General features: G+C 40.3%; 6 protein-coding genes across 8 annotated transcripts in view; 3 read left to right on the plus strand and 3 right to left on the minus strand.

The window, feature by feature from the left end:
* Window positions 1-378: 378 nt before the first annotated feature.
* Window positions 379-5,491, plus strand: LOC118806506 (collagen alpha-1(I) chain-like). The gene is made up of 5 exons (XM_036567936.1): window positions 379-430; window positions 511-585; window positions 2,638-2,760; window positions 3,010-5,303; window positions 5,447-5,491. The coding sequence occupies exons 3-5, from the start codon at window positions 2,745-2,747 to the stop codon at window positions 5,489-5,491; spliced, it is 2,355 nt and encodes a 784-aa protein (XP_036423829.1). The 5' UTR covers window positions 379-430; window positions 511-585; window positions 2,638-2,744.
* Window positions 5,492-9,213: 3,722 nt separating this feature from the next.
* LOC118806372 (collagen alpha-1(I) chain-like) lies at window positions 9,214-12,557 on the plus strand. 2 transcript variants are annotated; one of them, XM_036567786.1, is made up of 5 exons: window positions 9,214-9,295; window positions 9,369-9,443; window positions 11,026-11,148; window positions 11,398-12,143; window positions 12,215-12,557. In XM_036567786.1, exons 1-5 carry the CDS (start codon window positions 9,238-9,240, stop codon window positions 12,311-12,313), a joined length of 1,101 nt encoding a protein of 366 aa, XP_036423679.1. In that variant the 5' UTR covers window positions 9,214-9,237; the 3' UTR covers window positions 12,314-12,557. The 2 variants fall into 2 exon arrangements, with proteins under 2 accessions (XP_036423679.1, XP_036423678.1); XM_036567785.1 differs by having other exon boundaries at window positions 11,398-12,093; window positions 12,165-12,557.
* Window positions 12,558-13,303: 746 nt separating this feature from the next.
* On the plus strand, window positions 13,304-14,652 carry LOC118806507 (mucin-1-like). The gene is made up of 2 exons (XM_036567937.1): window positions 13,304-14,003; window positions 14,522-14,652. The coding sequence occupies exons 1-2, from the start codon at window positions 13,304-13,306 to the stop codon at window positions 14,650-14,652; spliced, it is 831 nt and encodes a 276-aa protein (XP_036423830.1).
* A 744-nt stretch (window positions 14,653-15,396) lies between these two features.
* Window positions 15,397-26,732, minus strand: LOC118806645 (probable polypeptide N-acetylgalactosaminyltransferase 8). The gene is made up of 11 exons (XM_036568142.1): window positions 26,429-26,732; window positions 25,138-25,390; window positions 23,024-23,190; window positions 22,587-22,770; window positions 21,643-21,840; window positions 19,399-19,513; window positions 19,127-19,312; window positions 16,764-16,901; window positions 16,504-16,599; window positions 16,199-16,366; window positions 15,397-15,620 (listed from the first exon to the last, which is right to left on the minus strand). The coding sequence occupies exons 1-11, from the start codon at window positions 26,616-26,618 to the stop codon at window positions 15,486-15,488; spliced, it is 1,830 nt and encodes a 609-aa protein (XP_036424035.1). The 5' UTR covers window positions 26,619-26,732; the 3' UTR covers window positions 15,397-15,485.
* A 715-nt stretch (window positions 26,733-27,447) lies between these two features.
* On the minus strand, window positions 27,448-35,796 carry ndufa9a (NADH:ubiquinone oxidoreductase subunit A9a). Its single transcript, XM_036568143.1, has 11 exons — window positions 35,686-35,796; window positions 33,703-33,873; window positions 32,109-32,206; window positions 31,885-31,976; window positions 31,615-31,756; window positions 31,405-31,507; window positions 31,103-31,173; window positions 30,306-30,382; window positions 28,942-29,037; window positions 28,759-28,825; window positions 27,448-27,717 (listed from the first exon to the last, which is right to left on the minus strand). The coding sequence occupies exons 1-11, from the start codon at window positions 35,738-35,740 to the stop codon at window positions 27,547-27,549; spliced, it is 1,143 nt and encodes a 380-aa protein (XP_036424036.1). The 5' UTR covers window positions 35,741-35,796; the 3' UTR covers window positions 27,448-27,546.
* Window positions 35,797-55,556: 19,760 nt separating this feature from the next.
* The window catches only part of dyrk4 (dual-specificity tyrosine-(Y)-phosphorylation regulated kinase 4), a 38,993-nt gene continuing 24,137 nt past the window's right edge, over window positions 55,557-70,412 (minus strand). The window contains exons 5-14 of one of the 2 annotated variants that reach the window (XM_036568146.1): window positions 69,544-69,707; window positions 66,859-66,995; window positions 63,663-63,803; window positions 61,154-61,292; window positions 60,438-60,519; window positions 59,577-59,749; window positions 58,078-58,138; window positions 57,825-57,954; window positions 56,807-56,973; window positions 55,557-56,121 (exon numbers count right to left, since the gene is read on the minus strand). In XM_036568146.1, the coding sequence (XP_036424039.1) occupies window positions 55,856-56,121; window positions 56,807-56,973; window positions 57,825-57,954; window positions 58,078-58,138; window positions 59,577-59,749; window positions 60,438-60,519; window positions 61,154-61,292; window positions 63,663-63,803; window positions 66,859-66,995; window positions 69,544-69,707 (1,460 nt within the window). In that variant the 3' untranslated portion in view covers window positions 55,557-55,855. The remainder of the gene's footprint in view (window positions 56,122-56,806; window positions 56,974-57,824; window positions 57,955-58,077; window positions 58,139-59,576; window positions 59,750-60,437; window positions 60,520-61,153; window positions 61,293-63,662; window positions 63,804-66,858; window positions 66,996-69,543; window positions 69,708-70,412) is intronic. The other variant, XM_036568144.1, reaches the window with a different exon arrangement.

Below are 70,412 nucleotides of genomic sequence, written 5' to 3' on the forward strand. Positions count from 1 at the left end.
AAAAATAAAACACGTTGGTGGGGTTAATTATATATTAAGGTTTTGGCCTCTTGCAACAAATCTGCCTAATATTTATGTGAAGCAAGTGTGCTGGATTGAACCACAGGTCGTAGTCAACACTCTCTCTTGGCTTCTCTTGTTCATGAGAATAATCAAATAATAGGAAGCGAGAAGCCCTGTAATTTAATTTAGAAGAATATTTGGTTAATAAGGAGGATAAACTCCAGCCAATAGGTGAGAATGTGTAGTCTCTGTGGCTCCACCCAGCACTAATTGTTGCTAATGAGCTCCATTCGGATGATACATCCTCCAGGCACACTTTTGTTTTAAAAACTCTTGGCAGTTGCTAAGAGCTTTCAAAAAAGGACCATCATGGATGCCCTGGACATTTTCCTTTGGTTATGTTTAAGTCATCCATGGGTTTGCCAAGGTTGGTTAGTTTGTGAAACTTCAAGCGTCTTCTAGTTTCGTATTGGTTTTAACTGCTTTTAACCCTTTTTTTTTTTGTAGTGTTAAGCTCTCCTGTTAGACGCCAGTCAAACCAGTCACCACTCCAAGATGTGGGACTCTTATCTGGCCACAGAGGTGAACTCTCTCTTTGTGCTATTTTCCTCTTTAGGGCTGAAGGCAGGTCATGTATTAGGCCTGTATCTCAAACAGAAATTGAATGTTGATTTAAAGATACTAAAGCTGCGAGTGTAGCACTTTCACACAATACTGCACACATTTGCTACTAAGTCACTTATTAATGATGATAATGCAAGTTCAGTTTGTGATCAGGAGGTTGGGGTTGACTTGTGCAGCTTTCACTCTCTGCCATGTGTTAGGGTGACTCAACTAGCTGAACTTTATTTGCTAAAATAAAGACACTTTAAATGATGGAAGATTATTTTCTGAAATTAGTGCAGTCTTGGCTAGACTAATGTGATGCATTTGTGCCAACAAGTCCCATTATGTTATGGCAGGGGTGTCCAATCTTAGCCACAAAGGGTGTGGCTACAGGTTTTCATTACAACAAATCAGGAGCACCCGATCAGTTGTTTAAAGACTGAGACTGACTGTTTAAATGAGTGTACCCACACTGGCCCTTTGTGGATAAGATTGAGCGCCCTTGTTTTATGAGGGTGGTTGGCACTATAATAAGGTTAAAACAGCAACCACATGTCCTTAAATTAAAGGTGAGGAATGTTTCATTTGTGTTGGAACTGTTGTACACAGGTCCTGTGTGGAAAGCAGAAACCTTTTGTAAAAACATTACTTGTAGTTTCATGTTTGCATAGGTAATACACAATGTCTGTGTTGGAGCAGAACTTTGTATCTCAATTTTTGTTCTTTCCTCTTGATTGTAAAAGACCACTTGCCTCTTACATCGTGTTGAATTTTCATAGTGAACGGACCACTAGAATTGATCCAAATAGACTTGGAGGATCCATTAAGTTAATGTGGTGTCCTGTGGGTTTTTTTGGCCCCTCTGTGACTTTACCTTTTTGGAGATACAAGACTTTGTCCCAACAGTGTGATGTAGTTTAGATTAAGTTTTCATTTTGAGACACCCTTATAAAATGGTCTAAAGCTTAGCAGTAGCAGTAACTTCATACAAATTTGATGTGAATTGAATGTAAGCACTGCATCATTGTTGTTTAATGTATGTAGTGTATAATATAAAATGTTTGATAATAGTCCTACATATGGCCAACCAAGTCCACTCACGTCAGGACCCAACTCTCTTAGCTAGTTAGCATTACTCATCATTGGCTTTCACGATATCAAAATATCGCTGTGTTGATCTTTGATCTTTAAACACATTCTGAAACTTATTTACTTAGGGATGCTTTTTTATATTTTTTTTTTATAAATGAGCACAGATAAAGTGCAGAGCACAGGAAAAGTGCCACCCCAACCCCCCCCCCGCCCCTTACAATCTGTTAAAGTTCTGGGGTGGATACTTGGGGAAACAGTTTGGACAGTCTTAACAAACCAGGACCATGGTGTCTTCTAACCCTCGAATCAAATTTGGCAGCTCTAGCAGTTCTCGAAGTTTTGGGTATCTTATTGTCATTGGTCATATCTGAGTGTAATAACACTTATTGATTATACTGGGTAATGTGTAGTGTTATGCTGTGACTACCATAGGATGCCATACCCTTCTTTTGAATGTTGCACTAAGATGGTCCTAGGTTAAGAGGGTCATTAGGATGGCTGTTGTAACCTCCATGAAGCTTTGAGAATCTGGCCCTGGGGCGCTTGTCAAAATGGATGAATGTTGGTCAAGAGGGCAGATATGTTTGAGAGGCCCTCTACTGACACAGATGTTAACTGTGCCAACCAACCCTATTCTACTCTTTACCCAATTCTGGAGAGATAACATAGTGAAAATGGGCCACAAATGGAACACCATATTTCTCATTTACCTCCTACCACTGCTTAATTTATACATTTGAATAAACCAGTAAGTTTAGTAGGTATAAATATCATGGTTTGCTACTAAATGAAATTTGCTGCAGTCTCTTTCTGGTTGTAGATTAATGTGAACATACCCTAGGTCAAGCATACAGCTTCATTAGTCACTTAATGCTGGTTGAATGAGTGAGGAGGATTGCCCAGTGAATGAAGTTAATGCCTATATGTTTTCTCCAGATACACACTCACCCTTTGTCCAGCAAGTGCATGACTACCATAAGGCTTCAGTGACAATAGAGGATGTCTTGGCTGCGCTACTCTCTCTGGGAAGCATATCTGACCCTATGGAGGCACAAAGAGGTGGAAATGTGCCCTTTTATCACTTTACACCAGTATCATTCATCCTTTTATTCCCTTTCTCTTTGGCAAATACCAGGTATTAAATAGTTGGGCTATGGGATATGGGATACCCCATTCAACTTCAGTAGGCTGGGTAAAATTATGGGGTCCAAGCTTGAATAATCATGTCTTTAATGTTCTTTCTGTAGTGGGAACAAACTGTACTGCTGCTTTGCAGTACTGAACCAATCTGATTTCTTTTTCGTACAGTGTACTTGGAAATTCAGGGCTTAATGGTGGATGAGGAACAAAAAGGGCATTATCTGTCCAGTCAAGTGAAGGTAGAGCCTAATTTACAGGCTGTAAACTCAGCAGGGACTAGTGGGCCTGGATTGAGTTCTTCAGTGAAGTCCAGTTCTGGAAAAGGTGCTTCTGGGAAAGTGAACCCTCATGAAAGCTGTGAGGGAGCTGCTGGGTCTGGGTCCAGTTCTGAAAAATATTATTCTGGAAGGGTGAGCCCTCCGGGAAATACAGGTGAAGCTGCTGTGCCACAGCCTGGATATGGGGAAGGTTCTTCTGGAAAGGTGAGCCCTCCTGCCAAAGGAGGTGAAGCTGGACCATCACAGCCTGGACACGGGGAAGGTTCTTCTGGAAAGGTGAGCCCTCCTGCAAAAGGAGGTGAAGCTGCACCATTACAGCCTGGATATGGGGAAGGTTCTTCTGAAACGGTGAGCCCTCCTGCAAAAGCAAGTGAAGCTGCACCATCGCAGCCTGGATATGGGGAAGGTTCTTCTGAAAAGGTGAGCCCTCCTGTAAAAGCAAGTGAAGCTGCACCATCGGAGCCTGGATGTGGGGAAGGTTCTTCTGAAAAGGTTAGCCCTCCTGCAAAAGCAAGTGAAGCTGCACCGTCACAGCCAGAAAATGGGAAGGGTTGTTCTGGAAAGGTGAGCCCTTCAGCAAAAGCAAGTGAAGCTGCACCATCACAGCCTGGATATGGGGAAGGTTCTTCTGGAAAGATGAGCCCTGCTGCAAAAGGTGGTGAAGCTGCACCATCACAGCCTGGATATGGGCAAGGTTCTTCTGAAAAGGTGAGCCCTCCTGCAACAGTAGGTGAGGCTCCACCATCACAGCCTGGATATGGGGAAGATTCTTCTGGAAAGGTGAGCCCTCCTGCAAAAGCAAGTGAAGCTGCAAAAGCAAGTGAAGCTACACTGTCACAGCCTGAATGTGGGAAAGGTTCTTCTGAAAAGGTGAGCCCTCCTGCAAAAGCAAGTGAACCTGCACCATCACAGCCTGGATATGGGGATGGTTCTTCTGGAAAGATGAGCCCTGCTACAAAAGCAAGTGAAGCTGCACCATCACAGCCTGGACATGGGGATGGTTCTTCTGAAAAGGTGAGCCCTCCTGCAAAAGTAGGTGAGGCTCCACCATCACAGCCTGGATATGGGGAAGGATCTTCTGGAAAGGTGAGCCTTCCTGCAAAAGCAAGTGAAGCTGCACCATCACAGCTTGGATATGGGGAAGGTTCTTCTGAAAAGATTAGCCCTCCTGCAAAAGCAAGCGAAGCTGCACCGTCACAGCCAGAAAATGGGAAGGGTTGTTCTGAAAAGGTGAGCCCTTCAGCAAAAGCAAGTGAAGCTGCACCATCACAGCCTGGATATGGGGAAGGTTCTTCTGAAAAGGTGAGCCCTCCTGCAAAAGCAAGTGAAGCTGCAAAAGCAAGTGAAGCTACACAGTCACAGCCTGGATATGGGCAAGGTTGTTCTGAAAAGGTGAGCCCTCCTGCAAAAGCAAGTGAAGCTACACCGTCACAGCCTGAATATGGGAAAGGTTCTTCTGAAAAGGTGAGCCCTCCTGCAAAAGCAAGTGAAGCTGCACCATCACAGCCTGGTTATGGGGAAGGTTCTTCTGGAAAGGTGAGCCCTCCTGCAAAAGGAGGTGAAGCTGCACCATCACAGCCTGGATATGGGGAAGTTTCTTTGGGAAAGGTGAGCCCTCCTGCAAAAGGAGGTGACGCTGCACCATCACAGCCTGGATATGGGGAAGGTTCTTCTGAAAAGGTGAGCCCTCCTGCAAAAGCAAGTGAAGCTGCACCATCGCAGCCTGAATATGGGGAAGGTTCTTCTGGAAAGGTGAGCCCTCCTGCAAAAACAGATGAAGCTGCACCATCACAGCCTGGACATGGGGAAGGTTCTTCTGAAAAGGTGAGCCCTCCTGCAAAAGCAAGTGAAGCTGCACCATCACAGCCTGGATATGGGGAAGGTTCTTCTGAAAAGGTGAGCCCTCCTGCAAAAGCAAGTGAAGCTGCACCATCGCAGCCTGGACGTGGGGAAGGTTCTTCTGAAACGGTGAGCCCTCCTGCAAAAGCAAGTGAAGCTGCACCATCACAGCCTGAATATGGGGAAGGTTCTTCTGGAAAGGTGAGCCCTCCTGCAAAAGCAGATGAAGCTGCACCATCACAGCCTGGACATGGGGAAGGTTCTTCTGAAAAGGTTAGTCCTCCTGCAAAAGCAAGTGAAGCTGCACCCTCACAGCCTGAATATGGGGAAGGTTCTTCTGGAAAGGTGAGCCCTCCTGCAAAAGCAAGTGAAGCTGCTGCTGCTACTGCTGGTGGTTTTGCTGCTGCATCAGAGGTTAAATCCGAGAAAGAGCCTTCTGGGAAGTTGAACCCTCTAGCTAACACTGGAGCTGTGGTATCTATGCCCAGTTCTGGCAAAGAGATTTCTGGCAAAATGAAGCCTCCTGCAAGTAAAGCCACTGCATCTAGATTTTCGCATCTAGATTTAAATTTTCCTGCTATCCTAATGGAGTCCAGTTCATCTGGTATGACTAGCTGCAATCCTGATTCTTTAGAAAAGGTAAACTCTCCTGTAAACCTGAATGGTGCTGCCAATACTTGGCCCTCTGTGATGCCTGCCTCAGATTCCTTTGGTGAGGTACAGTCTCTGGTACATCCACGTTTGGCTTCTGATGAGATGTTTAAAGGAAAAAAGCCTTCTGGATCTACACAATCTGCCTTGGCAAAAGGTAAGAACTACTTAGGTATAGCCAAGCCTCTGAAAATAAAGCTGTGTTACTTGTTCAGTGTGAAAGTGGAATTCACAAAATGAATGTCAGAAGGCAATGTTAGTCCTTCTTTATTGCCCAGTTACTTAACATTGCACAAGGATCTGTCGTTTAGTCATGTTAGTCAAAGTATACTTGCATATTGCTGCTGTCAAAACAAACCTTATCTCTCTTTTTGTCATGGTTTTTTTATTTATTTATTTATATACTTATTTATGTATGTATGTTAAATATAATATTATTGGGAGATCTAGTTCCACTAACTTCCAAAGTTCAGATCTCTCCCCCCCCCCACCCTTCCTCCCTCATGTAAAGTAACTGTTTTGGAGGTACAAGGTTTTGTTCTGACAGCAGCCATATGCATTGCTGTTTGAGATGGAGCCCCTGAAATCTATCCTTCATTCTGGTGCAAGATGAGCTACACATTCCAATTCACCTATGACTGGCATGCATTTGCCAATTAGTTTGATTCTTTTTCCCCTAGAGCATTTGTGGTCGCTTAAATCAGAAGTGGAGCGTGAGGGTTTCAGGGCAGTGAATTCTGCTGGCCATGTGTTCCAGGATGAAGCCTTCAGTCATGTAGTGGCCCAAGAATTTCAGCATGTAAATGTGTGACTGAACCTGAGCTTTAGCACTCAGCCTCTGTTTGTGATGTCTGAGTGGCTAGACAATAAATCTTATTGCTCCCTGGAAATGTCTCCTCTTGCTTTTTTTTATGGTTTTGTTTATGGGCAGAGATGACTTGTGTGGCATTTGTGACCAACTGAGACCAAACAGTAACCCATCCATCCATCATCTAAACCGCTTATCCTTCTGGGTCACGGTGGGGTGCTGGAGCCTATCCCAGCTGTCATTGGGCGGAAGGCAGGATACACCCTGGACAGGTCGCCAGTCCATCGCAGGGCAGACAGACAGACATACACATTCACACACACTCACACCTAGGGGCAATTTAGTGTGTCCAATTGACCTGACTGCATGTTTTTGGACTGTGGGAGGAAACCGGAGTACCCGGAGGAAACCCATGCAGACACGGGGAGAACAGGCAAACTCCACACAGAAAGGACCCTGGTCGCCTGGCCAGGAATCGAACCCAGGCCCTTCTTGCTGTGAGGCGACAGCGCTACCCACTGCGCCACCCCCAAACAGTAACATGCTGTTTAATTTTAGAAAAGACCCAAGAGCACCTGTTCTTTTGTGTAGAACTAACAATGAACAGAGGTGCTCTATGGCCATTGGTGTTGAGAACAAAGTCATTAGAGATTTAATATATGGTCTGTCGAGTTGTAACATACATGTACTGCAGGTGACATGGAGCCCTGTATGTCATTTTGTGCAGAAATAATAATGGCAATATCACATCTGGAACTGAATTAATGGCATCTTTATTTGGATGTCATTGGCAAGTCAAAACCGTAGCAGACATTGCGTTGATCTTTGAACAAGATGAGGCCATTGCAAGCTGGTTAAAAGTCTTTTATGAGGTGTTGTATCCTCCAGTGTTGCCCACTGCATGTCTGAATGACAAGCTGGTAATATGAATCTCGTCCTTGGGCAATCTCAAGACTCTAGATCTATTTGTGTGTCTGTTCCTTACTGCCTGACCCTGTAAGTAAAGTGAACAGACACCTTAACATACATCACTTTCACAAACCAGTTGCAAGGATAGTTTGGGGTTATGTGTCAAAAAGCAATGCAATGGAATGCAAAAAGCAATGGTATTTATTGCATGTTTACTTTCCCCTAGTTTAGAAATGACAAGTGCAGAGATGTCCTATTAGGAGCTGTTGGGTGCTTCTGGGATTCAAATATAAACCTCAGCTGCTGGGCTCAATGTTCCCTGCTTAAGTAGTGGCTCTACCACCACACCTTAACATGATAGAGACCTCATACTATTCCTCTTTTGCAGCCTATTCCAAATAATCAAATGAAATTTACAGGCTGCTGCTCCAGATTTTGCCTAATCTGGTAACCATGTGGATCCACATAGCAGTCAGCTCTGCCAATATATTTAGTGAGGCCATGGGCTACAGATCAGGCAAAATCACAAACAATATGAGAAGTTTTATTCACCCATTTGGATGCAGGCCCTGCCATCAGGAAGTTATTTAATCAGTTGAATCAGGAAAACAGTAAATGCTGCAGTGCCCAATGTGGTCCCAAACCCTGAGCTGCCTTCCTGCAAAGCCTAGTTCTAAACACAATCTGCCACACTGCTCCAGCTAATCAGCCACTTCCCAAATGCCTGATTGGCTGGATCAGTTGTATTAGAGTTAAGTAAAGGGGCAGGGCACCTTACTGGATACCGGTTGGAATTATAATTTGCAGGAAGGTAGATCTCAAGGAGGAAGGCTGAGTTGGTATTTATTTAGTAAGGCAATATGTGGCTTTGGACGCAGCCCTTGATTGGCTGCCTTAAGTTTAAGCTAAGGTTAGAGTGGGAGGGGGCAGAGCAGCTTATTAGATACAGGTTGGAAGTAATCTCTGCATCAGTGGTCACCAGCCTCTGTGTTGAAAATCTGCTTTCCTGGAAAGCAGTGTTCTCTGACCCTGGTCCTAGGCAAAGGTACATTCCTGCAAAGCCTAGTTCCAACCACAATCTGCCACAGTGCTCCAGCTATTCAGCCTCTTCCTAAATCCTTGATTGGCTGGATCAGATGTATTAGAGTTAAGTAAGGGGTGGTGCAGCTTACTGGATACAGGTTGGAACTGTACTCTGCAAGAAAGTAGATCTTCAGGAGGAAGGCTGGTGACCACTGGTCTAGTTCCAACTTCAATCTTCCACACCAGTTAATTAGCTTCCTGAGAAGTCCTTGATTGGCTGGATCAGATGCATTTGTGTTACCTGAGGGGTGGGGCAGCTTGTTAGATGCAGGTTGCAGGAATGCAGATCTTCAGGAGGAGGGTTGGTGACCATTGCTCTGCATGGAAGTAGATTTAGATTTCCAGAAGGAGACAACTGAAATAAGCCTTGCGACCACAATTGCCAAACCAGCTCTGACTACAAAATGAATGATATAAAAAATAAAATAAAACACATTGGTGGGGTTAATTATATATTAATTATATATATATTATATATTATATATTATTTGTTGCCTCTTGCAACAAATCTGCCTAATATTTATATATTTATGTGAAGCAAGTGTGCTGGATTGAACCACAGGTCGTAGTCAACACTCTATCTTGGCTTCTCTTGTTCATGAGAATAATCAAATAATAGGAAGCGAGAAGCCCTGTAATTTAATTTAGAAGAATATTTGGTTAATAAGGAGGATAAACTCCAGCCAATAGGTGAGAATGTGTAGTCTCTGTGGCTCCACCCAGCACTAATTGTTGTTAATGAGCTCCATTTGGATGGTACATCCTCCAGGCACACTTTTGTTTTAAAAACTCTTGGCAGTTGCTAAGCGCTTTCAAAAAAGGACCGTCATGGATGCCCTGGAAATTCTCCTTTGGTTATGTTTAAGTCATCCATGGGTTTGCCAAGGTTGGTTAGTTTGTGAAACTTCAAACTTCCTCTAATTTCATATTGGTTTTAACTGCTTTTAACCCTTTTGTAGTGTTAAGCTCTCCTGTTAGACGCCAGGCAAAGCAGTCACCGCTCCAAGATGTGGGACTCTTATTTGGCCACAGAGGTGAACTCTCTCTTTGTGCTATTTTCCTCTTTAGGGCTGCAGGCAGGTCATGTATTAGGGCTGTATCTCAAACAGAAATTGAATGTTGATTTAAAGATACTAAAATTAAAGGTGAGGAATGTTTCATTTGTGTTGGAACTGTTGTACACAGGTCCTGTGTGGAAAGCAGAAACCCTTTGTAAAAACATTACTTGTAGTTTCATGTTCGCATAGGTAATACACAATGTCTGTGTTGGAGCAGAACTTTGTATCTCAATTTTTGTTCTTTCCTCTTGATTGTAAAAGACCACTTGCCTCTTACATCGTGTTGAATTTTCATAGTGAACGGACCACTAGAATTCATCCAAATAGACTTGGAGGATCCATTAATTTCCCTTCAAAGTTAATGTGGTGTCTTGTGGGTTTTTTTGGCCCCTCTGTGACTTTACCTTTTTGGAGATACAAGACTTTGTCCCAACAGTGTGATGTAGTTTAGATTAAGTTTTCATTTTGAGACACCCTTATAAAATGGTCTAAAGCTTAGCAGTAGCAGTAACTTCATACAAATTTGATGTGAATTGAATGTAAGCACTGCATCATTGTTGTTTAATGTATGTAGTGTATAATATAAAATGTTTGATAATAGTCCTACATATGGCCAACCAAGTCCACTCACGTCAGGACCCAACTCTCTTAGCTAGTTAGCATTACTCATCATTGGCTTTCACGATATCAAAATATCGCTGTGTTGATCTTTGATCTTTAAACACATTCTGAAACTTATTTACTTAGGGATGCTTTTTTATATTTTTTTTTTATAAATGAGCACAGATAAAGTGCAGAGCACAGGAAAAGTGCCACCCCAACCCCCCCCCCGCCCCTTACAATCTGTTAAAGTTCTGGGGTGGATACTTGGGGAAACAGTTTGGACAGTCTTAACAAACCAGGACCATGGTGTCTTCTAACCCTCGAATCAAATTTGGCAGCTCTAGCAGTTCTCGAAGTTTTGGGTATCTTATTGTCATTGGTCATATCTGAGTGTAATAACACTTATTGATTATACTGGGTAATGTGTAGTGTTATGCTGTGACTACCATAGGATGCCATACCCTTCTTTTGAATGTTGCACTAAGATGGTCCTAGGTTAAGAGGGTCATTAGGATGGCTGTTGTAACCTCCATGAAGCTTTGAGAATCTGGCCCTGGGGCGCTTGTCAAAATGGATGAATGTTGGTCAAGAGGGCAGATATGTTTGAGAGGCCCTCTACTGACACAGATGTTAACTGTGCCAACCAACCCTATTCTACTCTTTACCCAATTCTGGAGAGATAACATAGTGAAAATGGGCCACAAATGGAACACCATATTTCTCATTTACCTCCTACCACTGCTTAATTTATACATTTGAATAAACCAGTAAGTTTAGTAGGTATAAATATCATGGTTTGCTACTAAATGAAATTTGCTGCAGTCTCTTTCTGGTTGTAGATTAATGTGAACATACCCTAGGTCAAGCATACAGCTTCATTAGTCACTTAATGCTGGTTGAATGAGTGAGGAGGATTGCCCAGTGAATGAAGTTAATGCCTATATGTTTTCTCCAGATACACACTCACCCTTTGTCCAGCAAGTGCATGACTACCATAAGGCTTCAGTGACAATAGAGGATGTCTTGGCTGCGCTACTCTCTCTGGGAAGCATATCTGACCCTATGGAGGCACAAAGAGGTGGAAATGTGCCCTTTTATCACTTTACACCAGTATCATTCATCCTTTTATTCCCTTTCTCTTTGGCAAATACCAGGTACTAAATAGTTGGGCTATGGGATATGGGATACCCCATTCAACTTCAGTAGGCTGGGTAAAATTATGGGGTCCAAGCTTGAATAATCATGTCTTTAATGTTCTTTCTGTAGTGGGAACAAACTGTACTGCTGCTTTGCAGTACTGAACCAATCTGATTTCTTTTTCGTACAGTGTACTTGGAAATTCAGGGCTTAATGGTGGATGAGGAACAAAAAGGGCATTATCTGTCCAGTCAAGTGAAGGTAGAGCCTAATTTACAGGCTGTAAACTCAGCAGGGACTAGTGGGCCTGGATTGAGTTCTTCAGTGAAGTCCAGTTCTGGAAAAGGTGCTTCTGGGAAAGTGAACCCTCATGAAAGCTGTGAGGGAGCTGCTGGGTCTGGGTCCAGTTCTGAAAAATATTATTCTGGAAGGGTGAGCCCTCCGGGAAATACAGGTGAAGCTGCTGTGCCACAGCCTGGATATGGGGAAGGTTCTTCTGGAAAGGTGAGCCCTCCTGCCAAAGGAGGTGAAGCTGGACCATCACAGCCTGGACACGGGGAAGGTTCTTCTGGAAAGGTGAGCCCTCCTGCAAAAGGAGGTGAAGCTGCACCATTACAGCCTGGATATGGGGAAGGTTCTTCTGAAACGGTGAGCCCTCCTGCAAAAGGAGGTGAAGCAGGAGCATCATGGTCCAAATCTGGGAAAGGTCCTTCTGGGAAGCTGAGCCCTTCTGCAAGAGGAGGTGAAGCAGGAGCATCATGGTCCAAATCTGGGAAAGGTCCTTCTGGAAAGGTGAGCCCTCCTGCCAAAAGAGGTGAAGCTGCACCATCACAGCCTGGATATGGGGAGGATGCGTTTGGAAAGGTGAGCCCTCCTGCCAAAGGAGGTGAAGCTGCACCATCACAGCCTGGATATGAGGAAGGTTCTTTTCGAAAGGTGAGCCCTCCTGCAAAGGAGGTGAAGCTGCACCATCACAGCCTGGATATGAGGAAGGTTCTTTTCGAAAGGTGAGCCCTCCTGCAACAGGAGGTGAAGCAGGAGCATCATGGTCCAAATCTGGGAAAGGATCCTTCTGGAAAGGTGAGCCCTCCTGCAAAAGGAGGTGAAGCAGGAGCATCATGGTCCAAATCTGGGAAAGGACCTTCTGGAAAGGTGAGCCCTCCTGCCAAAGGAGGTGAAGCTGCACCATCACAGCCTGGATATGGGAAAGGTTCTTTGGGAAAGGTTAGCCCTCCTGCAAAAGCAAGTGAAGCTGCACCATCACAGCCTGGATATGGGAAGGGTTCTTTAGAAAAGGGTGGCCCTCCTGCAAAAGCAAGTGAAGCTGCACCATCACAGCCTGGATATGGGGAAGGTTCTTCTGGAAAGGTGAGCCCTCCTGCAAAAGCAAGTGAAGCTGCACCATCACAGCCTGGATATGGGAAGGTTCTTTGAAGGCCCCCTGCAAAGGAGTGAGCCCTCCACTGATTTTCTGAAAGGAGCCCTCCTGCAAAAGAGTGAAGCTGCACCATCACAGCTGGATATGGGGAAGGTTCTTCTGGAAAGGTGAGCCCTCCTGCAAAAGCAGGTGAAGCTGCACATCACAGCCTGGACTGGGGAAAGGTTTCTTCTGGAAAGGTGAGCCCTCCTGCAAAAGCAGGTGAAGCTGCAGCATCACAGCCTGGATATGGGGAAGGTTTTTCTGGAAAGCTGAGCCCTCCTGCAAAAGCAAGTGAAGCTGCACCTCACAGCCTGGCATGGGAAGGGTTCTTCTGGAAAGGTGAGCCCTCCTGCAAAAGCAAGTGAAGCTGCACCATCACAGCCTGGACATGGGGAAGGTTCTTCTGGAAAGGTGAGCCCTCCTGCAAAAGCAGGTGAAGCTGCAGCATCACAGCCTGGATATGGGGAAGGTTTTTCTGGAAAGCTGAGCCCTCCTGCAAAAGCAAGTGAAGCTGCAACATCACAGCCTGGACATGGGAAAGGGTCTTCTGGAAAGGTGAGCCCTCCTGCAAAAGCAGGTGAAGCTGCACCATCACAGCCTGGACATGGGGAAGGTTCTTCTGGAAAGGTGAGCCCTCCTGCAAAAGCAAGTGAAGCTGCACCATCGCAGCCTGGACATGGGGAATGGTTCTTCTGGAAAGGTGAGCCCTCCTGCAAAAGCAAGTGAAGCTGCAACATCACAGCCTGGACATGAGGAAGGTTCTTCTGGAAAGGTGAGCCCTCCTGCAAAAGGAGGTGAAGCTGCACCATCACAGCCTGGACATGAGGAAGGTTCTTCTGGAAAGGTGAGCCCTCCTGCAAAAGCAAGTGAAGCTGCAAAAGCAAGTGAAGCTACACTGTCAAAGCCTGGACATGGGGCAGGTTCTTCTGGAGAGGTGAGCCCTTCAGCAAAGGCAAGTGAAGCTGCTGCTGCTGCATCAGAGATTAAATCTGAGAAAAAGCCTTCTGGGAAGTTGAACCCTCTAGCTAACACTGGAGCTGTAGTATCTATGCCCAGTTCTGGCAAAGAGATTTCTGGCAAAATGAAGCCTCCTGCAAGTAAAGCCACTGCATCTAGATTTTCACATCTAGATTTAGATTCTCCTGCTATCCTAAAGGAGTCCAGCTCCTCTGGTATGACTAGCTGCAATCCTGATTCCTTAGAAAATGTAAACCCTCCTGTAAACCTGAATGGTGCTGCCAAAACTTGGCCCTCTGTGATGCCTGCCTCAGATTCCTTTGGTGAGGTACAGTCTCTGGTACATCCACGTTTGGCTTCTGATGAGATGTTTAAAGGAAAAAAGCCTTCTGGATCTACACAATCTGCCTTGGCAAAAGGTAAGAACTACTTAGGTATAGCCAAGCCTCTGAAAATAAAGCTGTGTTTAATTGTTCAGTGTGAAAGTGGAATTCACAAAATGAATGTCAGAAGGCAATGTTAGTCCTTCTTTATTGCCCAGTTACTTAACATTGCACAAGGATCTGTCGTTTAGTCATGTTAGTCAAAGTATACTTGCATATTGCTACTGTCAAAACAAACCTTATCTCTCTTTTTGTCGTGGTTTTTTTATTTATTTATTTATATAAATGTATGCATGTTAAATATAATATTATTGGGAGATCTAGTTCCACTAACTTCCAAAGTTCAGATCTCTCCCCCCCCCCACCCTTCCTCCCTCATGTAAAGTAACTGTTTTGGAGGTACAAGGTTTTGTTCTGACAGCAGCCATATGCATTGCTGTTTGAGATGGAGCCCCTGAAATCTATCCTTCATTCTGGTGCAAGATGAGCTACACATTCCAATTCACCTATGACTGGCATGCATTTGCCAATTAGTTTGATTCTTTTTCCCCTAGAGCATTTGTGGTCGCTTAAATCAGAAGTGGAGCGTGAGGGTTTCAGGGCAGTGAATTCTGCTGGCCATGTGTTCCAGGATGAAGCCTTCAGTCATGTAGTGGCCCAAGAATTTCAGCATGTAAATGTGTGACTGAACCTGAGCTTTAGCACTCAGCCTCTGTTTGTGATGTCTGAGTGGCTAGACAATAAATCTTATTGCTCCCTGGAAATGTCTCATCTTGCTTTTTTATGGTTTTGTTTATGGGCAGAGATGACTTGTGTGGCATTTGTGACCAACTGAGACCAAACAGTAACCCATCCATCCATCATCTAAACCGCTTATCCTTCTGGGTCGCGGTGGGGTGCTGGAGCCTATCCCAGCTGTCATTGGGCGGAAGGCAGGATACACCCTGGACAGGTCGCCAGTCCATCGCAGGGCAGACAGACAGACATACACATTCACACACACTCACACCTAGGGGCAATTTAGTGTGTCCAATTGACCTGACTGCATGTTTTTGGACTGTGGGAGGAAACCGGAGTACCCGGAGGAAACCCATGCAGACACGGGGAGAACAGGCAAACTCCACACAGAAAGGACCCTGGTCGCCTGGCCAGGAATCGAACCCAGGCCCTTCTTGCTGCGAGGCGACAGCGCTACCCACAGTAACATGCTGTTTAATTTTAGAAAAGACCCAAGAGCACCTGTTCTTTTGTGTAGAACTAACAATGAACAGAGGTGCTCTATGGCCATTGGTGTTGAGAACAAAGTCATTAGAGATTTAATATATGGTCTGTCGAGTTGTAACATACATGTACTGCAGGTGACATGGAGCCCTGTATGTCATTTTGTGCAGAAATAATAATGGCAATATCACATCTGGAACTGAATTAATGGCATCTTTATTTGGATGTCATTGGCAAGTCAAAACCGTAGCAGACATTGCGTTGATCTTTGAACAAGATGAGGCCATTGCAAGCTGGTTAAAAGTCTTTTATGAGGTGTTGTATCCTCCAGTGTTGCCCACTGCATGTCTGAATGACAAGCTGGTAATATGAATCTCGTCCTTGGGCAATCTCAAGACATCTATTTGTGTGTCTGTTCCTTACTGCCTGACCCTGTAAGTAAAGTGAACAGACACCTTAACATACATCACTTTCACAAACCAGTTGCAAGGATAGTTTGGGGTTATGTGTCAAAAAGCAATGCAATGGAATGCAAAAAGCAATGGAATTTATTGCATGTTTACTTTCCCCTAGTTTAGAAATGACAAGTGCAGAGATGTCCTATTAGGAGCTGTTGGGTGCTACTGCGATTCAAATATAAACCTCAGCTGCTGGACTCAATGTTCCCTGCTTAAGTAGTGGCTTTACCACCACACCTTAACATGACAGAGATAGAATACTATGTTCCTCTTTTGTTGCCTATTCCAAATAATCAAAGGAAACGTCCAATCTGCTGCCCTAGATTTTGCCTGATCTGGTAGCCATTTGGATCCACATAGTGGTCAGCTCTGCCAATATATTTAGTGAGGCCATGGGCTACAGATCAGGCAAAATCAAGAACAATACAAAAAGTTTCTTTTGACCATTTGGATGCAGGCCCTGTCATCAGGAAGCAGGAAGTTATTTAATCAGTTGAATCAGGTGTGTTAAGCTAGGAAAACAGTAAATGCTGTAGTGCCCAATGTCAATACCTGTTTAAAGTTCCAGTACATGTGGAACCCTTTCTCCTTGGCTAATTTACAGTCATGCAGTCCAGGTACATGTCCCTCACCAGGATCCACCAGGCAACGATTGCTATTGTACTTATGAGATTTGATGCCTCCAATGTAAATCTCTCCACTCAGCCTGTAGTAACAGATCTGTATAAAAAGCGTGAAAATGTTGGTGTCATAATGACTTAGATGAGAAAATTGTCTTTCCAAGAACACAAAACATGCTGAGATCTTTGCTATTGTCTAAAATTGAGACATTGTGGTGCCACTGCCAGAACACACACCTGAGGGCCATAGAAATGGCACTGGTACAGAATAGGTACACTCCCTGGAACGGGTCCCTGATCAATACAGAATTGGCCTGATAGGTCATTCTGCATCTGTCAAAGGTCAGCAGAGAATCAATCAAGCACTGAAGTGCACCGACTATTGTTTTAAATATTTTCAAAACCTTTATGTATTAATTTCTCTTTATCTCCATCTCCATCTAGATTCCTGAAATACTTAGAATAAACAAATTATAAGAGAAACTAATGCTACTTACAACACCATAGGCGACTAGGTCCTCCCAGGTGTCAAGCTGAGGATACACATTGTCCATGTACCACTTGAAGGGCTTACATTTTAATTTCTCTCTCAGCTTCTTCCTCTCTGTCACGTCCCCTATATCAATTCCATGATTCTGAACAACAACAGATAGAAATTATTTTGATGAACACATAGTGGCTCTCATTTCAATCCAAAGCATTATTTATAAGAGGGACAAAGTTAGGAAAACAAATTAACCAAAGGCTCAACTAAACAGGTAAGTTTTTAGCCTAGACTTAAAGATGGAGGCTGTGTCTGAGTCCCGAACACAGACTGGTAGGCTATTCCAAAGCTGGGGGGCTTTGTATGAAAAGGCTTTTCCTCCTGACATAACTTTATTTATTCTGGGTACTAATGATAAGCAGCACCTTGTGATCTAAGTGGGCGTGTCGGTTGATAATAGGAAATAAGGTCACTGAGGAGCATTCAAAGCAGAAGAATTTTGTACTCAATGCGGAATTTAACTGGCAACCAATGTAAGGTACACAAAATTGGGCTAATGTGGTCAAATTTCCTGGTTTTGGTGAGAACTCTGGCTGCAGCGTTCTGGACTAACTGAAGCTTGTTAAGGTTTTGGCTGGAACAACCAGAAAGCAGAGTGTTACCGTAATCTAACCTGGACGTGATGAAGGCGTGAACTAACGTTTCTGCATCCTGTAGCGACAGTGCATTTCTTAATTTAGCGATGTTATGCAGGTGGAGGAAAGCTATTCTGGTAATATTGGTAATATGCTCATCGAAGGCCAGACTGGGATCAATCGTGATACCAAGGCTTTTTACAGATGTGCCTGGTGCAACTGAGAAACTATCGAGATTAAGAGTAAACGTAGGCAGGTTATCCCTAGCAGCTTTTGGACCAAGAAGAAGAACTTCTGTTTTGTCCGAATTTAGTAAGAGGAGGTTAATTGACATCCATTCTTTAATGTCTTTGACACAGTCCTCTATCTTATTAAGTTCAATTTTGTCCTCTGGTTTAGCTGAAATATATATATATATATATAATGTATATGGGTCCTAAGACAGAGCCCTGTGGAACACCATACTTTACTCTTGTGAGAGTATCCATTTTATCAGCTGTCTCAGGACACTGCTGGCTGGATGTTTCTGATTGCTGGACTATTCTCAGTCCAGCAGTGACACTGAGGTGTTTAAAAATCTCCAGCAGCACTACTGTGTCTGCTTTACTCGTACCAGCACAACACACACTACTAACATGCCACCACCACGTGAGTGTCACTGTGGTGCTGAGAATAATCCACCACCCAAATAATACCTGCTCTGTGGTGGTCCTGTGGGGGTCCTGACCATTGAACAACAGAGTGAAAGGGGGGGCAGAGAAACAGACAGACTACAGTCTGTAATTGTAGAACTACAAAGTGCTCCTATATGGTAAGTGGAGCTTGTAAAATGGACAAAAAGTGTAGGAATACACATGGACATGCAGGATTCAAAAACAGCTGAAAAGCATGCATATACACTACCGTTTAAATCATGTGACATCATGTGACTGAAGGAACACATGGAATTATGAAGAAAGTAGAAAGAAAGAAATCCAAATATAATTTCTTTCTAAAAAAAAAATTGAATGTTGTGTACAGTCATCTGCAAAAGTTTTGTCGCCCCTTGGCAAATGATATGCTGATTTTCAATGCGAAAATGAGTTGAGCACACCTCTACAGGAACACTTCTGCACATATAATGCAGAATTACTGTTTGCTAAATTTAACACATTGGAGGGAAAAAAATTAAACATAACATGTGGCCATTATGGCACATTTAATATTTTATGTCTTTTGTTTTTTACAGCATGTAAAACTCAAAATTTTATAACTAAATAAATTTAAAAGTCTGAAGAAAAATTCCGGTCTTTTCATAAGGTAAAATAAATGCAAATAAAAAAATAATAAAGGCTATTATTAATTAGCCTTTCGCTCTCACTAAAAAACAAATGCTTTGTGCAGTATGAATGCAATCAAGCTTTGGCTAATGAGGCAGCTTCATCACAAAGTGTTTCGTATCCAAACTTTTGCTATTATTTTGAGGAAGGAGAAGCAAACACACCAGTCTTGCAGACCTTGCAATCCAAATAATTTGACTTTTTTTTGCTATTGACCTTTTTTAATAAATGTTAGAATAAACATTATTTTATATTAGATATAATTAACAATAATATATCGCTTGCACAGAAACTGCCACCTCAGTTAAAACGAGAACTGATTATGAGCCTACCTGAAACACAATCCTTAACGACAAAATTCGGAACAGAAATTCATTACTGTAAAATTCAGTACTGTACAATCAGGTCTTACTGGTACAAACCTCTAAGGGCAGATTCCAGCTAACAAGAACGTTAGTTTTAAACTCATCCATCCAGACTTCAGCCACCCTTAGCGCATTTCTTTTCAATGGCACGCTCAGGTCTCGTGCATATGGCTTATGTGACCTCTCAATGTGGGCGATCTTGGAGCACGGCACCACTTCAATGCTTCCTCCACAGGTCCAAACCTACAGTAAAGCAAAGACCAGATTCACCATATTCACATATTTTAATATGCTTATACTGTAGAATCAAGATACGTGTGACAACTTACTCGTATTCCAAGCTCTACGTTCTCGCCTCCGTACACCTGCATTCCTTTGTCCAGCACTCCGATCTCTCCCAAGAATAACCGGTCGGCCACAAGGATCCCCATGACAGATGGACTCCTGAACACAATGGCAGAAATTAATTCACAATTTCTTCTGAACTGGACACGGTTTATCACATATGAACAAACCACACACTGTAATGTGTACAGTGAGAACCAAAATCATGTGAATGGGCCTAAAACAGCTTCCTGGAGTCATTCTATCTAAAAGTGTTCTGTTTTTGAGTTGTAGTATGCTCAAAAAGCTACATTAGCTGACTTGTATTATCAGCAATGTTAGAATGTCTTCTGTTAAAGCGATGTTTTGGCTAAAACTCAAATTTACACCAAATATAGTCAATCAGCATAGACAGGTTTGATTTCCAAAATTTGCCTGGTTACTTTAGCACTGGAGCTAATGTAGCTTACAAGTAATGGAAGCTTACAGATCACTAATTGACTGAACTTTCTCCCTCAAGTGAAGGAAAAGCTCCAACAAAACTCATCAGAACAACCTTGGAGTGACATTGATGTCAATAAAAGTAAGGCTGAATTATTATGCTAAGAGATGTGTAAAAGTGTTAGTGTGGAGCTTGTAGTTCAGATTTGTATTAAACAATATAGAGGGCCACACTCACAGGCAGACTTATGCTGGCTGTACAGACAGCTAAACTTTGGTCCAATCCCATTTGTTCTTTTTACCCCTACCCCTTGTTTTCGAGTGTCACCCTAACCCCTTGGAACGGAGTTACAAGGGGTAGTGGTTGAAATTTTGCCCTACGAAATGGGACAAACCCTCAAATAAAAAAAAAAACAAAAAACACATCACTTCATTAACAGGCTACTAGCACTGCTCTGTAGGTGACCCGGCCAGTCTTCAGTGATAGCAGAGAAGGGAAAAGTTCAGCTCCTCATTGCTGGGCTTTAGTTACATTTAGAGCATCATATGCCTTCAAAGAGGGGGGATACGACAATTACTTATTGTAGCCCACCGCTAATTATTTGGTGATACGAAGCTGAAGTCAGATATTCACCAGGTTCTTGTTCGAATTTTCCCGTTCCACCTTAAAAGCAGTTACATTCTGGCGCTTCAGGCGTTAACGCTGCAGGACCATTTAAGGTGGAACGGGAAAATTAGCTGGCTAGCTACCGAGACATTAGCATACTTTAGCGATTTTTTATGCTCGTTACGAAGAAAACAACCATAATACATTGAAACGACATTAAACTAAGATAAAACAATGATTATCGTGATTTTAATTAAGAAAATTCTCACATTTGTGGGTTTCTTTGGTTGCTCGCGAAGCCAACTTGCCGGTTTTTCTTTTTTTCTCATAAGACTCCGTTTGGATTGTGACTGAAAAACGTCTGTTTGGAGGGCCATGTAGCCCTAACACTTCACCCTACCCCTCTATCTCAACAAAAATCGGGACACCCTAACCCTAGATGTGAACACGCAAAACAGAGGGCTAAGGGCTAAGTGGTAGGGGCGAGGGGTGAAATGGGATTGGGCCTTTGTGTTACTGTATTTACTAAACTGATTTTAATATGACATTAAATTTTAAGAACTTAGCTGCTTATAGTTAGTTTTGTTAGCCTGATTAAAGAAGACTCTACAGTGCTTGCATGAGTGATTAAATATTAACTTTATGCACTCCTAGACATGCCATCATTTGTATTGTTTCACAAGTTTGAGAAAAGGACTAGTGTACGAGATGACGAGTTCTCTTCCACATAACACTGACTGAAGTCCAGTGTTTGCTTTAGTGTATTTCATCTGAAGGTGCAGCTTATTTCTTTCTTATCAAACAAGAAAACTGACAGCAGTTTGCACACTGCTAATTGGTGGGGTGTAAGCTTCCTTTACTTCTTAGCTACATTAACCTTTTAGCTCCTGGGGAAGAAGCAAACTTCAGTCGACAGTGACTTAAAATTTAATCAAGTCATAGATGTAGCGTTAGGTGTCTTGAAGTGCAGTATGCTTGTCCAGGCAGGGAATCAGACCTCAGTAATGCCACATTAAGGGCAGTGGTGTTAGCCACTACACCATACCAACAAAACATGTCTTGGCTGATCGACTCTATTTCAAGTAGAACAAAACTGTGTAAATCTGCTTTTTGGTCAAACTGTCATTTGAAGTATTACAGGTATTCTAGGTATGTTTCATATTTATAAGCAAAGTGATGCTATTCAATGAGTGTCACTCACTTTCCTGGCTCTGACTTGTCGTCAAGTTTGTACCACTCTGGCCTGAAGGACTCATACATGCACCAGAGCTGCCAGTCAAAAGCATGGGCGGCTGCTTCGTATGTAACCACGTCAAGGGTGTCGTAATTCACTCTGTCAAACACGGGAGACACCACAACCGTCCTGTCGGCTTTGATTCTAGCCAGCAGTGGCTCTGCCCTAAATATTGACGAATGTTTCACCATGTTAATCCGCAATGACAAAATGATAACAAGCAGATGACAAGCTAAATTACATACTTTTTGTAGATGCACCTACAGCTCTTCTAATCAAGGCACTTAAAGGGGAATTCCAATGATTTTTCAAATTGTCTGCTTAATTAAATGGTTAAGATGTGGCTTGATGTGATAAGCTTCATTTTAGAGAAAATTACTGAGTTCACAGAGGTGGTGATAGGAACCAGACATCTGAAGTGTTTAATGCAAAGCTGAATTACATGAAGTCGTTACACTAAATGTGTAAGCCAAATGTCTGACTGTCCAGGGTGTATCCTGCCTTCTGCCCAATGACAGCTGGGATAGGCTCCAGCACCCCACCGCGACCCAGAAGGATAAGCGGTTTAGATGATGGATGTATGTATGTATGTATGTATGTATGTGTTGTAGACATTGTGACCCCTAGTTCCTATCACCACCACTGTAAAGAGAGAGCTGGTAAGTTTTCTCTACAATGAACCGTTTCACATCAAACAACTCTGAATGATTTTGTTTACTTTCAACCATTGAATTATGCATACATTTTAAAAATATTGCTGGAGTTTAACTCCCACGTGCTAGCAGAGGCGCCGCAGCAAAGAATTAGAATTAAAAGCAACCCTACAAACTGCACAGACTTCTTCTTCTTATCAGCTTACTGATAAACCGATAAAAGATAAACTGATAAACTGATAAAAGAATTCCTTTTACCATTGCTTATGCACCTCAATGTGGGCATCCAAAATGGCCACAACATCACCAACAGCTGCCTCCCATCCTGAAATGCGTGTGTGTGCTAAGCCAAGTCGCTCTTGGTGTCTCACTCTCTTAATTAAATCAGGCCTCTCTTGATGAATTGAGAAAATATATTCATCCAGCTTCCCCTTGAGGTCCTCTATGAAGGAAAAACTACAGATTACAAACAGACTGATCTCTTCAAACCTTTTCAGGTTAAACCAGCACTGTGTCATGATTCCCTGGCCCCCATATCTGTAGGATGTTCGTTAAGGCTGTTTATCAGATAAAGATAAGGTGCTCAGTGAACTGACAGGCGAGGCTGCAGCAGTTGTGTCACCTTTGCACACGGAGACACAATCATGCAGATCCTACTCTATATGATATTAAGACTTGTGAGTGAAGTTACAGACCATTAGTGCTGTGGTCGTCCACCAGTACGATTTCCTTGAGGAGGTGAGGAGGTGTTCTGTCGATGATGCTGCGTATGGCTCTCTGTATGATGGACAGAGCCTCATCCAGGTAGATCAGAACCACACTGATTGTTGGGAGCTCCTTTGGATAAACCTTAGTAGCACATCTGAGTAACCAGAAACACAGTTAATGTCTTCAGTAAGTCGGCCTAGACATCTGAAGAACACATGTTTAGGTGATTCTTCAATTAGGGCCACATTTAACCTTTTTAGGCAGCATTCAAGAATTTTAGTTATCTAGTCTAATCTGAATCCAAAATCTGCCAATATTCAGTCATGCTACTGTATAATGATGATCATATTATGATCATATTATGATGATCAAATAATGATGTCCATATCAATATGTTCCTTTACCATCACAATGAACTGCATTTGCATTTTAAACACATTTTAAAGGGGCATTCTGGACGAAAATTACCATATATTATTTTAGTATATTATATGTCATATTTTGTAATATTCTGTAGCGCAGCATTACATCCCTCAGCCTCAGCAGGTAGACAGAATTCACAATTTTGGATCCTTTTTGTGTTTTCACACATCAGCGTTCTCACCCAGCATGCACACATCGAACAATCATTGGGAACCTCCCCCAGCCTTCCCCTACTGTGACAATGAAATCCTAGCAGCTGATGGGGGTGGGAAAAAATTCAAACAGCCCGCCCTCAAGTATCCACCCCAAAGCCCTTGCAGTTTTTCAAAAGTTCCTCCCACCTTGAAGATGCATCATCAGAAGGGGGTTTTTCTAGACTTTAAACTGGATAATCTCACTCTAGAGACTCCTGCAACACTACTGTAGGATGGGAATAGGCATGAACTTTTGTAAGAAATTGTAACTTTGTAAATTGAACACAAAATAGTAACTTTGAAGGAGGGCAACAATATTCTTCACTTTCAATGTAAGTTAATGCGAAGAGATTTTATTCCAAGCATTTTTGGGGCATTTCTATTGGTCCAAGCTTCATGACATTTTCTCCCAATGTAAACAGCAGCTGTCGCGCTCTAATGATGCAGAAAACTAGAAATCAGAAAAAGGGAGATACTTCTTTTTCTTTGGATGGCGACAATATCAACATTCGATTACATCCGAAGCTGAATGTTTCTAGCTGTCTCATTTTCAGGGATAGTGTGTGAAATGTGATATAGCAGCATGGAGACAGTCACTGGGCTTAGATAAACAGATGGCTTGATGCATAAATAAATAAATAAATAAATGGTTTTGTATATATATATATATATATATAAAACCTTGTTCTCCATTTTTGTCATTTTTCAGTTTTTGGCAGAATTTGAAAATGCTTCAGAATATCAAAATATAATATTTCGTGATGAACGGACCAAAAGAAATGGCCCAAAATTACTTGGAAAAAAAGTCTGGGTCCATTGACTTACATTAAAAGTAAGGTTTGTTTTTTCCTTCCCATATATATATATATTTATTTTTTTTTATTTTTTATTTTATTTTTTTTTTTGTTTAATTATTTATTTGTAGGCGGCACGGTGGCGCCTCACAGCAAGAATGGCCTGGGTTCGATTCCCGGCTGGGTGACCAGGGTCATTTCTGTGTGGAGTTTGCATGTTCTCCCCGTGTCTGCGTGGGTTTCCTCCGGGTACTCCGGTTTCCTCCCACAGTCCAAAGACATGCAATCAGGCCGATTGGACGTGCTAAAATTGCCCCTAGGTGTGAGTGTGTGTGTGAATGTGTATGTCTGTCTGTCTGCCCTGCGATGGACTGGCGACCTGTCCAGGGTGTATCCTGCCTTCCGCCCAATGACAGCTGGGATAGGCTCCAGCACCCCACCGCGACCCAGCAGGATAAGCGGTTTAGATGATGTATGTATGTATGTATGTATTTATTTGTATATATATATATATATTTTTTTTATTATTTATTTGTATATATATATATATATATATATTTTTTTTAATTATTTATTTGTATATATATATATATATATATATATATATATATTTTAATTATTTATTTGTATATATATATATATATATATAAATTTTTTATTTTTTTTATTTATTTATTATTTTTTTCTTACTTGGGGTCTCGAGTGTCCGGCAGGCTCCTGTTGAGGGGCAGTCTGTCACTGAGGAACACATTGTAGCCAAAATTTACAAAGAGCTGCTCTGCCTCCTTCTGCTCCTCCTCTGACAGATCATCACCCCACTTGGAGAAGAGATATGAGTTGGGGAACAACTTTTTATGAGCCACCTTCTTCTTTGGCTCCGGTTGCTTCGGCTTCTCTTCTGCTCCACTCTGTTGTCTTTTCTGATTCTGCTCCAAAGACTCCACTGTGGAGAAGATGCCACTGCATTGCTTCAGACTGATAATGCGCTTCCCAGTGCTGTTATTCTAACCAACAGAGCTTTTGACTTTTATTCGCTCCATTTGCAAACATGAGCTTCCTTTCACATTCTGCCATTTTACTACCAACTGAATGCGACACATAGAAATTGTCCAAAATTACTGGGAACAATTTGAAATCATATTAACGCGCTTGCAGGTTATGAGCGTTATCTTACTGAGTAATCATTATGGAGACAGGCCTACGAGCTTTCACTGCGTCCAAAACCGCACACTGTCAGCACGAGCACGCCACCATTAGAAGTACAGTCATGAGAATTGTATGTGTAGTATAGAGGTATGCGGTTTGGGACGCAGCCTAGGGTTAATGCATGGGGGAGTTATCTATGGCCTATTTGACCTCCAAACTTTGGTTGCGTCCAAAATCGCACACTGACACACTTAATAGTTTGTCAAAAGCAGTTTTTGTGACGTATTGTTTTCTGAATTTTAACATATTATTAAAAAAAAAAAATCCAAAATGTGTTATCCATAACTAGGCACAAAAATATTTCAACACATTTTGTGTTAAAAGTCTCCAACTGAACACACTAATGTGTCTAGTTAGAGACAGAATGTGTTGTTTTTTTGACACATATGTTTTAACATTTAAAATGTTTTAAAAAGCATTTTTAGAATTAATATTATTCAGCGTTTTTTAACGCACAGTAAACTTCATTATCTTTACTGGAACCCAAAAGGCAGCGAGCTGTAGGATCAACGCTTTAAAGTGCTGCTTATTTAAACTTTACTGAAATAGATCATCTTCATAAACTCCCAGTTAGAGAAAGGGGCAATGTCTAATATACAAAAATTAAATAAATAAATAAATAAATAAATGACTGACTGACATAGTCTCAAAGAAATAAATCAGGATTACATAAAAATAATAATAAAAAAGAATAATAATAATACATGAGTAAAAGTATCTCTTCTGCCCACAGCAGGCAGTCTTGAATCAGATCAAGGCACCTGAACACACTCACCTATTTCTCTCACCCTTTGCTCGATTCCCTCCAGCTTCTTTAAAATACTTTCATCGGCTGCCCTCTGTACTCTGCTGCTGTCTGTGGAGCTCTGCTGATGTCTGGAGAAAATGACATACGACACCATGTACAGCAGGAGTGCAACAGTGCCGAGGTAACCCAGTCCTTTAATCACACCACGGCTCCTCATTTTCAAACGAGAGCTCCAGCAATATCATTTAAGCCTGTGTGATCAGAGACTGAGGTGACACAGTCCAGAAGCGCCTGTGCTCAGGTAACTACTGCAACCCATTAACACAGGACACGCCAGATAAGACAGAAGGGAGTGGTTGCCATCAGTTTACAGGACATGAGCAGGAAACATATGTAAAAACAAAGAGCATTAAAACTTTAATAACTGTTGAGCAAAAAACAACCTTGAAGGCAGGAATGAGAAAGGAACTGGACGACAACAGCCAAGAAAAAGGTACTTGAGGCCTGCAGTTCTGTTTATATACAATACTCTTGAACCATGTACCTATTACTGTAACAATGCACTCAGCAATGAAATGTATTTACCCACCATTGTTTTTTTCTTTTGTGAAAAACTGAAAATCCTAATGTCATTCTCATGATGCCTTCTTTAAGTGCTCTCCTTTGTGACTAAATTTAATCTTAAGAGGAATTTCACTGCCAAGACTTACAAATGCAGTACACAACACCTGTAATGCACTAGAAAAAAAAAGACCCATTATAGAAAGATGAAAGTCCACACATGATATTTTATATATTTTTTTAACTTGCCATTCTCAGGCAGTTTTGACCGTACCCCTTATGTATGCTCTCCATTAAAGATAAAAAGTTGGTTTCCCAGACATGGATTAAACCTAGTCCTGGACCAAATTGCAGTGCCAAATGTGAACCACTGCTAAATAATAGTTTTATTCTAGGTTTAGGCTTAATCTGTGTCTGGGAATCTGATCCAAAGTGCCTCTTAATGAAAACAGTCACTCATGCCACCAAACACTCTGAGCCCAAGATGTAGGTTGGACATTATTTATTTGTGTATTTATGTACAGAGTCATATTCAAACAAGACAGCACATGAGGAGGAGTGAGAGACCATCGCTCGTGGACTGCTCAGTAGGTGACTGTTTTGGCAGGTTTGGTCTCCCCCAGCTCGGCCTCCAAGAAACGGAAGCGGCGATGGCGACGCAAGACCTCAATGGCTTTCTGCTCCACGGAGGAAGGTGTGATACCCAGATCCTCAAAGCCCGGTAGGCCAGGATACTTCATGTCTGTGGTGTGGAACTAGTAGGTGGAGGGAAGAGACAGGACACAGCTATTTTGAATATCATAAACCATTCCTGGTTCTGGAGGACCAAATGTCCTTCACCTTTTATTGTTTTTAACCCCAAATAAAACAACTGAAGCTCTTCCTGACTTGAAGTGGGTGTGTGTGGGTAAAGCACTACAATGTACAGAACAGCGGTTGGGAACCTGTGCTGTAAAGCAATTAAGTTCCAACGATCAGAAAAAAACTGAGTGGTAGTGATCTCTTCACACTTCATGGTTCATTTTCAATTCCAGGTGGCAAATGTGATTATAAAATGATTCTTGATGCATCTTGTTTTTTTATTTCTCTAGGCTACATTATGATTTCTTCCTTGTATTTGTCATTAACTAAGCATGTATAGCAGTGCTTAATGCAGAAACTTCATTATAAGAAGCTTTTTTATCCATTTAACACTGTGATGCAATTACCATCTTAAATGTGGTTGCAAGTTATATGTTATTTTGACCTGCCCAAACTAGTTACAGTTCTAGCCTAAATGTGGACATCTGAAGCTTGCAAGAGACGTTCAGGTAACGTTTTTGCTTAACTTTATATGTTGCAACTTTACAGATAAACTTTCAGCAAATTCTTAACTCTGAAAATTACTGGATTAGCTCAATAACAATTTGACGAGGTGGCTGTTAAAAAAGCGACTCTGGTTTACGGCTTTATTTTTCATATTTAAAACTATGACCAATTTGTGACAGCAAATGTGCACATTAGTGACATCCTGCACTTCTTTTCTTCCTCAAAAGAATCACAACGCATCTAACAATTGATTACTTTTCCCACCCCATTAATTAAGCCTGGTCTGGAATCAGGCTTTTTAACGGAGAATCACCACAGACAAGTCAAACAAAGTGTAAGAAAACTGCATAGGGATGCATGTTCCTACATGGAGTAGTGTTAAATGCCACTTGAGCAGCATTAACAGCAGATTTCAATGGTGATATCAATAAAGTTCAGTGCCTTAGAGATGTACACTTGCCTCGAAGTTACAGGCCTAGCATACATACCCGGTCAACTTTGTCGCGAGTTGTCCAGGGCTCAAACGGATTTATCTCAAAGAACCTGGCGGCAAGACTAAAACCAGAAAAACAAATGCGTTATATTCTGACACTGAATAATTAGACAGCATAAATAATGTAAAACTATCCACTTCAGGTTAACATACAAAAGAATATGCTGACGATGCTTACTGATAGAGTGGGCGTGGCATTGGGTAAGCCACAAAAGGTCTCCAGGCTAGAGCGTACACATACTCCACCAGGTCATGCAGTAGGTATCGGTTGGGCCTGATGTAAAAGATGGTGACACATTACCTTGTATTTACACAGTGCTTTGTTTAAACAATTCATCATGGCAGTTTGACAAGGGTAGTGGGAAACCGTAAGCACCAGGGACAGAGTCACCTTGACATGCTTTGTGGCAATGAGCTGACTGAGTGTTTCATTTAGAGGTCATATGTTTTTCTTTAGGGACGACTACAGACATCTTTATGTCTCTCTCAGAGATAAATCCAGTCAACCTTCTGTGTGACATTTCTTGGGTGGAACTTTTTAAATAAAAAGACCCCCCTGATTACACAGTGGTCCAGTCTATATTAAATCATATACTGACCAGCCACTTAAGTGCATTTCCTGTTTCTGCATGCTTTGTCCATTTTATCAGCTCCTCTTACTATATAGGTGCACTTTGTAGTTCTACAATTACAGACTGTAGTCCATCTGTTTCTCTGCATACTTTGTTAGCCCCCCTTTCACCCTGTTCTTTAATGGTCACGACCCCCACACGAGCAGGTATTATTTGGGTGATGGATCATTCTCAGCACTGCAGTAACACCAATGTGGTGGTGGTGTGTTAGTGTGTGTTGCGCTGGTCTGAGTGGATCAGACACAGCAGTGCTGCTGGAGGTTTTAAATACCTCAGTGTCACAGCTGGACTGAGAATAGTCCACCAACCAAAAACATCCAGCCAATAGCTTACATTTACAAGGGGGACCACCAAGGTAGGAGTGTCTAATAGAGTGGACAGTGAGTGGACACAGCGTTTAAAAACTCCAGCAGCACCGTTGTGTCTGATCCACTCAGACCAGCGCAACACACAAACACACCACCACCACCACCACCATATCAGTGTTACTGCAGTGCTGAGAATGATCCACCACCCAAATAGTACCTGCTCTGTGAGGGTCCATGGGGGTCCTGACCACTGAAGAACAGGGTAAAAGGGGGCTAACAAAGTATGCAGAGAAACAGATGGACAACAGTCTGTAATTGTAGAACTACAAAGTGCACCAATATAAGTGCATCTGATAAAACGGACAAAGACTGTAGAGAAAAGGAGGTGTATTTAATGAAGTGGACAGATGGTGTATATAGATATTGTGCAAGATAGGCGATCGCTTTTTGGCAATAACAATGTTAATATTTCACCACAAAGTCCACGCAGGTATGGAAAAAGGATTAACCATGATCAAAGCACTATAGGTGATGATACACTCAGGCATCAGCAGAAAATAAAGGCAATACTTTTTCCTCTTACAGACATGGTCAGTTCTTACCCAACTAATGCGTATGTTTTGCCATTGGCATCAGGATCTTTGATGGCGTTGACAATGGCCTTAGCCACATCCACCACCTAAAGGCAAAAGAGGAGCCATAATTGCACATATTTGTCAGCTAAACATTAGTTAGACATGCTGTCAAAGACAGTAACATTAATAAACACACATGAAAACAGAGCAGGATTTCTTGAGTAACCAGCTTACTTTAAGCTTAGTTCTGTTCATGATGGTGGATCACTTTATCAAGATTAGCATGACAACTTATGATCATAAACTCAGAGCATAACACCTCTTGGACCATTTAAGGCTGAGGTACTGATCAAATCATTGACAGGTTTCTAACAGAGGTGGAACTCTTCGGCCAGTTTTTTTCCCCCTTCATGACCTTTGAGAAGTCAATCACGTGAATATTTTTAGCAGAGCAGGCAAATTATATTACCTAGATACTGTGAATGTCAGTACTGCTTAAGAGCATTTTTACAGTTAAAACTGATTTACTTTCCACAGCATTTTTTTTCCCCCCTGTTGATAAACAAGCCACTCAACCCCCCCATGCATCACGTTAGTCATAAATGCCATGCTTTCATGTGCACGTGCACAAGGAATAACCACAGCTTGAGTATTCAAAACTTGTTTACTTTATAGGCAGCAGTTTGTAAGATAGGACCCAGATCTTATCTGTCACTCTTAAGAGATAACAATAAATAATATAGATTGAATGAATATTGATAAAAAAAACATTAAAAAGTAATCTAAATTTACTATCAAGATATCACTCAGAGTAACGTACTCACATGACAAGGCTGTTTGACTGTTTTCTTGCCCATTGCTATAAGAGGAACAGCCTTACCGAACCAGCGCATATCTGCACAGAGAACAGCAAACAAAGTGGACACGTTGAAATTCAATGTAAGCATTTTTCCCTCACAGAGAGTCACCTAAAGCCTAAAGTATTTATATAAAATCTGCTTGTAGACACATGGATATAAAGTATATGTGCTCGTGGACAACGGCTAAAACAAATACAGCCCTTTTCCAGATGCTTCTGACGCTGCTGACCTTTGCAGAAAAAAAAGACATACTACTAGACACATACTAGCAAAGTGGTTGAAAAAACGATCTTCTCTTCCAAAGAACTCTGACGGCTTCATGATGATGGCATCTGGGAATTCGTCTCTCACAGCTATCTCTCCAACAGCCTGCACAACACATTATTTTTCCGATTAGAGCAGTGAATTATAAAATCAACTGAACGTATACATTTAAAAAAAAAAAAACAAAAAGAAAACACTGAATTAAACACTACCTTATTTCTCAGGTATTTCGAGGGGCTGCGGATGTCTGCATTTAGGTGGGACATGTGGATAAACTTTGTGACTCCAGCTTCACGCGATGCCTTTGCAATTTGCTGAGGGACGGTGACAAACACATCCTCAAACTTATAGTTGCTGCAGGAAAAAAAAACAAAAAAAAACAAAACAAAACACAAAAAAAACGTTACACAAGAGAGTCTAGCAACTACTGACTTACAATTAAATTTTAGGTCCACACAGAGTGAGTCTGAATTCCTACATACCTGGTCTCCCACTCTCTTCCCACCAGATTGATTACAACATTGGAGTGAGCTATTGCTCTTTTGATTGATTCTTTATCCCTTGCATCCCATTCCTGAAAAAAACCACCAAAGCCTGTCAGAGCTGCATGAGAACTTGCAATCCAAAAGTAAAAGAAGCCTGTGCCACTGACTGGGGAGCACAACGCAAGTGGTCATAGAAAGCTCTAAAACAGAAAATAACATACCATAAAGATGATCTGGCCGAGATCGCCCATGGGTCTGAGGTACATGATATCATACTGGTCGCACCGGTGAGGGATCACTACCTGAGAGCCAATTCGCCCTGAAACAGAAAAACAAAACTCATCAATGAAGGACATTAATATACATTTTGACACAAGCTGCTTATTGGCAGCAAGTTATTCAATACAGTACAATATACACCGATCAGGCATAACATTATGAACATCTCCTTGTTTCTACACTCATTGTCCATTTTATCAGCTCCACTTACTATATAGATGCACTTTGTAGTTCTACAGTTACAGACTGTAGTCCATCTGTTTCTCTGCATACTTTATATGCCCCCTTTTACCCTGTTCTTCAGTGGTCAGGACCCCATGGACCATCACAGAGCAGGTACTATTTGGGGGTAGATCATTCTCAGCACTGCAGTAACACTGACGTGGTGGTGGTGTGTTAGTGTGTGTTGTGCTGGTATGAGTGGATCAGACACAGCAGTGCTGCTGGAGTTTTTAAACACTGTGTCCACTCACTGTCCACTCTATTAGACACTCCTACCTTGTCAGTCCACCTTGTAGATGTAAAGTCAGTGACGACAGCTCATCTGCTGCTGCACAGTTTGTATTTGTCATCCTCTAGTCCTTCATTGGTGGTCACAGGGCGCTGTCCACAGGACACTGTTGGCGGGATATTTTTGGTTGGTGGACTCTTCTCAGTCCAGCAGAGACACTGAGGTGTTTAAAAACTCCAGCAACACTGCTGTGTCTGATCCACTCAGACCAGCGCAACACACACAAACACACCACCAACACGTCAGTGTTACTGCAGTGCTGAGAATGATCCACCACCCAAATAGTACTTGCTCTGTGAGGGTCCATGGGGGTCCTGACCACTGAAGAACAGGGTAAAAGGGGGCTAACAAAGTATGCAGAGAAACAGATGGACTACAGTCTGTAACTGTAGAACTACAAAGTGCACCTATATAGTAAGTGGAGCTGATAAAATGGACAATGAGCGTAGAAACAAGGATAAGTCATAATGTTATGCCTGATCGGTGTATATCACAAAATGACAGGACACAGAACACCACACCAGACATTTTTCATTCAATCAGTTGACTTAAGCTTACAGTTGCTACTCTGTGATTTTACTTTCTTCCAGATTGGCCATGCTGGTGTTTTTCCTCTAAGAAAATTACAGGAACTCTGCAGTGATTTGATCATTTTAGTTCCTGCCTCACATTGGGGGAAAATGTTTTTTTGACTGCTGCTTCTCATCATATTTAGTCTCCCTGCACACATATCCAAATTAAACACTTCTTGAATTGTGAAACTATGGATGCCTTAGAAGATCATATGGCCATATGCTATGCTATCATCCAGATTCATAGAAAATGCAACCTGCAATCTGGTTGAGAGAGACAGAGAGAGAGAAAGACACCCCAACCCTTTGGAAATCTCTGGGGTCATGCCTATGCATACAATTCCTAAGGTTTGTTGTGTTGTTGGAGAGTATTACTTAAATGCTGCATTTGCTGCAGGGGTCATTCCCAACTTACCCAAACCTACCCAAACAATAGCTTGACCAGAGACTTACCCAGTCGATTGACCACATATCGGCCCAGGAAGCCAGTGGCCCCAAACACAGTGGCTGCTATTCCGCTGGATGAGGAGCGCCCCCCTTTGCCCTTGGGTATCAGGGCATGGTGGATCTGCCTGTGCTGAACTGCAACAGGCCCAGCTGCCAGCACCACAGGGGAGCAGGCACCTGTATACAAGAGCAGAGGGAAACTGGGAGACTTGGAGATATAAATCCAATGTAACAAAATAGCCATGATTAGCTATGGTCTTATTAGAAAGAGCTGCTTGCGTTTGAGAAAACATGGGCTCGATTCTGAAGCTCGCCTAGAAAGAGAAAAGCAGGGCACGCAGCAGTTTACACACCTTAATGCTGCTAACAATGGGTCATTTCATAATCACACTAAAAACAACCCAGAACAATACAAATATCTATATTATTATTATTATTATTATTATTATTATCATCATTATTACAATTAATAAGAATAATTATAAAAAATATCTTTCATAATATCTTTATTTATATAACACTTTTTATACTGGTGGCAGTTCAAAGTGCTTTACAGACAGGTGATAATGCTTTACAGTAACAGAGAAGACACTATATTGATATGATGCATTACTGAAAGAGCAAAACGTCTCAGTGCAAATAACACTTTCACACTACAATTCCTACGTGTCATGTTTTTAGAAATGCAGTGTTTACCCCTGATGAGACCATGATGAACAAACTCTGCTACAGGGAGTCCACTTTTTTTTTTTGAAGTCAGATCATCAAAAGCGAGTAAATTAACATTCAAAACAGTGCAGGGGTTTGACACGAAATCTAGAACTGTCTCACTGATACACCTCTCAGTTTCTCAGGATCTCTTATTGACCATCCATCACTGGAAAATCTGTGAGTGATCAGAACGAGGCATCTTGGCGCATCCTGTCTATTTTTGTATTGTTTATAGCTCAGCTGCACTGTTTTATTCGATCACTATTTTGAGCAAGGGCATGACACTTTGCAGTCTTTCAGTAGGGATGGGTTAATATGGCAATATTTATCTTTATTATAACCATGATGAACTGCATCTGATTGTACCTTTCATTATGCTTTTCCACGTATATTGTCGATCCTTTTTGTCAGGAACACTGAACAACTGCATGTTTGTCCCTGTGTAACTGGTTTTAGTACAGTGTAGTTTGCAGCACGCTGAATAGAAATCACTGTACACACAGCTTTTGATAGTATTTTTTAACGTGGCATCACTGGCTTTATGCCTTCCAACTCAGCCATCAAACCTCTGAAAAATTAACGGTAAGCAATGTGATGAATATCTTGGAAACGTCTTGAAGTATCGCAGTGTTATACGGCCAAACTAAAAACACCAACCCTAACAAAAAAGCGAGGCAGTGCAGAAATCTGTTCATTTTCTAAACTAAGTTAGCTGATCTCGCTAACTAACTGACAGCCAAAACTCTCCTCAAAAGCTCAAACAAATATATTAGCAACTTATTAGATTATATGTAAGTTAGCGCACGAAGTTGAAGTTGACTTCTTGTTCGAATTTGACGTTCCACCTTAAACGGTGCAGCAGTTACAGCAGCTGTACAGTTACCGCTGCAGCATTTAAGGTGGAACGTCAAATTTGAACAAGTAGCTAGTCAACTTCAGCTTAACACTGTATTTAGCTAGCTAGCGTTAGCCAGAGAAACCCCACACAACACACGCAGATTATGAATATGGTATAAGTGGATGACTTGCTCATGGACAGTAGCCCCAGAGGAGCCGGCTGCTGATGGTATATAACCTATTTAAGTAGAATAAATTAGTAAATGGTCTCACGACAGAAGAACGAACAGCGGGGTCACAGCGCGAGTTAGAGGACAGCTGGTTCCTTTAAATAACGCCTAGCCTCGGCTTTAGCGGTCCATATTGCGTCCTAAAGTGTCCTCGTTTCAGCGTGAAGACTCATTATTAGTGGAATACCGAGCTGTCCGGTTTAATACTTACTGGAAATCCTGGGAAGGACGTTCACAGGACGGCTAACCAAAGCGACAGCCGCCATGTTTCCGGCCTAAAGCACCTACGGTGGCGGAGGAGGGTCAAACTCAGAGCGTCTCCTTCAACGCAGGTCAGTTATCTGTACAGGGCATGTAGAGCAGTGTTTCTCAGCCCTGGTCCTGGAGGCCCACTGTCCTGCACTTTTAGTGTTTGACCCGCTCCCAGCACACCTGATCCAACTAACAAGCCCCATTATTGAGTTCAAATGACTTAAAGAACAAAGAGCAGTAAAATATGCAGGGCGGTGGGCCCCCAGGACCTCCAGGCTGAGAGACACTGATTTAGAGCCTTAAAACTAGTAAAAGAACATTTACTATCTTGAGAGAAAAATGGGGTGAAATGAGCTCTGCTTTTCATTTTTGTTAGTCTGTGCTGCTGCGTTTTGTACGACTTGCAGAGGATAAATTGTTTTTCTAGGAATCCCAGATAAAAGAGCTTTACAGTGATAAACTGTAACAAATGCATGGACATGTTTCTCCTCATTATGATAGAAAAGGCCAAACTTTAGCAACATTTCTAAAATGATTAAAAGCTACTTTAGTTCCCGTAGAGAAGATATAAAGAATCTAAGAGCTCAGAAGCGAAGATTACACCCAGGTTTAGAACTTCAGGTTTGGTACGAAGCCAAAGAACTAGTTTCTCACAAAGTAGCTTTTTCTGAATGTAAGCTCTGAGGATGAGTATTTACAGTTCATGGTTTTGCATTTATTTCATATTATAGTTTTTTCTTAATTTACTTGTACAAATTTGGGTGACATCCAATCATAAATATCTGACACACAGCTGGTAAGCCTGTCAACAGTCTTGATTTTCAGAAGGAATGGAAATGTATAATTTTGTGTCATCAGCATAGCTATAAAAATTGATAACGCGTTTCTCGAAGACATAGGTAACATATACAAAGAGAAAAGCAAAGGCCCTAACATTGAACCATTTGGGACTGAGGCCTTTCAAGTTTTTAAGATGGTGGATGAAAGGAAATTGGAATGGGTCTAAAATGACTGGGAACTGAAGCACCCATGCATCTTTAAAAGCACCTGTTGTCAGAGAACAGTTTACAATAGTCAAAACATAATTTTTGCACACAATCAAAAGTCATATTCAACAGGGGCAAGATCACACATGGAATTTAATTTGTTTATAATTCTTACTTAAAGTATTGTAACTGCATACCTGGAAATAGGTACTGTCCACCTCTTTATTTCATTGTCAAGTCATTGGAACATCTTTAGGAACATTTACATAAAAGGTGAAACAGTGTCATGTAAAGATCTTCTCTGTGCTCTAAAAGCTTCTGATTCTCCATTTCTGCATAAAGTTGTAAAACATGGCAGACAGAGTTCGAGATTTAGGTGAGTGGTGGACAAACCAAATACATCTTTTAAACTGTGTAAGAAGAAATATACAGAATATAAGAAAAATCAACATCTTCCAAAGTAATACAGGTATGACGTTTAATTAGTTAAGTAGTTTCTGACCCTGTTCATAACCAATAAAGTTAAGTTTTTGGATGGTGAAAGGAGATCAGTTTTCATGCTGAGTCTACATAGAATTTATCAAAAGTTTAGAATCACGCATCACATTGATTATTGTTGTTATTTTATTCAATAATAACTTATATAGTGTCTATTGAAATACTATAGGCTACACACCAGACAGTATTTTTAAGATGTTTTATTTTGAAAAACTTTTTTCAGTTAAGTTTTTAAGTTGTTAAATGATAAATGGGCTACTGTAGTTATATATTTACAATATTGTTACTGTAATGTGCCAGAATGATTCAGACGCTCGTGGATGAAAAAAGAGAAAAAGGCTTTACTTGTAAAATCGTGATCCAAAATCGTAGTTGAAAAACAGGCATAGGTCAAATCCAAAAAAGACTGAAAATACAAGCAAACAAACATCACCAGGCAAACAGAGTCCAAAGGGCAAAGGCAAAGAGGGCAAAGTCCAAAACACAGAAAGATAGTCAGGATCCAGAAAAACAATAACTAAAGTGAATGCTCAGTAGCTTTCAAAAGATGCAATACCTCGCAATGAGTTTAACTAAAAGCCCAGGCTTTATACTACTCTAACTAGGCAAACAAAGACAAGAACAGGTGCAACAGATTAGTATTCAGGGGAAGCTGAACGGTGATTGGTGCAGGGTGGAAGGACATGAGTCACATGATCTCCCAGAGGATTCTGGGAGATGGAGTCCATTGAGGTGTCAGGGCTGAAGGGAGTCGTGACAGTAACCCCCCCCAAAGAGTCCGGGATGGCCTTGGAACGAGGCCGACCAGGACGACCATCCAGGATGTCTCATGCAGAGACCCAACACTGCTCCTCTGGGCCGTACCCCTCCCAGTCTACTAGGTACTGGAGCTCTCCTCCCTGCCTCCGGGAGTCCAGCAGCCGACGGACAGCATACACAGGAGCTCCATCTATCTCCTCCAGAGGGGGTGGTACGATGTCTGGTGTAGCCTCATCCAAAGGCCCTGAAACAACAGGTTTCAAAAGAGATACATGAAATGAGCGTGAGACTCTAAAACGGGGAGGTGAGTCCAATTTATAGGTTACCTCATTTACCCTCTTTAGTATTTTAAAGGGACCAATATACTTTGGTTGGAGTTTTCTACTTCCCTCCAAGCCTCTGAAATCCCTCGTGGATAACCATACACGATCTCCTGGCTGATAGACAGGTGATTCGCCTCGATGAAGATCGGCTTGTTTCTTGTGACGCTGGAGGGCGACCTCAATTCTTTGGTGTGTCTCCTCCCAGACCCTCTCACTTCGCTGCATCCATGCATCAACTGCTGGGACCTCTGATGTTGTACCAGTCCATGGCGCAAGAGCGGGCTGACAGCCTAAGACGCATTGGAAAGGGGTCAAACCAGTGCTTGAACAGATCAAAGAATTTTGAGCTATTTCGGCCCATACGAGATAACGTGACCAGTCAGCAGGATTGTTATAACAAAACAATCGTAAGAATTTACCCAATTCTTGATTGACGCGCTCACATTGCCCATTAGATTGTGGGTGATAGCCGGATGTTAAACTAATGGAAGTGCCTATATGTTCAAAAAATGCAGTCCAGACTTGTGAAGTAAATTGAGGGCCTCGATCGGATAGGATATCTTCGGGAATGCCAAACAATCGAAACACTTGGTTGAATAAAACCTCAGCAGTTTGAAAGGCAGTGGGAGGTGAAGCAAAAGGTATAAATCGGACCCCGCGTGAAAAACGATCCACCACGGTAAGGATGGTGGTAAACCCTTGGGATTCAGGAAGGTCCGTAACAAAATCTAGGTCTACATGTGACCATGGTCGAGTAGGTACAAGTAGGGGTACAAGTTTTCCAGCAGGCAGTGTTTTAGGAGTTTTACACTGGGAGCAGGTGGAACAGGATGCTACAAATGCATGAATGTCTTTATTCATAGTCTCCCACCAGTAACGATTTGACACCAACTGCTGGGTGCGCGTCTCACCTGGGTGACCTGAAATGAGGGAAGAATGGGCCCAGGTTATGAGACGATCGCGGAACTGATTGGGGACATAAATTTTCTCTGGAGGGCACTGACTGGGTACTTGGGTATTTTCTAAGGCCTTGGAAATCTCCTCATCTATCTCCCAGCGAATGGATGCTACAGTGACGTTGGGGGGAAGAATAAGGTCAGGCTCGGACTGGTTGGTTTCAGATACTGTCTCCTGATACATACGTGACAAAGCATCAGCCTTAGTATTACGGGACCCAGGATGGTAAGTTATGCTAAATTGGAACCTGGAAAAGAAGAGAGACCAGCGAGCTTGTCGAGCATTCAGCCTTTTAGCGTTATGAAGATACTCTAGGTTTCTATGATCGGTTAGAATGACAAAAGGATGATTAACTCCCTCTAACCAGTGTCTCCATTCCTCCAGTGCAAGTTTGATGGCTAGCAATTCTCTATCCCCTATACCATAGTTTCTCTCCGCTGGTGTGAGTTTGTGAGAATAGAATGCTACAGGATAAAGTTTAGGGGGGTTACCAGAGCGTTGAGAGAGGACAGCCCCCACCCCAGTTTCTGATGCGTCTACCTCAACCACAAAAGGTTCAGTGGGATCTGGATGTTTTAAAATGGGAGCGCTGGTAAATGCTTTTTTGAGGGTTTGGAAGGCGTGTTCAGTTTGCTCTGTCCAGTGAATTCTTTTGGGGTTCCCTTTCAATAAGACAGTTAAAGGGGCAGCGATACTGCTAAAGCCTCTAATAAAATGTCCATAGAAGTTGGCAAACCTAAGAATCGCTGGAGCTCTTTGACAGAGGAAGGAGTGGGCCAGTTGACTACAGCACTTACTTTGGTGTCATCCATTACTACTCCATTAGAACTAATAATATAGCCAAGGAATGATACTGTTTGCAAGTGGAATTCACACTTTTCACCTTTCACAAATCTATTCAAGTCTATTTTCAAGTAATCGCTGGAGGACCAATCGTACTTGTTTGATGTGTGTATCAAGATCAGGAGAGTACACAAGTATATTGTCAATGTATGCAACAACAAACTTGCCAATCATGTCCCTCAGAACATCATTAATGAATGCTTGGAAGACCGAGGGGGCGTTAGAGAGCCCAAAAGGCATTACAGAGTACTCATAGTGCCCCCTGCTGGTCGCAGTCTTCCACTCATCCCCTGCTCTAATTCTAATAAGATTGTACACGCTTCTTAAGTCGAGTTTAATGAAATACTTCGCTCCCTTCAGTTGTTCCAAAGCTACAGGGATAAGAGGAAGTGGATAAGGATAAGCTTTAGTGATCTGGTTAAGTCCTCTGTAATCTATACATGGACGAAGGCCCCCATCTTTTTTCTTTACAAAAAGCTGCGGGAGAGGTAGAAGGTCGAATGAAACCCTGATCTAGGGCCTCTTGAATGTAGGTGTCCATAGCTCGTTCTTCCTCTTGAGTAAGGGGATAGATTCTAGATTTGGGAAGGACAGGATTATCTATCAAGTCTATGGCACAATCATAGGGGCGATGAGGTGGCAATTGAGTGGCACTATTTTTACTGAACACATCCTTGAGGTCTGCATATTCGGGAGGAATGTCAGTGAAAGTTTCGGCATCAGGGCTTTCAATGGAAGTAGATCTAACAGTTACTATAGGGGTGCTAATACAGGTTTGGTGACAGTATTCGGACCATTTCAGTATTTCATGTTCTGACCAAGAGATATTGGGGTTGTGTTTTTCTAGCCAGGGTAGACCCAATATGAGTTCAAATTCAGAGGATTCCAAAACCAGGAAGGAAAGAAGTTCCTTGTGTATAGCGCTAGTTTCTAGTTGTACTGGTTCGGTCATGGATGAAATGGTTCCGATTCCAACCGGGGCTCCATCCAAAGCTGCTACACGTAATGGAACTCTCAGGGTCTCCACCGGAATCTGTAGTTGGTCCACCAGGTGAGCATGGATGAAACTCCCCTCGGCACCGGAATCTATAAGGGCTGAGACAACAAGAGAGACCTGATGACAGCAAATAACCACTGGTAATAAGAATGATCAACCCCTTTGTGGGAACACTCACCACATTAGCACGTGGAGTTTTCTCCACGTGCTGTCCAGGGGTCGGCGCTGATTTTTTGGGTGGTCTGGTCCTACAGTTCTGAATGAGATGACCGGCACCACCGCAGTACAAACATAGGCCCTCTCTTAATCGTCGGATTCTTTCGTCCAGAGACGGACGTGATGAATCACACTGCGTGGGTTCCTCTACTCCTTGGTGTACAGCAGGAACCAGTGGTGAATGACTACGAGAAATAGTTTTCTTCAAATGGTCAGTTTTTGGTTTCCCTCGTCTATTAATGAGATGATCGAGACGGATAGACAGAGTTACTAGTTGGTCTAGGGTCAGGTTATCGTCTCGACAAGCCAGTTCAGTGACGATTTCAGGATTAAGTCCTTGGCGGTACGTTACCAGTAGCGCTGCCTCATTCCAACCGCTGCTGGCTGCCAATGTGCAGAATTCAAGAGCATAGTCCGATACAGAGCGATTGCCTTGACGTAACTTGATTAAAAGTTCGCCACTGATTTTACCTTCATACGGGTGATCAAAAACTGTACGAAATTCCTTTAAAAACTGGTCATATGAAAGAGCGTGGATCTGCTGCCAGCTGGCAGTGGCCCATTCTAAAGCCCTCTCCGACAAACGGGAAACCAGAAACAAGATTTTGGCTCGATCGGAACAAGCAGGGGAATTAGCAAAGAAAATGGAGCATTGTAATAGAAAGCCACGACACTTATCTGGATCTCCATCGAACTTATCTGGCTTGCTTACAGGAAACAGGGAACCAGTAGCTTGCAGGGAAGGAGATGAAGCAGCGGAACCTACTTCTGGTTCAGTGGCGCTACGAGTCTGGAGTTGGCTGGTCAATTCCTTTACACTAGCCACTAGCTGAACCAGCTGAGCCTGTTGTTCTGACTGTTGTTGAGCCAGAGACTCAAGTGAATGAGTCACACCTGCCAGAACCTGCTGATGACGACAAAGTAGGTGACCCTGTTCAGCAAGCGTTTTCTGAAAAGCCTCCGGATCCGCCGTCTGCATTATTGGCGAGGTACAGTATTTTTTCCCACCACTTTTCAAATACGAGGCATACAGGATGTTAATTTTATTATAACTTCATTCTTTCTCAGTTATTTTAGAATAATCTACAGCTCATCATACTAGACACATCTAACATTTCTTCTTTTTTAACAGCTTCATAAAAATTATTTGCAGAGTTGTAGCTTCATAATAGATTTATTTTATTATGGAGCTGTGCAAAAGTCAGAGACCAAAAGACTTGCTTTGAGTTTTTCAAAGAAATCTGCAGGGATGTTTTTCCTCAATTCAGTCTTAGAAAGTCATAAGAAGAGCAATTAGAAGAACCAAGTCGTGTTGAAGGACAACAGGTGTGATGACATGTTTGGCCAGTATGTATGTAAAGGAAAAATATGGGTGACACTCGAAAACAAGGGGTAGGGGTAAAAAGAAGAAATAGGACTGGGCCTTACAGTAATAAACATGCTCCTATCCCACCTTTTTTGGAACGTCATATTTGGAAGGAGCGGATATTTACAAAAACATTGAAGTTCATATGGTGAAACATAAATATTGTGTTTTTGTACCAGTTTCGATTTAACACAGGTCGAACAGAATTTATTAATTACTAATTTCTGTTTTAGCATTTCGCATACTGTCCCAACTTTTTTGGAATTGGGGTTATAACAGCTGCAGCTGCATGTAACAGTTTGATGTTATCTGGGCCTGTTGCTAAAGAACATATCCTAAGATCCTAAGATGTTTGACTGAATTGACTCTTGCATTTGTCTTCCGACTCAGAACTTATTTTCATTTGCAAACAAGACCTGTTGTTCTTTCACTTAGAAAATAAATATTTCACCAAGCTCTGTGTGCCTCTGCATAACATAAAAAAAAAATCAGGGAATTGGAGAAATCCACAATGAATGCCTGTGACCTTCAGTTCCTCAGATGACACCGAATTGTTTCTGCATTCAATGGGAGACAGTTCTGGACTGCAGGCAGGCCAGTCTAGCATGCTGCATGTACAGAAAGTGGCTTAGTGCTGTCATGTTGAAATAAGAATGTGTCCCTGAAAATGACAGCATCTAGAAGGCAGTATATGTTGCTCTAAAATGTGTTCAGTTTTAATGGTGCCTTCATAGATGTGCAAGTTACCTGACTTTTAAACATTTAAACTACGCTGGTAACAATCTGTATGGTCCTTTTCTTCGCTGGCCCAGGATACACAACATCTATTATTTCCATAAACAATATGAAAGGTTGACTTGTCAGACCACCGTACATATTTCCACTGTGCAACAGTCCTTTTCAGATAAGCTTGAATCTAGAGAGGTCAGCAGTGTTTGTGGACATCGTTGACATTTGGCTCCCGCTGTGCATAATAAAGTCTTAACTTGCATTTGTTACTGCAGCAATGAACAGTACTTACTGGCGATGGTTTGTTAAAGTATTCTCGAGCCCAAGTGGTGATCTCCATTACAGAAGCAGGGCAGTTTTTAATACAGTGCCGTCTGAGTTTTTGCTGATTCATTTTTTGCAAAGTGGCAAACCTGGACCCATCTTTGCTCATAAAGGACTAGGCCTAACTATCTGTTTTTGTGCATTTTAGCTACTGTCCCAACCTTTTTTGGAATTGTGTTTGTACTACTGGCAGTGCTTGGCTTTAATAAAACATGAAATACAGACAATTATGGAGCAAACATGAAAGCTTGTGGACTTTGATGCTACAAATATCAACAGTAAAGGAAATACACACTGAATCTGTGGTGGTGAAAACCTCTTCTTTCATTCATAATACATCAACAGTACATAAACAAGTAAAACCTTGTCTAATTTTACATCACCTGATGGCATACACTTCTTGTGCATGACAAAAAATTGTAAGAATTTTAGATACAGAAAAATATAAAATCCATATGCTGACATATTAGTATCAAAGTACTTTAGTTCTAAACTAAACAATACGTTGTACAATATGTTGCTTTCAGTGCATAACTACTCATCATTCTTAGCGTCATAACCATCATTATTTCACACATAACATCATAACCATCATTCACATGTAATCTTCGGTAACACTTTATTTGAAGGCCATCTACATAGAGACTTCATAACATATGCATAAGCACTGAATACTGTATTTACAAAGCAATGTACTGCTTGAGAATTGTATATCTATTTTATGATGTAAATGCCATTGTATTGACATAAGGAGCGTTAAACTTGAGTGGCAGACCTTTTTCCATTTATAACACTCTTATGAAGCATCATTATCAAATAACTGAACTAATACAGCAGGGGCCTAATTAAAACCACCATCAGTGCTACATATTTCTACTTGAGTTTATGTACAAAAGTTCAAATTGTGACAGACAATACTGAACAACTGTAATAACATTATTATGTGTGAATGATGCTTCATAACAATGTTATAAATGAAACCAATGCCCAACACTTTAGTTTAAGGCCACATATGTCAAAACAATGTAATTCACTTAATAAACCATATGTCATACTGAGAGTACTGGTACAAATTTGGCTATAAACATTCAAATATTGCTTTATTAATGTGCTGTAACCCCTTAAAATCCCAGGCTTATTACATATAAGACTTATTATTTAGTAACTGAACTGACTTCAATGCAAACTGGCTGAGCTAATCTTAGAGGTTACAGAAGTGTGTAATAAAACGTTGGGCCTGCTGGGGGGCCCTGGCCATGTGAGGGGTTAAATATGCATGCATTTTGAAGTCCTTAGCCTTCAAATGAAGTGTTACCTTACATTGTAACCATCATTATTGCCTGCTTCATAACAAATGTCATCATCATCATCATCATCATTCAAAATTATTGTTTTGAAGTTGTATTAACTCCCTACACACGCTGTCTTGTCTCCAGCCTTTTTATTGTTTTGTATTGTTTGTTGTTGTTTTAAAACATAATAATAGTAGTAGTAGTAGTAAACGAGAGGCATAAATGAAAGTGTAAGGAGTAAAAAGTGTATTTTTTTAATTGTATAAAAAAATATAGAGAATATAATATAAGAAAAATACAAATCTTTCAAAGTAATACAGTGATGAAGTCTAATTAGTTAAGTCATTTCTGACTCTGTTCATATTTGATAAAGTTACGATTTCTTGATGGTGAAGAGATCAGTTTTCTTGCTGAAGCTACATAGAATTTATATCTTAATCAATTCCAGTTTTGAAAACTCTTTTTTTTCTCATTCTACCGTAAGCAAGTGGATTATCTCTATCTAATCTACTCATAAATCTCTGGAAGATGAAAAACTTGGGTGGCCTCTTACTTTTGCACTGCACTGTACATGTATATTCAACAGATAGGTTTAATATATTTTTTGAAAACAGTGACATGCTACAAACTCACATGCCTGAATGTACAATATTATGGGCAATAAGGAGAGCCAGCTTGTGTTGACGTATAAAATGTGTGCACTGTAAGGATGGTGTGTTTGGACAGTATGTGCCTGCAGGAAAAATATGAATAAAGAACCGCAAATATTTCTTTAGTCACACATTCTGATAACACTGTAAGAGTAAATAGAAATGAAAATGCCAGAAACCATCTAACCTCATCTCAGTAGCTTTAGTTAGGCAACAGAAATGTATAATTTTATAATCGATTAAAATTATTGTTTTGAAGTTGTATTGACTCCCTACACACGCTGTCTTGTCTCCAGCTTTTTTATTGTTTTGTATTGTTTGTTGTTGTTTTAAAACATAATAATAATAATAATAATAATAATAACAATAATAATAATAGTAGTAGTAGTAGTACATGAGAGGCATAAATGAAAGTGTAAGGAGTAAAAAGTGTATTTTTTTAATTGTATAAAAAGAAATATAATATAATATATATAATATAATATAGAGAATATAATATAAGAAAAATACAAATCTTTCAAAGTAATACAGTGATGAAGTCTAATTAGTTAAGTCATTTCTGACTCTGTTCATATTTGATAAAGTTACGATTTTGGATGGTGAAGAGATCAGTTTTCTTGCTGAAGCTACATAGAATTTATATCTTTTAATCAATTCCAGTCATGGCCCTCTACGCCCTCACAGACAGTAGGGACGCGGGGTGTTGCAAAATGGCAAACCTGGACCCATCTGTGCTCATAAAAGACTAGGCTATTTCTTGGATGCTTCTTTTATCAAGATTTCACAACATTCCTAGTCCTCAAATTGCCCCTGTCCTAACTTCTTATGAATGTTTTGCGAACAAACAAGACCAGGTGTCCCTTTAATGACAAAACAAATATTTAGCTGAGCTCTGTGTGCCTGGTTTCTGATGAATTGAGGCCTTTAGATTTCTCAACAGATATTTAAGACATACAAAATCAATTGCCCAACTTTTTTTTGGAATGTTTTACAGGCAAAAATTTAGAAAGAGCATATTTTTACAATAAACCAATGAAGTTGATAGGCTAAAACATTAAATATCTTGTCTTTGCACTGCTTTTGTTAAAATACAGGTCAGCATAGATTTATAAATTACTGCTATCTGTTTTTTGTGGATTTTACATACTGTCCCAACCTTTTTTGGAATTGTGTTTGTACTACTGGCAGTGCTTGGCTTTAATAAAACATGAAATACAGACAATTATGAAGCAAACATGAAAGCTTGTGGACTTTGATGCTACAAATATCAACAGAAAGAGAAGAACACACTGAATTTGTGGTGGTAAAAACCTCTTCTTTCATTCATAATACATCAACAGTACATAAACAAGTAAAACCTTGTCTAATATTACATCACCTGATGGCATACACTTCTAGTGCATGACAAAAATGGTAAGAATTTTATATACAGAAAAAACATAAAATCCATATGCTGACATATTAGTATCAAAGTACTTTAGTTCTAAACTTAACAATACATTTTACAGCATGTTGATTTCAGTGCATAACTACTCATCATTCTTAGCGTCATAACCATCATTATTTCACACATAACATCATAACCATCATTCACATGTAATCTTCGGTAACACTTTATTTGAAGGCCATCTACATAGAGACTTCATAACATATGCATAAGCACTGAATACTGTATTTACAAAGCAATGTACTGCTTGAGAATTGTATATCTATTTTATGATGTAAATGCCATTGTATTGACATAAGGAGCGTTAAACTTGAGTGGCAGACCTTTTTCCATTTATAACACTCTTATGAAGCATCATTATCAAATAACTGAACTAATACAGCAGGGGCCTAATTAAAACCACCATCAGTGCTACATATTTCTACTTGAGTTTATGTACAAAAGTTCAAATTGTGACAGACAATACTGAACAACTGTAATAACATTATTATGTGTGAATGATGCTTCATAACAATGTTATAAATGAAACCAATGCCCAACACTTTAGTTTAAGGCCACATATGTCAAAACAATGTAATTCACTTAATAAACCATATGTCATACTGAGAGTACTGGTACAAATTTGGCTATAAACATTCAAATATTGCTTTATTAATGTGCTGTAACCCCTTAAAATCCCAGGCTTATTACATATAAGACTTATTATTTAGTAACTGAACTGACTTCAATGCAAACTGGCTGAGCTATTCTTAGAGGTTACAGAAGTGTGTAATAAAACGTTGGGCCTGCTGGGGGGCCCTGGCCATGTGAGGGGTTAAATATGCATGCATTTTGAAGTCCTTAGCCTTCAAATGAAGTGTTACTTTATACTGTAACCATCATTATTGCCTGCTTCATAACAAATGTCATCATCATCATCATCATCATCATCATCATTCGCAATACGATCATGCCATTTCTGTATAAATGTCATCAAAAAATGTTAACAATCTGCTATTTTATAGTTTATCATATCATCTCTGTATAGCAGGTGTGCCCAGCTCCAGTTCTAGGCAGCATTTTCCTTGTGTTAACTAATACTGATTCATCTCATGAAGAGCATTATAACCGAACATGTATAACCAAGCAGAATCAGGTACAATCTACAGCAACGCCCAACGACCCCAATAACTCTAATGACTACAAGAAAAATCTCTTTGGCTCAGTCTCATTGCACTACCCTAGCTAGGAGTGATTCCATCTTATAGCAAAACTAAAGCTAAAATTAAAAAGCAGAACATAAAAACACTTTAAAACATGCAGAAATATTGCACATTACAACTGCTTTGGTATTCCACTTGAACTCTGTTAAAGGTAGTGTAAAAGTTCTGTAAAAATGTTGTTTAAAGCATGGCTACTTCAGTACGAGGACCGCAGGACCTATAGATATTCATATCAGAGTGTAATACTGTGTACGGGAAGGACAGATTATATTCAAAGAGGATTCATAAGATAAAACGACTGAGTACCGTCTGTGAAGGTACAGCTGTGACCTTTTAAAGTGTATCACGAGCACCAAAAAGTTAGCAATGTGCTTATCTAGAGCTGAAGAACTCCTAAGACATTAAAGGGACTAAGCCTACTACATTTGCCTTCCAGTGGAGAAGCTCCATTCAGAATGTAGGCCTTGGCTTAAAGGGAAATTCCCCCCGATTTTTCAAAATTTCTAAATAGTTAACTTGTTAAGATGCAAACAAAGTCATTCAGAGTGGTTCGGCGTGAAATGCTCAGAACTGTTCACAGTGGTGGTGATGGGAACCAGACGTCTGAAGAGTTTAATGCCTCTGAAAGTTCCCTTGTGGAAAGATATTACACATTTACATTTACATTTACAGCATTTAGCAGATGCTCTTATCCAGAGCGACTTACAAAAAGTGCTTTGTCTATCCAGATAAAGTATCTTTGCTAGTTACCAATAGGTTAGAGAGAAAGCCAGTCCTCAGCTCAGATACTGCTAGAATCAGAAAGTCATTATTGACACCTAGAGACAAAGGAACAGAGTTAAACACAGAGCAGTGCAATACAATACAATACATAAGTGCAGTACAATACTTTACAATCAATACTTAATTCAGTGCTCATTTAAGTGCTGTATAAAGAGATGTGTCTTCAGTCTGCGTTTGAAGACAGCGAGAGACTCTGCTGTACGGACAGCCAGTGGGAGTTCCACCACCTGGGTGCCAGCACAGAGAACAGTCTTGATGCTTGCCTTCCACGCGCCTTGAAGGATGACGTGTCAAGTCGAGCTGTGCTCGAAGCTCGAAGGGCTCATGGTACAGTTCGAGATTTCACCATTGCCATCAAGTAGGGAGGGGCTGGTCCATTTTTGGCTTTGTAAGCAAGCATAAGGGTTTTAAATCTGATGCGTGCAGCTACAGGAAGCCAGTGAAGGGAGCGCAGCAGTGGTGACGTGGCTGAACTTGGGGAGATTCAAGACGAGCTGTGCTGCTGCATTCTGGATAAGTTGCAGAGGCTTGATGGTCTGCATTGGAAGACCAGCCAAGAGTGAGTTGCAGTAGTCAAGCCTTGAGATGACAAGAGACTGCACTAGCACCTGGGTGGCCTCTCGAGTGAGAAAGGGTTGGATCCTCTGGATGTTGTACAGGAGAAATCTGCATGGTCGAGTTAGGTTCGCAATGCGAGTCGAGAACGATAACTGGCCATCCAGAACCACACCAAGACTTCTTGCCTCTACAGACGGGACAATCAGAGAGTTCTCAAATGAGATGGCAAAATCATCATGAGGACCTGTAGTTGCAGGGATGAATAGCAGCTCAGACTTGCTAGGATTGAGCTTCAGGTGGTGAGCTGCCATCCATGAAGAGATGTCAGACAGACATGCCGAGATCCGACTGGAAACCTGTGTGTCAGAGGGTGAGAAAGAAAGCATTAGTTGAGTGTCATCAACAGTGATAAAAGAAGCCATGAGATGATATTACATTGCCAAGAGAGCTAGTGTAAAGAGAAAAGAGAAGAGGACCTAGCACCAAGCCTGGTTGGGGTCCTGGAGCTGGTTCTGTGTGAGAAAGAGAGACAGTTGATTATAGACTGCACATTCAAGAATTTTAGAAAGGAAAGAAAGGAGTGATACCAGTCTGTAGTTGTTGACATCAGAGCTGTCAAGCATGGGCTTCTTCAGGATGGGAAGTACTCTTGCTGTCTTCAAAGTTGATGGAACTTCACCTGATGACAAGGACTTGTTAATGAGAAAAGTGATGAAGGGCAGTAGATCCTTCGAGATTGACTGGAACAATGCGGATGGAATGGGATCCAGTGGGCAGGTGGTTGGGTTACTGGGTTTGATCAATTGAAGGACAGCATCTGTGGAAAGAGAAGAAAAACAGTTTAAGGGATTGAGAACGAGAGGAGGAGGTCTAGTGGAAGGAGTGGGGACAGAGGGAAAAGACTGGTGGATTCTATCAACCTTCTCCTCAAAGAAGGTGACAAAATCCTGAGGGGTGAGAGAAGAGGGTGGAGGGGGAGGAGAAGGGTTGAGGAGAGAGGAGAAAATGCTGAAGAGCTTGCGTGGATCAGATGCTGATGCTTCCAGTTTCCCTCTGTAGAAAGATGACTTTGCAGCAGTAACTTCGAGTGAGAACTTGGAAAGGAGAGATTGGTAGGAGTGAAGATCCGAGTCGAGTTGGGATTTCCTCCACCTTCTCTCAGCCTTCCTTAGTTCTTGACAGTTGCTGCGCAGGACAACTGTCAGCCAGGGGGCAGGTGGGGAAGATCTTGCTGGTCTGGAGGAGAGAGGACACAGAAAGTTAATTGCAGATGAGAGTGAAGAAAGGAAAGCATCTGTAGCTGTGTCCAGTAAAACACTTACTTATTTAAAGTAGTCCCTGAAGAAAACCTATTTTTAAAGATTCGCAATATTACATATGAAAACCTCAGAAGACACGTGAAGGTTCACTGGTGGTTTCGGATAATAAATAAAACGGCTATATCTGTGTTGTAGACATGGCGACCCCTGGTTCCTATCACCACCACTGTAAAGAAATCAGAGTCTGTAAGTTTCTCTACAATGAACCATTTCATATCCAACCACTCTGAATGACTTTGTTTACATCTCAGTGATTAAATTACACAGAAATAAAAAAAACAGGTGGAATTCCTCTATAATCCCTGTGCAGGAAACCCACTAATTACCCCCCATACCATGACAGACCCTGAATTTTCAAGTATACACTACACTCTCAGAAAAAAAGGTACGAAACTGTCGATGGGGTGGTACCCTCTACCCTCAAGGGTACATCTCAGTACCTTTAGTAAGGTGACATACTTGTATAATTGATTAAAATTATTGTTTTGAAGTTGTATTGACTCCCTACACATGCTGTCTTGTCTCCAGCCTTTTTATTGTTTTGTATTGTTTGTTGTTGTTTTAAAACATAATAATAGTAGTAGTAGTAGTAAACGAGAGGCATAAATGAAAGTGTAAGGAGTAAAAAGTGTATTTTTTTAATTGTATAAAAAAATATAGAGAATATAATATAAGAAAAATACAAATCTTTCAAAGTAATACAGTGATGAAGTCTAATTAGTTAAGTCATTTCTGACTCTGTTCATATTTGATAAAGTTACGTTTCTTGATGGTGAAGAGATCAGTTTTCTTGCTGAAGCTACATAGAATTTATATCTTAATCAATTCCAGTTTTGAAAACTCTTTTTTTTCTCATTCTACCGTAAGCAAGTGGATTATCTCTATCTAATCTACTCATAAATCTCTGGAAGATGAAAAACTTGGGTGGCCTCTTACTTTTGCACTGCACTGTACATGTATATTCAACAGATAGGTTTAATATATTTTTTGAAAACAGTGACATGCTACAAACTCACATGCCTGAATGTACAATATTATGGGCAATAAGGAGAGCCAGCTTGTGTTGACGTACAAAATGTGTGCACTGTAAGGATGGTGTGTTTGGACAGTATGTGCCTGCAGGAAAAATATGAATAAAGAACCGCAAATATTTCTTTAGTCACACATTCTGATAACACTGTAAGAGTAAATAGAAATGAAAATGCCAGAAACCGTCTAACCTCATCTCAGTAGCTTTAGTTAGGCAACAGAAATGTATAATTTTATAATCGATTAAAATTATTGTTTTGAAGTTGTATTGACTCCCTACACACGCTGTCTTGTCTCCAGCTTTTTTATTGTTTTGTATTGTTTGTTGTTGTTTTAAAACATAATAATAATAATAATAATAATAATAACAATAATAATAATAGTAGTAGTAGTAGTACATGAGAGGCATAAATGAAAGTGTAAGGAGTAAAAAGTGTATTTTTTTAATTGTATAAAAAGAAATATAATATAATATATATAATATAATATAGAGAATATAATATAAGAAAAATACAAATCTTTCAAAGTAATACAGTGATGAAGTCTAATTAGTTAAGTCATTTCTGACTCTGTTCATATTTGATAAAGTTACGATTTTGGATGGTGAAGAGATCAGTTTTCTTGCTGAAGCTACATAGAATTTATATCTTTTAATCAATTCCAGTCATGGCCCTCTACGCCCTCACAGACAGTAGGGACGCGGGGTGTTGCAAAGTGGCAAACCTGGACCCATCTGTGCTCATAAAAGACTAGGCTATTTCTTGGATGCTTCTTTTATCAAGATTTCACAACATTCCTAGTCCTCAAATTGCCCCTGTCCTAACTTCTTATGAATGTTTTGCAGACAAATAAGACCAGGTGTCCTTTTAATGAGAAAACAAATATTTAGCTGAGCTCTGTGTGCCTGGTTTCTGATGAATTGAGGGCTTCAGGTTTCTCAACAGATATTTAAGACTTACAAACTCAATTGCCCAACTTTTTGGAATGTTTTACAGGAAAGAAAGAGCATATTTTTACAAAAAAACAATGAAGTTGATGGACTAAAACATTAAATATCTTGTCTTTGCACTGCTTTTGTTCAAAATACAGGTCAGCATAGATTTATAAATTACTGCTATCTGTTTTTTGTGGATTTTACATACTGTCCCAACCTTTTTTGGAATTGTGTTTGTACTACTGGCAGTGCTTGGCTTTAATAAAACATGAAATACAGACAATTATGAAGCAAATATGAAAGCTTGTGGACTTTGATGCTACAAATATCAACAGAAAGAGAAGAACACAATGAATTTGTGGTGGTAAAAACCTCTTCTTTCATTCATAATACATCAACAGTACATAAACAAGTAAAACCTTGTCTAATTTACATCACCTGATGGCATACACTTCTAGTGCATGACAAAAATGGTAAGAATTTTATATACAGAAAAAACATAAAATCCATATGCTGACATATTAGTATCAAAGTACTTTAGTTCTAAACTTAACAATACATTCTACAACATGTTGCTTTCAGTGCATAACTACTCATCATTCTTAGCGTCATAACCATCATTATTTCACACATAACATCATAACCATCATTCACATGTAATCTTCGGTAACACTTTATTTGAAGGCCATCTACATAGAGACTTCATAACATATGCATAAGCACTGAATACTGTATTTACAAAGCAATGTACTGCTTGAGAATTGTATATCTATTTTATGATGTAAATGCCATTGTATTGACATAAGGAGCGTTAAACTTGAGTGGCAGACCTTTTTCCATTTATAACACTCTTATGAAGCATCATTATCAAATAACTGAACTAATACAGCAGGGGCCTAATTAAAACCACCATCAGTGCTACATATTTCTACTTGAGTTTAAGTACAAAAGTTCAAATTGTGACAGACAATACTGAACAACTGTAATAACATTATTATGTGTGAATGATGCTTCATAACAATGTTATAAATGAAACCAATGCCCAACACTTTAGTTTAAGGCCACATATGTCAAAACTTAATAAACCATATGTCATACTGAGAGTACTGGTACAAATTTGGCTATAAACATTCAAATATTGCTTTATTAATGTGCTGTAACCCCTTAAAATCCCAGGCTTATTACATATAAGACTTATTATTTAGTAACTGAACTGACTTCAATGCAAACTGGCTGAGCTAATCTTAGAGGTTACAGAAGTGTGTAATAAAACGTTGGGCCTGCTGGGGGGCCCTGGCCATGTGAGGGGTTAATTATGCATGCATTTTGAAGTCCTTAGCCTTCAAATGAAGTGTTACTTTATACTGTAACCATCATTATTGCCTGCTTCATAACAAATGTCGTCATCATCATCATCATCATCATCATTCGCAATACGATCATGCCATTTCTGTATAAATGTCATCAAAAAATGTTAACAATCTGCTATTTTATAGTTATATTCAGATCAAATATTACATCATATCATCTCTGTATAGCAGGTGTGCCCAGCTCCAGTTCTAGGCAGCATTTTCCTTGTGTTAACTAATACTGATTCATCTCATGAAGAGCATTATAACCGAACATGTATAACCAAGCAGAATCAGGTACAATCTACAGCAACGCCCAACGACCCCAATAACTCTAATGACTACAAGAAAAATCTCTTTGGCTCAGTCTCATTGCACTACCCTAGCTAGGAGTGATTCCATCTTATAGCAAAACTAAAGCTAAAATTAAAAAGCAGAACATAAAAACACTTTAAAACATGCAAAAATATTGCACATTACAACTGCTTTGGTATTCCACTTGAACTCTGTTAAAGGTAGTGTAAAAGTTCTGTAAAAATGTTGTTTAAAGCATGGCTACTTCAGTACGAGGACCGCAGGACCTATAGATATTCCTATCAGAGTGTAATACTGTGTACGGGAAGGACAGATTATATTCAAAGAGGATTCATAAGATAAAACGACTGAGTACCGTCTGTGAAGGTACAGCTGTGACCTTTTAAAGTGTATCACGAGCACCAAAAAGTTAGCAATGTGCTTATCTAGAGCTGAAGAACTCCTAAGACATTAAAGGGACTAAGCCTACTACATTTGCCTTCCAATGGAGAAGCCCCATTCAGAATGTAGGCCTTGGCTTGAAGGGAAATTCCCCCGATTTTTCAAAACTTCTAAATAGTTAACTTGTTAAGATGCAAACGAAGTCATTCAGAGTGGTTCGGCGTGAAATGCTCAGAACTGTTCACAGTGGTGGTGATGGGAACCAGACGTCTGAAGAGTTTAATGCCTCTGAAAGTTCCCTTGTGGAAAGATATTACACATGTAAAATAGGTAAAGTAGTCCCCGAAGAAAACTTATTTTTAAAGATTCGCAATATTACATATGAAAACCTCAGAAGACACATGCAGATTCACTGGTGGTTTTGGATAATAAATAAAACGGCTATATCTGTGTTGTAGACATGGCGACCCCTGGTTCCTATCACCACCACTGTAAACAAATCTGTCTGTAAGCTTCTCTACAATGACCCATTTCATATCCAACCACTCTGAATGACTTTGTTTACATCTCAGTGATTAAATTACGCAGAAATACAGGTGGAATTCCTCTTTAATCTCAGACGACTCATAGTGTGCAGCAGTGACAACATTTACTTCCAACTTAAAAAAAATATAAACACAATAAGAAAACCTACAAAACCAATGGCGAGTAAGAGACAGGTTCTAAATAAAAGCCAACATTGATCTTTTATCTAGCAGGCAGCCCTGCATGAATCAAACACCCTTCAGACTCCATCAGCACCACTGACCAGGGTGGTCCTGACTCAGTGTCCAAAGCCTGAACTGAGTGACGGCATCCCCTCTTTCAGCCTGTTAAATGAGAGGCGGACAGTGGACCTCCTGTGTCTCTGAGTCTGTGCTTGACTGGGACTGAGACTGAGGTTTGATGATGATTTCTACAGAGCGCTCTCCACTGTCTGGATTGCTCTCTGGTTTGCTGTCTTTGCTCTCTTTACTGGACACACTCTTATCCACTCCTTCACAGGTCTCCTCCTCAGCTGATGCTCCAATGGGACGCAGGCGCTCTGCTGTCTCTATCTTGCTGTCTTTGACCGAGTTCTCCTTTTTCGCTCTGTCCTCTGGACCAAAAAAAGAAAGAAACAGGAAATAAATTGTTGTTGCGATGGTGTAATCTTGAATTATGAATTATTTCTCATTAGTAACGTGAAACAATCAAAGAAATTCTATCTATATGGATTCTGAACTTTCAATCCCAGAAATATTTGTGTTTGTAAGTGAAAGAGGAAATTTTATTATGATTTCAATTGATTAAAAGTTGTTGTTATACAGTCCTGTTTTGTGAAAAAAAAACAATCATCCCTTACATTTTTGCCATATTATTAGTATTTTCATCATCAAAACAAGCAGAAAAAGTCAGAAATGCAGAATTGAACCTGTCAATTCAGTCCAATACAGTACAAAATGTAAAGTAGCTATGTTATTAATTTTTGTAATGATGTAATTACATTTAAATAGTTTAGCAAATTGACAGTCATGACTCTAGCCTTCTACTTTAAATGCCTCTTCATTTAGTTCAGCTCTACATACATCTTGTCTGATGTGTCATTCTCATTCAAAAAAGACAAACCTCTTAGACACCATGATTAAATGAATAAATATCTTAGAAACCTGTTATGCTTTCTCTGACAATTGACGATTGCCACCTCAGTAACTTAATCCCTTTGTGAATAGGGCTTAAACGGACAAATTATTAATGAAGCTTGTAATACATTATGGCCAGAAAACAGCCACGCTGACTCTTACCAGTCCTGTTGGTGGTTGTTCTGCGGAAAGTGTACTCGTAGTTGCTGTCACACTCGCCTGGCTTTCTTATTGGTCGTGTTTTAGGGCGGAGCTTGTTGAGACGGCCCTCGTGGATCCACTCGTGCTGCATGCCCTCATCTGGAGTCATGCGCTTAGCAGGGTCCCACCTGCCACATAAACAAAACTTTTATATTTAATGTATAAACATATTAAAAAGCATAAACAATAGCTAGTTTTACATGTGCTTCTGGTTTTGTGTGTCTGTGATTATATCTGCACGGAGTGACTGAGTGAAACTGAGTACACTAGCATACAGTCTAGAGAGTAGATTGAAATACTACCAGCTAGACATCAAAAGGCATTTTAACAACATTTCAATATTTCATGTTTTTGTGAACTCCAAGATGTTACTAAATGATAAGCAGTATACTGTAACCATTTATTTTATAGTCATTTCTTGATCTGCCTTACATTTGATCACAATGCTTCAAATATGAGACATTCTGACATTAATTTTAACATTGTGGAATCATCTACAGCTCTGTTCATCATTCAACTAATTAGCTGAAACCTGTGAATTTGGAGTAGCAGCGCATTAATAGTACCATAATATAATCATTTTAAACATGGACATGCAACAAAACTGGTTTATATTTATGAAATCAGTGACTTTTGAATGGTATCATAAAGAATAAACAGTAGCGAATATGATTAGAGATGCACAGATATTTTGCTAATGATGACACACAAACATTTATAAAAGGTAGAAATTGGAACTAAATCTACCTGGATTAGCATTACAGAGAAATAAATGATTTATTTCTGTTGGTAAAATGCAGTAAAATTAATAAAATTCAGACATTTAGTGCAGTAGTCCAGCACCTAAAGATCTGTCTAATGCTGATAATTTATTAAATAAAATATCTGCAGATACTGACCGATATGATTTGGACATCATCAAGCATCCCTAATAAATGAACAATAATCGAACAAGATAACATATCTTGGATATACATACACAAGACAGCGCCTTATAAAGTCCAAAAACAGAGGATCGTTGGTCTTCAACACGCTGGCAAGATCCTTTGAGTTGGGTCTGCGTTTCTTGCCCTTGCTGTTAGTGATGTTCCGTGGGTTCCCTTTCGAATCTGTTAGGACAGAAACACAACAGTGTAAATGTATTAATACAGCTCTAGAGTCAGCTGCAGTGCTGACAGGATTATTGCAGCACAGAGTGTCTATTATACTGATGATCAGTCAGAAAAACATACCGAAAAATAACCGCCTTCTGGATGCTGTCTGAACAAAGTCATTTGGAGGCAAGCCCAGCACCTACAAAACACAATTATTATTATAAGAATTATTATTAATAAAATAAACATGAAATAAATTATTCCTTTTCAACATCAAAAGGGAATTTTACAGATTTTTTTATATTATAATTTCTAGAATTAAATTGGATAATTTTATAAAGTCATTCAGATTGGTTTGATATGAAATGGACCATTCTACAGAAACTTAGAGACAGATTTGTTTACAGTGGTGGTGATAGGAACCTGGCGTCTGAAGCATTTAATGCTTCTAAAAGCTTCCTCACAGAAAGCTTTTATTTCATAAAAAGGTTATGAATAGAGGGCCTGAGGCCGGAGACAGTGTTTTATGATAGTTTTGAAATAAGATTTTGGCCTAAAACTTGTATTTGAAAATCCATTCATGGAAGAATGGTACATACAGGATGTTGTAAGGCAAAATAGTGCTCAAAATAAATGATTTTTAATCACTATTTTATCATTAACAACATTACAAACTCAGAGGACAAGTGTTGGTTTTTTTAGCTAGAACATAAATTGGCTGTACTTGCTCTGTAAACATTATGACCCCTGGTTCCTATCACCACCACTGTTAAGAAATCCCAGCTGGGTAGCTGAATACTTGAGACTATGTGGGAATCAGGCAGCCAACCACTGGCATTTATTCTGAAAATGTCTAGTATAAAGCATTTCTGGATGGTACAGAAAGGAAGTACGTAACGCACTAATGGATATATTTAATGTTGAAATACCTTTTCAATTTGATGTTTTACACTCAGGAAATTTTGATTTATATTTTGAAGGATCTGATAAATACCTATTTGGGGTTTTGATAACTACCTGTAAAAAAAAACATAACTGGGCACTTTTTGACTTTTTTCACCCCATCTACAAATGAATAAATTTGTCAGGTCCTGGTCGAAATGCATTGCTTTTGTAAAACCCTTATGACCACACTTTATGGAACTATCCAGTGATTAATCTCCACTGCCTGTTTTGTTGTGCTGTGTTCTCATAATTGTACTATCTAGCAAATCTCATTGGTTTCACAAGCTGCTGCATTTTTTTTCTTTCCTCCCCTATGCTCCACCCCTCTACATCGCTCCCTGTCAGAATGTATACAGTTATTGAAATTTTATATTTGTAGAGACATTGCTAATTATTTCACTTGTATATGTATATATAAAGAAATCTGAGCTGGTACGGTTCTCTTCAATGAGCCATTTTATGTAAAACCACTCTGATTTGTTTACATTGTAACTACTAATTATGTAGCTTCCCACACACAACAAGTCACATTTAGAAAGTGGCAAAATCATCAGATAGTGAACAAACGAATACTGTGATTATACTACATACGTTGTATGTTGAAATTTTTTTGTAAAGAAAAATGAAACATTTCACACACAGATTACAAAAATTTCATGTAATATGTGCACATTATTAACAGTTGTACTGACCTCCATGATACAGGCGATCTGCTCTACCTCGCTCTCTCCCGGGAACAGCGGGTAGCCTGTGTAGAGCTCAGCCAGGATGCAGCCCAGGCTCCACATGTCTATAGCCATGCTGTACGGGTGGCCCAGGATCACCTCTGGAGAGCGGTAGAAACGGCTCTGGATGTAGGTGTACACTGCCAGCAGAGAGAGAAAGACTGCTTCAATGAAGTTCTAAAATATGTATGCTGTTGGTCATTCATGATGTAATCCTCATGACATTAGAAACTAAAGTTAGAGAGAATGAATAATTAACACATTTATGGTTTAATTCTCACGATGTATAATAAAGAGGAGTTAAGAAAACAGAAAACAGATCTAACAAGGAAGAACTGAAGAGAGGGGGCAGGGCTGTTTCTTGCTGCAAGTGGTATAAGCAGTTGCTTAGGCATCCGAGCCACTAGGGGGCGTATGTAGACTACATGAAACACCTCTTCTTTTGGATGGACAGTGAAATACAGCACTGAGAAAAAGTCTTATGCAGCTAAAAAAATGGTTTAAAATTATTGCTTTTGGCATGAAATGTGTGTAAAAACACTAATGTTACAATCTTAAACATACAGTAAAACATCAAGATTTTGAATTTAATGAAGCGTTGATTGGATCAACCAGGTATTGGATAGTGACTAATACTGGGCTTCCTTGTGGAGAGTTGTGGAAATATTTAAAGGGGCACTTTGGCCTAAAACTAGCATCTTATATGTTATTTGCCATGTTATGTAATAAGTAATATGTAAAGCATTGCTCACTTTACTCACTTTATACAAAATAATGTAAATGGCCCTGAGAGAGAGAGAGAGAGAGAGAGAGGAGAGAGAATTTTACCTCTCTGCTGCTCATAGCAGCTTGACCCAAAGTCGACCACCTTGATATTCCCCTGCCCTCGCTGGGACAGCAGAATGTTCTCCTTTAAAACACAAAAAAATTACAACAGTTGAAACTTTGTGTTAAAAACACAAATTTTCAAGCTTTCCTACTGAGCCCCGCTGGTGACATCCTGTATAAATAAAATAATGTGTGGCCATGCATTAGGATCTTGTTCTTACGCATTATTAAGGCATGGCCAGGCATTATTTTCATTTATATGGAATGTCACCAGGGCTTTATTATAGATGGGGTGGCTTTGTGATCCTCAAACCCATCTACTCTCATTCATATCAACGAAAATTCACAGAGATCACATCATGCTACAGCTGAACAATTAAACGCTATTGAATTCTATTGAAACTGTAATATAAAAGACTGCAATTTCCAAGTTGCAGGATCTGCAATTTTAATTACATCCTAAATTATTCAATGTCATTGTACCAAGTCTTAAGTAGGGAAATATACCCTTATAACAGAGCTTGTGAACTGGCAGCCACACTGCATTCAGCCCACTGAAGCCTAAAAAAAGGCCTGGCTGTTAATGTACAGAAAATAATTGCATTTAAATCACAGTTTCAATATTTGTCAGAAAAGTCAGAATTAGATTTTTCCCTCAAATCATTCAGCTCTACATAATGCTTAAACGTCTTTGAGTGATTCTGAAAAATGTGTACCGGTTTGAGGTCGCAGTGGATGATCTTTTCCCTGTGCAGCATCTGCAGGCACTTGAGCAGAGAGTGGGCAAAGCGCCGGATTAGGGCCAGACTGAAGCCCTGGAAGTTGTTCTTCTTGATCAGTTCATACAGGTTCGCTCTGTGTGGAAAGGAAGAGCGGTAATTGTAAAAAGGTTTCCATTCATGCAATGAAAGGCAGAAGTGGCACAGCATGCCATGTTTTTCAACATGGTCCTTTAAAAATCACATGCAATACGTCATTTCAACCTCTAGAGGGCAGCAGTTTTAAACTAACACTCAAGCTAATTCTTCTTCACTCAGGCCCACACTTGATTAGTCACTCTTAGACCTGCTCAACTACATGTAGTCTTTAGCGCTTCGATCAATAGAAGGTAAATCCCTCTGAAGGCTGTGTTAATTGCTAAGCATTATGATAAAGAGTCCTGTGAGAGCGGTGGTCTGAGAGTTATCTTTGGCAGTAAGGGGGGTTTGTGACAGCAGCTGTGAACAGCACCCACAGAGCCCAGTGTAACCGGAGCCTTCACACCATGAGCGAACGAGGAAAGAGATAGGGACCTAATCAAGGCATTAAGTAAAGGATTTGGTGACAGAAACTCGAGACGGGGTGGCGAGCATCTGACAGCCTCCTAAAGGTCAGGACGCCTGAGGCTGGAACAGTTTCTCACAATGTGCCCTAATCGATCACTTTACCCCAAAGCCTCAGAGGCCCCTCTGCATACAACTCTCACTTCACACTCTGGGTGTGGGGCAAAAAGTTATGTTTTAAATGTTTTAAACAATTTTATCCTAACAATAATTTTGAGCATCACATTATCCTGTATACTCTCTTCAAAATAAAGGGTTATTTGTTCAATGCCATGGAAGAAACAATTTTGGTTCCCTAACAAAATATTTTTGTATATGTATGAGTGTGAAGAATCTTTTGAGAACCTTCATGTAATGTAAAGCTTCTTCACCAGTTCTCTACAGTATGTGGAAGTTCTTTAATGTTTAAAAAGGTCCTTCACACTCACACAACTCATTTACAAAAAATGGTTCCCTGAAGAACCACTCACTGAATGGCTCTTCACACTGCAAAGAACCCTTTTTCCCACCAAAAGGATTCTTTTCATTCATCAGCTTGTTCTTTAAAGAAACATTACTGTAAATGTGATATACGAGTGAGAAGAACCTTTTTAAAACTTAAAGAACCTCATGACTGGTATACACTCTATTAACTGGTATACACTCTTAAAAACCAAGGTACCAAAAGGGTTCTTTTGAGCAATGCCATAGAAGAACAACTTCTGGTTCCTTAAAAGATCATTTTAATTGATGCTTCTTTAAATGCGTTAAATATTTGTTTGAATTCTCTGTGAATTCTGAAGAAAGTAAAAGCTCTATATCAATTAAAGATTTTTCCTAGAACTGTATGTTCAAGCCAAGAACTATTTAGGAACACTTATTTTAAGAGTATAGAACCTACACTCATTAAGCTACATTAAGCTTCTTTAACACCCTCCCTTAACCTTAAAATACAACAATAAAGCTTTATAATAAAGACGTCTTAGTCTATCACTTCTAAAAATTATTCAGTAATTACTATAAAACATGTATGATATGCAGTAATGAGAGTGAGGAACTAAAGTGTGGGCCTTAAAGATGAGCTTAAAGATTCCTTACACTCACATATCCATTAAAAGTTCTTTAGGGAACCCAAGGTGGCTCTTCTGTGGCATCCCTGTGGTGAACTGAAATGTTTCACACCTGATATGTTTTCTGTCCTGTCTACATTTTGTCACTGGAGTGTCACTGGATCCTCTGCATTTCGAGGCCATTTAGCAGTCAAAATACCAATAATGATGCATACAAGCTAACGCCCTGTGCACTGAAATGACGACAAAAAAGCATGTCTACTATTATATAACTAAAACACTATTATATGATAGCACAAGCTACTCAAACTGCAGCCTAAACCTGCCAAAGCAACTTAACTACCACATTTAATAAGGCTTGCTGGTTTTGTGGGGTTCTTTGGTGGGGTTGCCAGTCCTATGGTGTCAAATCAGTGCGCAACAGTGTTAGCTTGTCTGTAGCAATCGTCATATTTCAACTCCTCAACAACCTCCTAACTCAGAGGATCTGGTGACATTCGGAGGAAAAATGTCCATATAGCAAAATCTATCAGTTTTGGAACACTTTATGTATCACAGGGCACGACAGTGATTTTGAAAAACGCCATTCATTTTTCTCATAGCAAAAATCAGCTTAGACTAATATGGGCATGACGCCGACTACAGAAGACTACAGAACCTCAGAGACCCTTAAATGCACTCCAAGCTCAGCCGCTGACTCACTGTTTGTCTGTGCTTTGGCGTCTCTCAGCCCTGAATTACTGTAAAAGGGTAATTGGCTAACTCCATTACTGCTGTGCTGCTATTGACTCTGCATTCACATAAATGTTTTGAGTCAGTGCAGCTATTCTTACAGTGTGCAGTGTTTTCCTCACCCCAGCAGCTCGAAGGAGATGCAGAGATGGTTGCGAAAGTAGAAGTACTCCTTCATGTGGATGACGTTGTGGCAGTTGTCGCGGTCTCTCCTCCGCACCGCGTCCAGAATCTTCAGCTCTACCAGCGCCTGCTGATGGAACCTGCAGACCACACAGTGAACAGTGTGTAATGTTTACATTTCTCTGAATAACTCATCATCGAAACATGCATCACCTGCTCTGAAACCTGAAGTTATGATCTTGCTACGATCAATATGTAAGATCTTTTTGTAGTTAGAAGTGTAGTTATTGCTGTTTTGCTATGTGTTCAACTTACATTACATAACTACCACATAAACAGATTTTTTTGTTAAAATTTAAAAAGAAAGCATTACTGAATCAAAAAACAGGCTACAGTACAGTGTGCATGTGCTGCTGCAAGTCCTGTGTAAAGCTTGAAGTAGTGATTTACAAGCGTAGGGCTGGTTTTCATTTTTCGGAAGTGCAGGCTAGAAAAAAGTCTATATAGATAATTCACTCGCATCCTCAGAAGACACGTCCTTCACCACATTTTGACTGAATTCTCTTTCAACGTGCTTGCAATCATCAGATTCATCCCCTCGGTGACGGGGTCCAAAGCACAACCCATGTTACAAGTGTTCTTCTGCATGCTGCATGTAATTACACATTTCCACCAAAGAGGTCTCCAAATCCCCAAATCCTACATAGTGCAGCTTTAAATGAATTAAATACTTCAGATGAATTTAATTCATTTTCTGTATCAACAGGTTTGAGACCACACTTATAATGTTCTGTTTGTTTTGATGCCAAGCAATAACAAAATGTGGCAAAAATGTAAAATATACATTTTTTATTTCCCCAAAACAAGACTGTGTGCACAACAATAACTTTTTCAAATTCAAATAATAATAAAATATCACCTCTGCCAACAAACTCGAATGTGGTACAGATTTAAAGTTTAGAATCAGATGTTTTCTGCTTGTTTCAATGAGCTGAGTGAGAAACAATGTGAAATTACAAATGGTTCTATTATCGTGAGTTCTTCATTGGAAAGCTGAAATAATACTCATTTTAAAATCCCTGTATTATAGTTTAATAGACCTTTATGTATGCTACTACACTGAGTACAACTGCTGCACTCATTTGAAGTCCAAGTTCAAAGCTTTAGGCTCAACCCCGGCAGTGAGTCTAGGGCAAGCCCTCTCCGCTAAGCTCTCGTTTTGTTTTCTGCATTATTGAAAGCCTGAAAACCTGATGGCATCTGCATCAATCAAAGGGGGTGCGACGCGTACTGAAGAGCGGATCACTTGAGCGAGGACGGGTAAGGTGATATCGCCAGATGCCTTTTAACACCTCTCAGGGTTTCACAGTGACCTATGACCCAGTCACGTACAGATCAGATGGTGACATTCTGACTAACTGAACTGCTAAAACTAAGATATGCTAAAAAGTTCTGTAGCTTAAAGAAATAGTCTGGCAAAAGAATCTAATTTACAATGTAGCTCATCAGCCAAGACATGTTTGGTGTCTGACATTTGCTTAGTTTTGCACTAGAGCTACGAGGCTAATGTAGCCAACAAGTAAGAGAAGCTTTTAGGTACTAGGTTAGCATCATGGCAACTGCCATGTCAAGTAATACAATCTTAAATAAACTTACATATGTGGTTTCTGACACTGTATGATGTACTGTTATCTATAAAAATGGGCAAATGTATGAGGAAACATTCAGGCCTCAAGTCTGCTAATGCTATTGTTAGCTAGGAGACATTTGCCCATTTCTATAGCTCTTTCTTCTGCCTCAGTGAAGAACTAAAGAAGCGAAGTTCACATATCAAATGTCTCTCGGCTGACTGACTACATTTTAGGTAAAGGGGAACACTTGAGTAAGTCTGATTTGTCGCTGAACTATTCCTTTAAGCAGTGCTGACGAATGTTGTGCGTTGCACTGCTGAGCTGACAATTAAAAAGAAATGTAAGAAAAGGCCACACAGTGGTGTGTTTCAGTGCTTCCTAAGCAATGTTTTGACCCAGCTTGCCCTTCTTTCCTTCTGTCCAGCACAGCTGGCTCGAAACAGCACTGTTTCAAATAACACCAAGAGAACATTAACTGAATACGCTCTGTATTTTCTTTCCACTGAGCAGCTTTCTTTTATTTTCCATTTGAATTTTTTACATGGGACTTTTTCAAATGTTCTACATTATAATTAAATGCTATGATAATTTAGCTGATTTAACATGATATAAGATGAATTAACCTCTAAAATGAAATGGTCAGGATCCTCTGGCAAGTCCAGACTTCCATTGCTCATTCATAACTTAGAGAGGAATTCGACAGATTTTTCAAAATTTCTGCATAATTCAGTCATTGGGGTGTAAACAAGGTCATTCAGATTGATTTGATTTGAAATGCCTCTTTCTGAAGAGTTTAATGACTCTAAAAGCTCTCTCACAGAGAGTTATTATATGAAATGGTAACGAATTTGCTACCTGATACCTGAGACGTTTTTATGATAGTTTTAAGATTTTGTCCTAAAATGTAATTTGTTAAATGGCGGAGAGGTACATGCAGGGTGCTGTAAGGCAAAACAGTACTCAAAGTAATTTTTTCCAGATTTACCACTACTGCCAGCATAACACTAGCATAACACTGCCCAAAGCCAGTTTGCATTGTTTTCTATCAGAAATGGATAGTAAGTAGTTACATGTACTCCAGTAAAAACGATCTTTCTGTTTATTAAATATGGAGCTATAAAAAGTGTCACTGGATATAAAAAAGATATCCAGACACACCCAGATTCACTGACCCACCCTGGCTCTCCCTTACCCACCTAGAACTACAGTAAAATTATAATGTATTGAGTATTTTCAAATGATAACACTTTTACATCTATTTAAATGCTTGTTCTTGCTTATTCCTATGCTGACAGATGCAGGATGTACTAATAAAGTCCAGTTCTATATAGAAAACCTTTGCTTGGTTTATTGGAAAAGTAATTTACTTTTAGCTGAAGTAGTGATACCTTGTCTGAAAAAAGCAGCATTATGTTTACATGAGAACGGATTTACACTGTACTGCCCACCTCTGTTTCCCATTTAGTTACAGAACAATAAACCTGTGTTTCTGATAAGCCCTGAAATTTAAGGGGTTAAGTCATGACTTTATAGATACTGAAGGAGATACTGATTTTGTAAATACCTTTTCTTGTTGCGAATGACCTTGATGGCCACCATTTCATTTGTCTTATGATCCAGGCATTTGAGGACCTGCCCGAAGGATCCCTTCCCAATCACTTCCAGAACCTCGTAGCGGTAGGCGATATGGTCATGAAGGACCTGCACACAGATCATATTTGGAAGAAGAGTCATGTCTGGGCTATGGATAGCCAAAGCACAGCTATTTCAATCTCCATCTGGCAGGAAGACTTACTGTGTCACAGTGAGGAAAGATGGGTAAAAGTTAGACAGATAAATGAGCTAAAAATTCCCCCATTCCATATTTGTCCTTCTCTCTCTCTCTACATTTATTATAAATGGCCCATTTATTATTTCAGGCTTGGGGATTTACTTCTTCTAGAGTAACAGTACTGTGCAAAAGTCAGAGACCGCCCTTCATTCAAGGGCCATTAAGTACAAGTTATTTATTTTTCAGATTTCTGAGAAGATTAGATATAAGATAATTCACTTGAACAAGGAAGGAGAAAGTCTAAAGGAAATAAGTGAAAGAACAGAAGTTTCCAAAACGGAGTTTAAAAAATTATTAAAAGCTACACAGAAAGTGAGACTCCTAACAACTGTGCAAGACCTGGACCACCAAAACTGGCCCTATTAGAATATCAGTACTTAAAGCTTTCATCTTTGAGAGAGAGGAGAAAATCAAGCTGCTTCAGATCTGAAAACATCCACAGGTGTTTCTGTCCATCCTTCCACTGTGAGAAGACGACTCAGCGCTATGGGTCTGAAAGGATGTGTAGCTGTCAAGAAGAACCTCACTGAGAAAAGGAGATGGACACATCAAACAAAGAAGCTGCTGGTGTTCTCAGAACCAAGGACTGACCACCCCAGAGTCCAGACCTCAACATCACTGAATGGGATTATTTGAATTGTAAAACTGAAAAGAATGGAAGCTGTAATGAAGGCATATCAAAATTAAAATATATGACATTATATTTAGTTGTTGAGGCTTTTTCTGATGCTAAAAAATGAATAACTTAGTAGCTGTTCTGATTTGAAAATAAATGCGGGATGATCTGAACTTTTGCACAGTGCTGTATGTTGTGCTGTCTGGATTACTGTTCTGTTGTCCATGCTGTGGTGACCATACTAACAATGTGTCCAAACATTTAAATAATGCAAAGAGCGCGTTGTAAAAGTCTCTGTTTGGGAGTGTGCATTCACAGAGGACAGGGCAGGGAGAGTTCACATGAGGGTCTGACAGGAGATTCGCTAGCCTCGTGCTTTACTGCAATTTCCCTGTTTCTCGTGAGGTTGAGTATGAGGTCAGCGCATCGGTCAGTGCACTGTCTACTCAGTAACCATGCAGGGCTTGTCCTCATGCAGCAAAGCTCAATCGTGGAGACATACGCTTTCCCGTGTATGGTTCATGAGTGTGCGTGCGGATGCTTGGAAAGCTTCATTGTCTCTGACCTTTTAAATGGGCCATGAACAGATTACTAGGCAATGAATGAATGGCCTACTTTTAAGGCATACTTGATACATGATGCGTGTGTGAGGGAATCAAGCATACAGTCGTTTACAAAAGTCCAAACACCCTCCAGATCGAATGACATTTTGTCTTGACATATCCTGCACAGAGAATACACTTAAATATGGCATATTTCTGCAAACTAGGTCACAACAGCACCCAGACGTCAACATCATATGTTTTGAGAAGCAATGAAAACTTCTAAGACTGAACTTTGGAATTACTGCGGATTTCTTTGAAAAACTGAAAACAGGTTTACCAAAAAGAAAGGAAACTATATTAAAACGAGTGTGGACATGTTAAATTCTGCAAAAACTGACATTATATTTAGCGTTTTTGTTAAATATACAGTATGCAAGATTTATACACCCAGAGTCAAATTATATGTTTTGAGCTTAACATGTTGGGAAAAAGCAAAACATGAAAAATAAACAGTAATTGTGCTATAAAATGTTCAGAAGTGTGTTCACTGTAGAGCATGTGTTAACCTCTTACATGGCCAGGGCCCACAAGCAGGCCCAAAGTTTTACTACACACTTCTATAACCTAAGAATAGCTGAACGAGTTCACATTGAAGCACCTGTAGTTACTGGCTAATAAGTCTTAGTATAATAAGCCTGGGATTTTAAGGGGTTAACTTATTTTCATCAGGGGTGGCCAAACATTTGTATACGTATACTGTATATTGCTGCTGTCGGGACAAAACGTCATATCTCCAAAATGATAACTTTACAGGAGAAGCAAAAACATGCTTTATTTTTAATGTAAGTCAATGGAACCAGAAAGGCGTTTTCAAACTATGTCAAAAACTGAAAAATGACAAAAATAAAGATACGAGGTTTTGTTCCATCAGCAGTGATATGTATATGATGATATGTCTTGCAGGGAGCTTAATCTTAGGAGAGTGCAGCTTCCACTGAGTACTAAATAAAGAGGATATGCCTGGAAACCCATCACACCTTCACCCAGCCTTGAGGAACACTATATGATGTTAAAAAAAAGCAAGACGTCCACACCCGTGATTAGTGCTCCTGAAATAGTTTAATGCAACGTTTCGGAAGCACCAGGCGTTTGCTAATTAAGCGTACGAGTGTCTTATTTTTCTTCTTGTAACATTATTTTTCCCCTGCACCTTGCAATGTGCGCACATAGCCACTCTTTAACACTATCTGATGTTACCTTGAGGTAGCTGCCATGCTCGTCATCATAGCCTGAATTCTGCGGAGATCCCTGGCAGCCCTCGATCTTCTTGGTGTCTAAGGCCAGATACCAGATCTCAGAGTAGTCCATAATCTCCTCCTGCTCGTACTCCGTGAGCTGGCTCTGAAAGTGCTTGAGTGCAGCTGTTGGCAAGAGAGGAGAAGAGCAGATGGAAATTCAGGTCCCTCAGCTTGTCCAAAAGACATGTCAGCATTTCCAGACACAAATTTCTTTTCTGTTTTATTTACTAACGTTCCATAATGTTTAATGTGTGTAACACAACTAGAAAAATGTCTTTTCATTCATAATTTAAGACTTTTTAGGTTCACACTTGAAATGATCTTTTTTCTCTCCTTTATTTTACTGCAATGGTCCAGAACATGAGAAGTGGTTTCAAGACTGTTTAACTGCAACTGCTTAAAATAATACAGTTTCTATATTATTGTATATGCTTCAGTGTGCAGTATATTCATTATATGTTTTATTTACATATTTTCATCAGTGTACAGTGTAACAGTGCACTGTTTAAGTTACAAGGCATGTTCATTGGGGGCGTGTCAGTAAGCCACAAGCAAAAAAGACCAGAATACAAGTGCCTGCAGAGCTGAAGGCTAGTTCTGTACTCCAACGTCGTCTAATATTGTTTTATGTACTTAAAAAGTAATGTAACAGTGTTTTAAATATTGCTTTGATTTTTCAACCATTATATCCTGCCAGGTGTTCGTTGTGTGATTATGGGCACACAATCCATTACCACGCCACGTATAAACAATCTGATTGGTCGTCGCTCAGCTAATGTGCATAACATTTGAGCAGAGCAAGCACGGTTTTGAGTCTCAGCATTTTAT

The sequence above is a fragment of the Colossoma macropomum genome, unplaced genomic scaffold (assembly GCF_904425465.1).
Source record: "Colossoma macropomum unplaced genomic scaffold, Colossoma_macropomum, whole genome shotgun sequence".
Taxonomy (NCBI): Eukaryota; Metazoa; Chordata; class Actinopteri; order Characiformes; family Serrasalmidae; genus Colossoma; species Colossoma macropomum.

What these genes read in the sequence shown, in the direction of transcription:
- LOC118806506 (XM_036567936.1), top strand. An exon ending in GGGAAGGTTCTTCTGGAAAG is followed by an intron (nt 5,304 to 5,446) that starts GTGAGCCCTCCT and finishes ATCTATGCCCAG; the next exon opens with TTCTGGCAAAGAGATTTCTG.
- LOC118806372 (XM_036567786.1), top strand. Translation starts at nt 9,238, where the DNA reads ATGGATGCCCTGGAAATTCTCCTTTGGTTATGTTTAAGTCATCCATGG. An exon ending in CCCTATGGAGGCACAAAGAG is followed by an intron (nt 11,149 to 11,397) that starts GTGGAAATGTGC and finishes TTTTTCGTACAG; the next exon opens with TGTACTTGGAAATTCAGGGC. An exon ending in AGGAAGGTTCTTTTCGAAAG is followed by an intron (nt 12,144 to 12,214) that starts GTGAGCCCTCCT and finishes TCTTTTCGAAAG; the next exon opens with GTGAGCCCTCCTGCAACAGG.
- LOC118806507 (XM_036567937.1), top strand. Translation starts at nt 13,304, where the DNA reads ATGGGGAATGGTTCTTCTGGAAAGGTGAGCCCTCCTGCAAAAGCAAGT. An exon ending in ACAATCTGCCTTGGCAAAAG is followed by an intron (nt 14,004 to 14,521) that starts GTAAGAACTACT and finishes TTTTTCCCCTAG; the next exon opens with AGCATTTGTGGTCGCTTAAA.
- LOC118806645 (XM_036568142.1), bottom strand. Translation starts at nt 26,618, where the DNA reads ATGAGGAGCCGTGGTGTGATTAAAGGACTGGGTTACCTCGGCACTGTT. An exon ending in GGACGACCACAGCACTAATG is followed by an intron (nt 22,771 to 23,023) that starts GTCTGTAACTTC and finishes TTTCCTTCATAG; the next exon opens with AGGACCTCAAGGGGAAGCTG. An exon ending in GACAAGTCAGAGCCAGGAAA is followed by an intron (nt 19,514 to 21,642) that starts GTGAGTGACACT and finishes CATTGTGTTCAG; the next exon opens with GAGTCCATCTGTCATGGGGA.
- ndufa9a (XM_036568143.1), bottom strand. Translation starts at nt 35,740, where the DNA reads ATGGCGGCTGTCGCTTTGGTTAGCCGTCCTGTGAACGTCCTTCCCAGG. An exon ending in CGAAATACCTGAGAAATAAG is followed by an intron (nt 31,508 to 31,614) that starts GTAGTGTTTAAT and finishes TGTGTTGTGCAG; the next exon opens with GCTGTTGGAGAGATAGCTGT. An exon ending in CAGTCAAACAGCCTTGTCAT is followed by an intron (nt 30,383 to 31,102) that starts GTGAGTACGTTA and finishes TTTTGCCTTTAG; the next exon opens with GTGGTGGATGTGGCTAAGGC.